This window comes from Clupea harengus, chromosome 16 (assembly GCF_900700415.2).
Source record: "Clupea harengus chromosome 16, Ch_v2.0.2, whole genome shotgun sequence".
Lineage (NCBI taxonomy): Eukaryota > Metazoa > Chordata > Actinopteri > Clupeiformes > Clupeidae > Clupea > Clupea harengus.
Window position 1 is genome coordinate 12,397,594 of NC_045167.1, and position 72,089 is coordinate 12,469,682.

A 72,089-nucleotide genomic window follows, 5' to 3' on the forward strand; every position below is an offset into this window, starting at 1 on the left:
GCTAACTACACAACATCTTTACAAACAGAAATCCATAGTTACTCAACATTACTACAGCAAAAACAGATGCTTTGAGGTGCCAATGAGCAGTGCGATCTACCGGTGACATTAGGCTACAGCTGACATCACACGAGAAATACACTCATTCCATCAACTTGCTGCACTGTGTCCCTAGGCCCTATAGCAGAGGAAGTTTAGCTTCTCCTGGCAGTCTTGGTTTTCCCAGCGGTCGCCATCACGACTGCGAGCGCCACAGCTGTAAGGATGTGCTGGGCAGCTGGACAGGTTCCCCTGTGTAAACTTCTGGTCGGCCTCCTGAGTTTCACTCACCCACAGCCACTCGCCTGCCAGAAAACGCAGGCTGGTCCACACCTGGGCGGTCTGGGCATTGCTGGCCTTCCCGTCTGCCGAGGCCATATCCGTGTCGGTGAGCAGGCTGGCCAGGTCAGTGTACTTTTCCCTGCAGTAGAGCAGCGCCTCCTCCCAGGACATCCTCTCGGTCACCAGGATGATCTCCCCGCTCCACTTGAAACAGAAGAATGCCTTTTTGCGGTCACAGTCCTGATCATCCCAATTCCCACTCCAATGCCTCAGCTCAACACAGAATTCAGAGTTAGCCTCAGAGTTAGGCTCACCATAGTCCCAATCACTGTAAGTGGACACATCTCCATCTGACCACTCCCAGGGTGAAGTTATACATGTCTCAGCGGACTGGGGGTGACATCTGTGCAGACCAATCCAAGCGTTTTCGGCTGAAGAAAGCAGCAAGTTTACATTCAGGATGTGGTTTTCCGAGTCGGTTATTATGGTGGACAGGTCATTGTAATATTGTCTGCAGTAGCTCCGAGCATCCTTCCAGGTCATTGGAACGTTCACCAAGAAATGCTTCCGGACCCGCACTCCAAGGGCTAGTCCACCGAAGACCACCCAGAGGACAATGACAGGTGTTGCCCTCATTCTCGCCAGACAGTGTTTGAACCATGGGCTTTAGTGCACGACTGTCTTAAATAGCAACTGAACACCTGTAGGCAAATCTGGACTGCATTCAAATGGCCATTTCACTGTTTTACAATGCAAAAAGGAAAAACAAACTCTCCAGACTGTACATCCATTCTGTAAATAATATACACAAATACATTATGTATATTTTACTCACAAAAACTAATTGTATTATATATTGCATAGAAATACACATATTGATGTGCACACACAAAGTCCAAAGATTTATTCATGGTCACACAGACCAAATATATCAAAATGTATTATTGACCACAATTACTTACACATCTGTTAAGACTGTTCATTTTGTACACTTTCTCATAACAAAAGTAAAGTGGCTCAAAGGTCTGACTGGCCATACAGTTTCTGGGTTGGAAGAAAATAAAAATGTGGGGAATTATCATCCCAAACATACTATGCACATGCTTGCAGCTACAACCAATGTCTTTTAGACTCAACATTTCAAAGTGCCTATAACCTATAGTGCACCTGTGTGAGACATTAAGCAATGTGATTTCAGTTTGGCCAGTGCTGGTTGGCAGGGTGTGGGGGAGGAGGTGGGGGAGGTGGAGGCATGTACATTCCCGGGAAGGAGTGGGGGGGCCAGGGCATGTGGGCTGGGGGTGGCCGGGGTACATGGGATAATATGGCGGAGGAGCCTGGAAGGGAGGAGGATATGGGGGGTGAAGGTTGTAGCCACTGTCCATGGGAGGAGGCGGACGGAAGTGTGGGTTTGGGAGGTGGTGCTGATAGATGGCTCTGGGGCTGTCTGGCCCGCCTCGGGGACTGGGAGAGCCCCTGGAGCGCTGGCCCCAGGCCTGGCGTGGCTCTCGTCTGGGGGGTCTTTTGTTGCTTGGTTTCTGTTTCTCCTTATCACCCTCTGCAGAAGAGGAAAGAAAATATCAGAAAGTCCAGGGTATGGTGGCACAAGGCATGGGATTCCAGGCCCTGGACCCCTGTCTTAGCTGCTGCTCGCCCGGCCCCCTCCCGGCAGTTGCCTGCTGCCTCGCCAACGACTGCCCGTCAAAAAGCAGCCTCTGACCAACCACTCCGCTCAGAAGCCCGAGGCCCCACAGATCACAGTAACCAAACCGAGCCTCAAGACACCCCCTGTCTCTCAGAAGGCCACACAGCGGACTAAGCTGGTGAAAAAGGTGGAGCCTTACTTTGAGATGAACAGGAAGCAGCAGAAGTGCTGAGCGGGTGGGGATAAGGAAGCTCCACCAACCTCAGTCGAGGCAGACTCCCTCTGGTCTCATAGGAATCCTTAAGATTATCCAACCAGTTAGGGAACAAGCACTTGTCCGTGAGACACAGATGTGTTTCTTCAGTTTTTTTTAACACACATTACCAGCTTTTTAAGCAACATTGTCTGTCAATCTGTTCGATTTTATATTTGTGTCAAATTTATTTTGTTATGATTTTATTTGTGCCATTTTCAAAAGGGTCACGCGGTGAAACTTTTGGACTCCATTTTATAAGTAATCTTTACCACATACATCTGATTTAATCTCAAAAGCACGATCGCTGTTTCTTTCACAAGACCTTAATATTCCACTGAGATCTGTTACTGCAAGAACATCAGAGACTGCTAGAGACTGTTTTTGTAAGTGTGCATATGTAACTTTGTTTGTATACAAAAACCCTAAACAGCTTTTGCTGTCCATGTATGCATTTCAACAATTACTCTCAACCCCACTGTTTCAAAATTGAAATGGAATCCAGCTTGTTCTGGACCAGATATACCCAGCTCAGTGGTTGCGTAAAACGTTTTGACACCAGCAGAAGCAAAACTGAAATCCATGGCTGGTGAACAAGGAACATGACTAGTCATGGTCAGAGACGTTTTAAACATGCCAAAGACTTAATTCGAATTAATATGAGTATGTACTATCTATACTGGTCTTCCTGTCAATGACTTTGCTAACCTGTTTTTGTTAGAGTGATTTAGGAAGTTCATGGTGTGCCTTTTCAGAACAGTGTGAGTGTGAATTGTAGAGTGTGTCCTGGGGGTGTGGGGTGAGATGTTACCTTTTAAATCTACAAAGATGTTACGATGTCAGTTTTGTCAGTAGCCAACAGTAATCCTCACAAAGTAGCTGACCTGACGAACATTTTAACCTTTTCTACTCAAAATGTATAAGCTTGTCTTACTAGCTAACATGGTCTGGAGGGGTGAGATTGATATTCATAGAGTACTTTTGTGTATGTTTTATATATGAAGCTCTTTGTCATGGTTTTTGCGGTTGGTCAAGATTTTCTTTGTGAGGTAGTATTAAGGCTTAAAGTGGCACAAAGCACAAGCATTCAGCAGCATGACTGCTTTCCTTTTATGAAGACAAACTACTGACTTGACAAACTAAAAGTTTAACAAATAGCCTACATGGATAGTATCCATTCATGTCAAACGCTAAACTAATAAATATATTGTCCAGTACCACAGAGCTGAAATTTATTTATGATTTCTCAAGATCTTTATTTTTGGTCTCCCATTTGTAGGATTCTACAGAGAATAATAATAATGTAGAATGTAGAATGTGCCTGGCTGCATTTGTCTTACCATTAGTCTCTGCCTTTCCTTGCCTCTGTTCCTTAAGCTTCCGTTTGGCCAATTGCTCGTTCTCATCATCGCTGTAGTCTACAGCCTTTAAGAAGGACAGGGATGTTCACACCTCCTCTAAAGCATGATAAAAAACCTTTTTCTCGCAATAGCGTTTACATTTATAATTATAATAATAATAAACTTTATTTGTATAGCACCGTTCATACAAAACAATGCAGCTCAAAGTAAGCAAGGAAATTACGTGCACAAAGAAATTACATGCACAGTGATCCACATAAAATAAACATAAAACAAACATTTACATTGCTTTTATCGCTTTTATCCAAAGCAACGTCAGAAGGAGAGAACAATCAAGCTACGCGCAATAGAGGCCTAGTGTAACAATAAATACTACTTTAAATAAGAAATAAAAAGTGCAGGAATGCAACTCCTGTAAGTGCGAACAAAGTATGTGAACAAACCTCTGGCGGGGGCTCCTGATCATTCTTCCAGGAGGCATCAGATCCTTTTAGCCTGAAGGGACACAAGTGATTAGTGAGACATTCCACCCGAAAATTTCTCTAGATAAAGGGTAAGATCAATACTAATAATAATAATAATAATAATCATTCAATCTTATATAGCGATTCTCTAAATACCCGAAGTCGCTTTACAGAGTCCAGAATCCAGTAGTCATTCATACACAGTCATACCGGTGGTGGTAAGCTACATCAGTAGCCACAGCTGCCCTGGGGCAGACTGACAGTTTAATACTGACTATTAATAGGGATCACACTGATCACATTCCAATGGCTTTCAGCTCACTACAGTAAACCTACGGTTGTTCACAGATCTGACATAGGTTGGGGTCTGACTATGTGCTTTGGAAACTGAGGAGCTTACTGTCTGAGCCTCTCTGTGAAGATATAGGCGGTGAAGTCCTTCACCCCCGGGGCAAAGTAGACCGTGTCCTTTGGCTTGAGATCCTTCTCTGTGATGTCCTTGTCAGAGTTAAACCTCAGCACATAGAACGGCTGCACCACAGGTCCAAACACCTCAAACACCTGTGCATAAAGACAAGCCGATCAACTCTCAAGGCCATTAAACACCTGTGCATAAAGACAAGCCAATCAACTCTCAAGGCCATTAAACACCTGTGCATAAAGACATGCCCATCAACTCCCAAGTCCATTTAAAAAAAAATATGAGAGCATTTTGATAGCAATCGCTACTGGCATTTTCCCCAAATATTTGGCTGTTCATTATTCTCATATTCTATGTTCAAAATCAGTTTCACATGGGCAATTTTTCATCATACGGCATTTACATGTGCTCATGTCACGCTTTACAGTTGATACTAGTGACCCAATTTCCTTTAATAAAATTAGACCTATTCGTGAAAACTCTACCAACTAGGCACTCAGCTGCTGTTGACATGAGTGCTGTAAGTAAAAGATGATGAATTAATGAACTCTAAAACAACTCAATTTTAGTATTTTCTCACCTTGCCAATGCCCATTCTGTTCTTATTGAATATAACACTGTCATCATTGAGAGGAGGGGTGTCCTTGAATGACTCCACAATCACTACAGCGTAAGACATAAGTGCGTTAGAAATCACACACATGCCTACTACTGCTTTGCTGAAATGTTTACATCCATCCAATTAGAGAGACAATTAAAAATATAATTAAACATGAACATACCCAACTTTTCAACGATGCTCGAGATGAGTCCCATGGGCTTGAGCTCAGTGTCGTCGGGAAGACTAATTTGGAGGTCCTCCACAGCAGGCAGCTCCTATACACACACACACACACACACACACACACACACACACACACACACACACACACACACACACACACACACACACACACACACACACACACACACACACACACACACACACACACACACACACACACACACACACACACACACGGAGAGAGAGAGAGAGAATGAAGCACTGAAAGGGGGCAACTTTACGATATTGTGGACAAAGTCCAAAACACATTTGCTAACTTCTGACATGATGAGAGCTGAAAGCTAGTGTCCACTCACTCAAGGGAAAAGCCTAGTCAGGTATCAGACAACACAAAATGAATTGTTAGTGGCTGTATAAAACTGAACTGAACTGTAACTGAATGACAGTGATTTGTACTTCCACAGTGGACGAGTGGAAATGCAGGGATTTCAGCTGTTTAGCAGCAGTACATGTATTGTGGAGGGGATGAAATGCCACTGGTCTACAGAGTCTACACAATGAGTACAACGTGATAGTGTGTCTGGATATAGCTCTTTGAAATGGCTGTGCATTGAGTTCTGGGTTCCATCAGGATGTTCAGACAGTTGTCCTGACATGGTTCTCGCTTACATCAATGAGAACTTCATCTTGAGTCTTGAGAGGCACTGTGGCCTTTCCTTTTCCGACACCTTCATTTTGGTCGTCCTCTTCCAAAACAATGTTTAGAGGTCCAGGCGAGGACAGTGAGGAGGAAGATGAGGAAGATGAAGACGACGAAGAGTCTGAATCACTGAAGGAGAGAACAGGCGAAATCCCAGTTAACATCAGACATTGTGGGATAAACAAAAGGCTAGGGCTTGCTTAACCAAATATTTACTATGATAAATTAGGCATGCCAGGTTGTGATTGTTTTTTGTGTTAAATTATGGATGCCACATACAAAATTAAAGTTCTATTGGTCATGTCACCATTACATACAAACCATGTGTGTATGTAAAAGGTGTATAATTTCACCACTTCTGCCAGTTATATCCCAAACTTTAAAACCTTACACATTACTTGAGGCATGATTATGACATGGCATGGTTATGAGCAATGATCTGTGATAATGAAAGACCTGTGTTGCATTTACTGCCGATGGTCTTGCAACAACTTCTCAGCAACACCATCCAATGGACAAGGAAAATGTGCCATCCAAACGGCCTATGAAAAGGTTCACGTGTAGACTTATTTAAATGCTAATCATTTGAAATAAAAATGTCTTGACACCTGTAGCCATAGCCAATTTGACAAAGCAAAAAAACTGTGATATCATGCTATGTGGATTTTTCTTCACTACACCACCCTACCTGACAGTCAGGTGTGTGGGACTTTGCATACCTGTCTGATAAATCGTCCGAACTGTCCCCTCTGTACTGAGTGATGCTGCTCAGTCCCTCGCACTTCTGGAGGAACTCAAGATTCGTGACTGAGGCCACATCAGGTTGTGACACCATCTTAGAGGGGTCAGTTGCTACTGGTGCAACATTAGTTACAGAAACCTCCATGTCCTCTGTCGACACAATCAGGGGGTTTTCCTGTTCCGTTTTGTGCTCTGACAGAATGTCATTACAAGAGATGGCAACGTCGTCTTTCAACAGAACTGTTTCTTCGATAGAGTTTGTAGTAATTGACACGTCGGAATCCGTTTTACCCGATGACAAAGCACCCTCCGATGAGCCTACAGCCACATACTCCTGTTTAGTTCCAGGCTCTATGTGAATCTCACTGTTTTTATTGTCACTTGTTGACTCTTTTACAGGCTCCTGACCATCACACGAGGAATCAAAACCAATTACTCCCAAAGTGGTGGAGGCGGTCGTGTCCATATCCTCTGATGTTGCAGGCTCGGTCTCAGGACTTGTTGCCGGGTTAGTACCACTCTCAGTATGGGTATTATTTAATACTACAGACACATTTTCAATGGCTGGAGCACTGGGGTTGATCAATGAAGTCTCTTCCAACGTTTGATGTACAGAATCTCCGCGACCCACGTCGTCATCCATTTTCAGAACTATATTTGTAAAGAAAAACTTACTTTAAATGTGTCATGAAATAACCTGCCTTACATTTACTTGTCAGCCATATTCTGTATTTCACGTTACTTTAAAACAAACAGTTGCAAATATGTCTTACTTACCGTTTGACTATTGCATACAAATGGGAATTCGAGATTTGCTGTCACAACAGTCGCGTGGTTTCAAACAGCGGAGCTTGTAAAATGATACTAGTCTATTTACTTATACTTTACATGTGCAAGTGGCAACTTGCCTGATGTTAGCTTGCTAACTGCTATGTGCCGAACATTATTTCTAACTGAATAGTTAAGGATAACTGACAGAACACAGTAAAAACAAACTGATAAATTAAGCAATTATTTGACTGACCGTAATGATGTATCTTAATGTATGTGGCTTTTGGTCATTTAAGAACCTGAACTACCACTAAAGTGTAATGTATCTACTCCAGTCGTGCTTGGTCCTGAACCTTTCACGTGTTTGTTCGACAGCATGTCAGGTCAAGAATGTTTGGGGGAAATGTCAAAATAAAAGTCAGCTGAGATAGGGAGTCTTTTAGAAGAAATGTGGTAATGTAGTGTTATCTAATCTGGCCGTATAAATTATATATTGAATTTCCTTTGTTGACATAGCACACGGCAGTCACCATAAATTGAACTTAATTTAAGTAATATATGAAATAACAGAACAACGACGTTTAAGGGCTTGTTTCAGAAACGGAATGGAATGTACTTCCGGGGTACAACATTTCAAAATATAAGCGATTTTAAAAGCCTCATGTTTTAATAAGTGACTTGCAAAGAAAAGTCTATCTATGTGGACAACTATGACTGCTGTGAACAAATGACAATTTAAAACCTTTCCAAAAAAATGGTTGATTTTCTCTCTCTCTTCTATCTCTATCCACTGGCCGTGGTACTTAACCATCGACTCGATATACAGTCGTTCTAACGTACTTCACTTAACAATACCACCAAAGCAACCTCATGAGCACTTTTGTTGAAACAGTGGTGCCTGCATCCTCTCAATAGCCAACTATCTTCACTTTCTTATCTGGCCCCCTCAATAGCAAGCTTTAAATGAAAATGGACCTTGAGACATGTAATTAAAGTAAATGAAATACGTTTTTAACTTCAAAGGAAATAAACTCCCTGACTTCGGTGTTCTATTAAGAATTCTGACTGCTGCATGCATTATGGCTTGGGTTTTGTTACTCCATTAACTCCTATTATAATAGTCACAGAATCACAGAGGCCAGGATTTTCTCTGTATACACACTGTGAATATTGACTACACACATGTGAGCGCACATACACGCACACAGACACACACACACACACACACACACACACTACATTACATCAAAAATCAGTATCAGTCTTAAAGTGACAAGACAAATAGAACAGTCTCCTTTAGTCTTTTTTATTCAGATGACCTACATACTTCACACAAACAAAACAGCCCCCTCACAGCAGGTGTATTGTGCTACGATGCTTATCACCACATTCTTTTTTTTCTCTTATAGTATGTATTCTGCCTCCATGTTGACAGGTATGACAGTACTAGAAGCAAATTGACAAACAACAAAGCTGATTGGACCTTGTGCATCAATGACTGACTTTGCATGACTCAAAAATCAGCTTAAAGATTGCCTCGAAAGAGACAGACAAAATGCTTGCAATAAAGCTTTATTGTACTGTTTATCTCCTATATCAACAGTTTATCTGAAGTTGCTATGTGGAAACTAGTTATAAGAGCTTTTCTTAAACTAAATCAGCAAAGCACTGTAGATGTGGTTACTAGTGGATTTGTCTTTCTACTATATACATTCACTTACATAGTTCTCCATTTGAAAGCATTTTATCCTATATTCTCGAGGAATAGATACAAGAGAAAATTGTAAACAATCTGTTACTCAACTTACAATGGAAGAGAGAACATTTTCTTTTGTAACAAGATAGTAATTCCTCCTCATATATGTACATTCATTGTCTGAAAAAAATACTGGCATGTCCCAAAAGAGGAAAGACTGTGCAACGTCATGGTGAAGCAGGTATACATTTCAGGACACTGTTCCACCATCGACATGTCAGTAACACACCAGAGAAAAGGGACACCTTTGTTGGAGTCATTACTAAATCCACTGCCTGGTGCTTCTGGCCCTTATTGTCGAGTTCAGTTTATGTCCTCGGCCATCCCTTGTGATGGCCACATGCAATGGGATGGCAACAAAGCAATGTATTACAAAACAAACAATTAAACGAAAAGTACAGTTAAACATGAACGTCTTAAGATTTGAATTATGGAAACCAAGCAAATATCATCATCATCATCCAGTATTTTAGCATTAAAGTATACAGGAGAGTGATTTCCGGGTCATTCATCATACAAAGATCCCTGATCCACCTTTACCTGTCAGTCATCACAAGATGGCTGATAACACCTATTTCCGTCATCACAAGATGGCTGATTACACCCTTTTTTGCACATACTCATGGCCATTCATTGTGGTGAACTCTATCATTCTTCTTCTTCTCATTTTTCTCCTTTTGTAGCCTCTCCAGCTCGGCCTCATACATGATCTCCTGGATCAGATACTTCTCCCTGCGCATGCGGTCCCGCAAGTTTTTTGGCAGGCCTGGGATCAGGTAAGCAATGAGGTTCTTGATGGTGAAAACCATGTGCTGTCAACAAAGGAAAACAGAAGAAATAAATTAGTGTTATAGTTGAAGGCCCAAGGTATGTTCTCACTTACCTATACCCTCGACTTTGCTTATTTTGGACCTACTATTCAATTGCTATCTGAAGTACGTACCACTGTCAAGTTCTAGGTAAGATCTCTATACACACCGTGAGATTACATCTTTTATATTTGTGCCACATACGGTCTAAGATCTACCTCTCACAGAGAACTGTGTTTATGCACATACATACAGAGGTATCAGTTAAAAATAAAACCTCAAAATCACCAGTACTGTCTTGGACTAGATTCCTGGTTGCTGATAGAAAGTGAGAGAGATTCCAGTCAGAACTAATATCTTGATTCGTATATATATTAATGTCTTATTATTCTACTCATATGCCTTTATGTTTCTTAGAATTAGAAGTAGGGTAAAGGCCTCTCCTGTCAGACTTAGAATTCTTAAACTGAGGCTCTCTCTGCTCTAGTCAGAAGCTGTTCTAGTCTAGCAGAACCTTTATGTGAAGCCATGCTCTCTCTCCCTTTATGCACATCATTGTAAATAAAACCTTGTTCCTGATTTTTCTACCATTGCCTAACTGAGGTCTCCATTCCTGTGGTATGAAATTACTTTCAAAAGGAACTAACCTCAAAAACAATGATAAAAGCCAGACGAGCAGCCAAGACATGCCAGAACTGTAGTGTGTAGGAATATGGCTCTTCAGAGTTGTGGTCCTCTCTGTAGTCACGGTATCTAAGGGGGGTAAACAAATACAACTTTCCATTCTCAAAACTATTTCTGAAGTCGGGTTACCATTTATACGTAATCTATTATCTAAATTAATCTATAGTAGCATTTAAAACCGAATGTTTCATTCAAATGTTCGTTGTACTAAATATCAATTTAAAGTCAGTAGTCCTAATAAGTTATTACTTATAAAACAGAGGATGGCATACCTGCAATACCTCACAGGTTCCCCAAACAGTTCTGATCCGTTTGTTCGTGGCTGGGACTTGCTCTCAAAATCTGACACCTGGAATATTGAGAGACTGGCATTGACATAGCCCATCATACACCTGCAAAGCGGGACAAGAGAAGAGCGGTGAGGAGCAGAGCAGAGCAGAGCAGAGCAGAGCTTTAATAAATACTAACACGTGTATCCTAAGAACCAGGGACGTGCACAGGAGGGGGCTAAGGTTGCTCGGGCAACTGCCCGTTTGCCCTCCTCGACTGAAGTTGCCTCTCCGAAGGAAATATATTTATATATTTTTAAATAGTATTACGGCTGCAGAACTTCATGTATGCCTAGATAAAATAATCGCGGAATAAGCGTCCAGGGGACGGGGGTGTGGCGGCGGCGGTTAGTGAGAGTTTAAAATGATATAGGCAAAATATGCGTCCAGGGGACAGTGGCGTGGCAGCGGCGGTGACAAAAATGTACGTGTTGCCCCTTTTTTCCAGGGCAGACCAACTGCCCTTCAAAATTCCTGTGCACGTCCCTGCTAAGAACTGTGTTCCACTGATCTGGACTGCTCCCTCACCTCTCACCGGCACGGCCCTGCCCTGCACAAGGGCCATATTTGTAGGCATAAACCAGCCGTGGGATGAAGTCTGAGGTAATGGCAATGACAAAGGCATTGCTGATGACAGAGAGGATGCCAATACCCTCCAGAATGCCGTACCAGATTCCTAAATAAGACAACGGTAAATATTTTTTAGAAATAAAACAACCAGAAACAACAGATAAAATCTATACATGATAAGATGGTGTTGGAATACAATAATCTAGAATGCTAGGACACCAGGAGATAGGTTGATAGGATTTTATTTACTTACTAACATTAAACCATTGCTGACAAATAGCCCAGCGACTGCTTTCTTTTAATTTCCTCCACAACACTGACGAACATAACTATGGCTCTTACCAATGTCTTTGTCTTGGGAGGGCAAAGGTCGGCGCCACTGTGTGACAAACTTGAATGCATCCAGACGGATCTCAATGATGTTGTTCAGGAGGGCAAGCAGAGGGGCCAGAGGGAAGGCCGCCACAAAAATGGTGGTGAAGCCAAACTGCAAAACTGAGTAAACAGTGCAGGTTATGTAAGTGCAGAAACACTTTGGGTGGCGTAGTTTTTGTTTGGAACAATTAAGTATCGTAACGGTGTTAATTATCGGACGCCGTGTGTTATCGGCAAACGTTCGCGTTGTCATGTTAATCCATTAGTAGACTGAAATTATAGATTGTTACTCCATTATTAAACTTAGCATTTTGATTGTTTAACAGAATGGCCGATGTTTGACACTGTCCGATAACTGACATAACTACGCTATATGTCTTGATCTGTCTTCCTTGGATGTGACTTTTTTGGAAGTGTCACTATCACACTGAGTATGAATTCAGTTAAATAAAAACAAAGAAATGTTCTGTCAAAACAAAGAAATGTAAGCATTCCTTAAAGTTAATTCAAGACATGACATACTCATCTCCAAGTACTCCTCAAACAGGCCATAGGTGTTCATAGGCTGGAGATTGTAGTCCTTCTCCCATTGTGGAAAGGCATCCATGGCCTTCTTGCCAAATTCCCTCCTGAGGCGTCTCCGCGTCCACCAATTCACGATCAGTCTAAAGGCAGAGGCAACACCCATGAGTCCACAAAGACAAACTGGCCAAGTGAGGAGACAGTGATCTCAATACCTTTGATGACGAACAAGGCATAACTATTTTATACATGTATTTGTGATTTTCCTTGAACAGGATTTCCTGATTCCTGTTAATTCAAAACATTTTTCAATGAAAACAGATGATAACTGAATAATTTCCTTTTTGTTTATTATTCTCTCTGCTAATAGTTGCTCAAATATTCAGAATCTCTTCACCAAGAAAATGATCACATGCGAAGGGATTAGTGTCAGTGGCTGTTCGTGTCTTTTTCACTGAAGATAGATGAGAAAAAATGTAATTGATCAGAAAAAAAACAATACGTTGCATTTCCAGTACAATAACATTAGTTATCACAGTCATCGGCCAATAGTTCACCCGTGACAATCACACCCTCCTAAACCTTCCTAAATGACCTAAGTGAATGTATGTGGCTGTGTGTGTATGTGCCTCTATGTGTGTGTTTGTGGAAGGGTGAGGATATTCAACATAGAAAATACAAACAAACAGATAAAACATTAATAAAATTAGTGCTGTTCTCCCAAAAAGGCATGGTTAGTTAGCTTCAAGTGAGACCAAAGCATGTCATTCATAACGGAGGACCATTGAACGAACCATATGGATAGGGTTGGGACGACAATGGAATTTTCAGGACTGAGACTTGTCAGTGAAAGAAACAATCATACAAATGATACATACCAATGTATCATCCCAATGACATTACTTACAAAAAGAGTTCTACCGTAACGAGTGGAAAGGCTTCAGATGTGTAATGGAGCGCATTTGAGTCACTAATGGGCGTAAAAGCGTTGTCAGTAGTTACAGTGAGAACTGTTTTGGCTTATTGTAAACAGTCATGGAGTTGGGCATAGTGAAAGAATGCTAATGGTTAAAAGCTTTTAAGGTGATTTGCTGTGCGGTTTTCCTTATGCATGCTATCGATTATCGTGCCAACCCTACTCACGGATATCCCAGCTCCATGAAGTTGTTCCAAGTTTGCTTGAGCACCATAATGATTCCCATCTGCATGAACAGGTCTATAAGACAGCCACTGGGATGGCACTAAAAGGGGGGAGGGGGGGCAGATTTCTCATGTTACCCTGTTAGCACATCTAAAGACCAACATTATATCAATATGCTGTGACACAATGTAACAATGCTCACCTCCTCCAGCTTCCAGCGATTGATGAGGCGAATGTAGGCACCTGGACGACCAGTGAACCTATCAGTTAAGAAAAAAAGTCTTTCAGGAAATTGAGCGATCTGTGGCCAAAACGTACATCTGGTTCATTGGATCTTGCCAGGTGTGGCCATTCCACAATTTGCACTGCTTTCATTATGGACCGAGAACTCCCCATGTGGGTTTCTTTGGGTGTAGTGCTATTGGTAATCGGTGATGGAAGACCTATTCAGATCCTTTACTTAAGTAAATGTACCAATACAGCAATGTAAAATACTCCATTACAAGTCCTGCATGAAAAATCCTACTTAAATAAAAGTATTAGCAGCTGAATATAGGTTTATTTATATATATACTACATAAACTTCTTATATATAATATAAGTAAAGTAAAAGTACAAATTTGGTCCCTCTGACTTATATATTATATATTATATTATCATTAGATTACTAATACTGAAGCATCTGAAGCGGAAGTAACTGTTGTAGCTGCTTGAGGTGGAGCTTGTTTGAACTACTTTATATACATTTATTAAAATAAAACCATGTGAGAAGTTTAGAGGGGAAAATCACTTTTTGCTGGAGCTGTAAACAAATCTGAAATTTGACCCCCAAACTACACACTCCTTTTTGTAAGATGTCAGAAGCCAAAAAGGTTGGAAACTACTGGTTTTATCTTTAAGAGTGTGTTGTATTTTAAAAGCTCTTATCCATTGTGTAAAATCTTCATCTAACTAAAGCTCTCAAAAGAATGTAGTGGAGTAGAAAGTGCAATATTTCCCTCTGAAATACCAAAGGACCAAAATGACATTAAATGAGAACACTGGTATGATATCTTCTGTAGACAAGCTGGTCTGTATGTGTCATAGTTTCCCTCCTCCTCTCACACACTACACAAGTCCCCTGATAAGGAGTTGTACAACTCAACTGTAACTTCTTACCTTCCCAGGAAAAATGCAATGTAAAATGTAGAGCTGTTAAGATTGACAAACTGGAAGAGAAACATCTTCAAGGTGAAACTGTTCTCCCATTCTGATTCTGTTCTTGGCTGCTCTGTGTGTACAAAAACATTTTAGGAGTTAGCTTACTTACCTAAATCTATATATACTATAAATTAGTATATATACTAATACCTATTTATTAATTAATTGTTAATTTTCTGAAGAAATATTTGATGCTAGGTATTCAGGCCTCTGCTGATCATCTTAGTTGAGTTATTTAACTCTGACATTTGATTCTGTGGCTCCTTCAGCATGCAGACCAACTGAGCTAACTCAGGAGGACAGATTGCTTTACATGATTTGCATTTTTTATTTTACTCATCCAAATGCAATTTGACTTACTATTTGACATGCAAATAACTATTAGTCACTTCAGGCTTCCTCTTGTCAAAACACTTACTGCCTCACTTAGTGAATCAGACCCATGTAAACATGGCTAAAATACAAATGCTTGTACATATACAACAAATGGCATCTATATCTTGCTCTTAATGTCTTACCTAAGTTGGTAAGCAGAAGTGCAACTTTTTCATACAGCTGGGAAAAAACACACACACAAACACACAAACAGAGGCCATGAAGAAGCATGCAAATCTAAAAACAATTACACCAAGAACAACAATATAGTTAACACACTACTCAATCAAGCGATTTATCTGGGCGGCCATTTCCTAATGGCGGCCACGACCATGTGGGAGACCACTGGCAGCACTCACCACGTTCAGAAGCATGATGATGCAGAAGTTGATGCACACTGCCGTTCCGGTGGTGGCCACCTGAGAGTTATTCCTGATGAGGGCCCAGTCGAAGGCTGCAAACGTGCTAACCGTCACCACGCGATAAATCACTATGCCGAAGACGGCGGCGATCACCACCAAAATCTGGGAAGGGAGAGGGCAGAGGGTACAACTGAGTGAGTAAGGGATCAGTCAAAGTGCCGAATGAGAGTAGGCCCAGATATGATGACCTCCAGGCCCAGACATGATGACCTCCAGGCCCAGACATGATGACCTCTAGGCCCAGACATGATGACCTCCAAGCCAAACCTATGGTTAGGTGGCTTTGCAGCAACAGTGGCAACCACCAGAATGTCTACTGACATATGAGTGATGTTTCTAGCCTCAGGCAACAGGTGAACATCTAAAAAAGAGGAGTAAAAGAATACTCTCTGTCTTACAAGATAATGGGTCCTAATTTAATAGACGCGCACCGTGGATTCATACACGCAACAAAGAAGGGTGTTGCGTAAAACTATTTTGATTACCAGGGCACATTAGTTTGGTAATATGCTGTTTTACCAGTCCAACAAAGGCTTTACTCTATTCTAGATGTCTCATGCGTGCCTGCATGCAAATAGCTATTCTGCTCAGGCACTCCCTTTGATGTTGCAATATTGTGATTCGTGACATTACAGCACCTAACACTGAGCTCACAGCCTTTCAAATTAGGGCCCAACCTCTTATTTACAAGTGAAAGTATGTTCACAAATGATTAACTGTACGAAAAAAAGATATTGGCTCTCATATGGAAAAGGACATCTTTCTAAAGGGATAATGAAAATATATTTTAAGAAAATAGAACAACAGGAAGAACAGCTGAGAGGTGGATAGATTGAAACCAGATATAGTGTTAAGTATATAACACCAAGTGTTGATGTTGGAGGTATAGTGGCCATGAGTGACTTTTTATATGTATCTATTATCATGGGTAAAAATGAGTAAATATAAGTTACATTGACAAGGTCCAATAGATGAACGTTTATGTCTAAATACATGTTTTAGCTCATAGGTAATACACTGTATCATCATCATAAGACCTCTTTGAACCTTCCCGACAAAATGAACAGCAGCAACATCTCGTTATGTTATGTTTTATCCTGTGTTTGTTCTCTGTGACCTCTCTGTTCTCTAAATCTGTTCTCTGTATGTTCTTTCAGTGGCACCCTGTTCTAAGAACTTGAGTTATTCTATTTTGGTTGTGTGTGTGTGTGTGTGTGTGTGTGTGTGTGTGTGTGTGTGTGTGTGTGTGTGTGTGTGTGTGTGTGTGTGTGTGTGTATAGTTATAGTTAGGGACTATTCCTCAGCCAAACTATTTGCTTTGGATTGACTTACAGCTCAGGATCGATAGTGATATACTCATCAACTTCAACGTGTAATCTGGAGGTGGAAGGACTGACCATGAAAAATATTCCTGATGCTGACACAATGAGTCTGCTGTATTTGTCAGTAAACGCCTGGTATGGCTCAGGTTTCCCTGATATCGGGTTCATACGCTCCTTCTTAGAATACTTGGCCTCAAACTGAGGCCGGATATCTTCCTGCAAGAGACAAAAAGCATACGATAAACACAATAACAAATCTCCTTCTTGGAGTAATTGGCCTCGAACTGAGGCCGGAGATCTTCCTGCAAGAGACAAAAAGCATTCGATAAACACAATACAAATTCTGTCTTTCTAAAAAAAAGTATGCAGTCATGTGTGCTATGGGTAAAATATCATCACATTTTAAAGGCTGTGTTGTGTGTGGCCATAATATGAAAATAGTATCCAGATAAAGACTCTTAATATAAATACATGTCTTTATTGCATTCATTGTTCTCTCTCTAACTATCTCTCTCGTGTCTTTTATGAATGGTGAATAAGAGGGAAATGTCAACCTCATCCTCCTCCCAGTCTACTAGGTCCCAATCGTAGGCCAGTACTGCACGTCTCCTCTTCCAGAACTCTAGAAACACAGTTGCTGTGTGCACACACCCACAGAAACAACATACAGACACACACAGACACACAGACACACACACACACACACACACACACACACACACACACACATACACACACACACAGAGAGACACACAGACACACACACACACACACACATACACACACACACATACACACACACACACACACACACACACACACACACAGAGAGACACACAGACACACACACACACACACAGGCATAGAGAGGGGGAGAGAGAGAGAGAGAGAGAGAGAGAGAGAGAGAGAGAGAGAGAGAGAGAGAGAGAGAGAGAGAATGAAACAGTGAAAGGGGGCAACTCTGTGCTATTGTGGACAAAGTCCTCGGGGAGAGGTTACCTATTGGCAACACATTTGCTAACTTCTGACATGATGAGAGCTGAAAGCTAGAGTCCCTCACTCTGCTCTGGACACCCTGCGATTAGCTCCTTCCCATGTACCCGGTGGAGGACCACGCTGTTTACAGCCACAACCAAAGAGAATACTGCATAGAATTACAAACAAAGCCCTCCGAACAGAGCCCCGCTGTTACAAGCCAAGCACTTCATTCTGGACGACAGCTGATTGTGTGACTCTCGGAGGGGCAAAGTGTTTATTTGGAAGGGTTCACGTCTTTTAGACTTCCAGGTATGTTGGGAACATTTGCGTGTTATGTTTGTGTTAGAGTCGATTAATGCATTTATCAAGCAACTGCAGCAGGCTGAGCCACACTCAAGATAGGCTGTTGTTGTGCATAGTTTCTCTCCAGGGTGCACCCCCACTTCTCTTCCAGTATTCTAATTTTATTAATGGCTGCTGTGCTTTCAATTGGATGTGACACTTCTAAGACAAAAGATGTGTTTCAAAAGACCGGACAGTTTAAGCCTTTTTGTCCAAGATAGAAGCATTCTTGCCCTCTTGTCTTTACTTTATGGCCCTCGTTCAGATTATCTGACCTTTGCCTTTCATTTGGAGTGTAATTTCACAACACGGGTGCATTTAAACCATCATGTTAAAGTGTGTTTCAGCGGTGCAGTACAGCTTGGAGAGGCAACCCAGGGGTCTAGAAATTCTTCCTAATAATGCCCCATGTCACAGACTATTTGAGTGATTTTTCATGGCTGATTGAGCAGCAATTTTTAACTATTATGTCACTGTGTACTGCAGGCAGTATGACCGTTTATGTGCATTTAAGCATTCATTAGCCATCTTCTAACTGACATACTAGCTGTTTATTCCACTTTATCCATTGTGTTTTAATATTTGGTACTATTAGGTGCATAAGCTTTTAACATCCACAAAACGTTGACCAATGTGTAATGCAATGCATGCAATGCATTTCCCTAACAGAAGAAAACATTAATTATGTAGGTTTGAAGTATTACAGTTATAAATACAATTACTATTTTACAATGAATTTAGAAATTACCTATTTTTTTTTTCATATTTAATCTGTCCACCTCTACCTTTTAAACCACGGTTATCCTTTCACTATACTTAAAATCTATGTTTTATGAACACAATCTTAAAGGAATCCGAGGGCTCTCAGACATGGAACATTCACCTATATGAATCATTGTCGATCACCATCATTTTATCTTTACAAAATATATAACCGTGAAATACTCCAGTAAGTCTTACAGATGGACCTACAATCTTGGACCTACAACCTCCATCTTACATATGGACCTACACTAAAGATGTATCTCTTGTTTACTGTCTAGAGCGACCGCCATTCTCTCAAATGGGGCTTCCACTGAACATCAGCCTCTCTCATGCTCTGCAGCCCTCCATCTGGGAACAAGAGTTTCCTGCTAGCACGGGTGAGCCACATCTACAAGCCCCAAGTGTGACATTTGTATGACCAATCTCCTTCCATCGATCCATCCAGTCATCATCTATTCATCTGTCTGTCTATCTACCACCATCTGACTATCATCCACTACCCAACCTCCAAGCGTTCTCCTTTGCAGTTCCTGGTCAGTCACATTGATGACTGGTTGGAATTGAATTAAGGGAATTGAATGAATTGAGGAATTGATCAATGTGTGATACAATGCAATATTCTTATGACAGTAATAGCTCACCAAAGGCCTGCGTTATTAGAACCTCTGAACTCTCTCTCACACACACACACACACACACACACACACACACACACACACACACACACACAAATCCACATATGCACACACGATTGTCACAGTGATGCTTGTGAAAAACTATTTACAGTGGTGCAGTGGCTTGTGTCACTCCTTGTGTCACTAGAGGAGTGCAAGTGAAAGGGCAGGAGTGCCAGTGGGAGGTAGTGCATGTAAGTGTCAACAAACACATAAACCACCTTCAGTTAGAAAACACATCACATGAATGAATATTAATGCCTAGTGAGCTGATGCATGCCTGATGTTCTATGGCCTACAAGTTTACCAGGGAGCACTGGATCGCTAGGAGACACCACGGGCGCGTGTTGATAGATAAGTGTATCAGCAAGATCAGAGTTACGTTACAGGCATCAAAAGAGGTGAAGTGTGAGAAGATAAGACAAATCAAATGTGAATTTACCCAAATGTGAAAGTCCCAACATCTGGTAGTATGAGTCCTGAAAGTGGATTTGACAGTAGACGCTCATTAATTCGGAGAAAAAAAAGTATCTCTCTCAAACTATAGCCCAACAGCTTGACAGTTGATTCAGTTGGTTTTACACAAAAACTGAGGCAAACTTTCATAGCTTTGATCTGCATCTGTGCTCAGCTGGGGAGCGGGTCGGATTTGCAACAAAAACAGACCGCATCCATGTTTGTATGTCAACGATGTACATAGCCTCAGGATATCTCAGAAGCAGTCTGAAAAACATGTTGTGATTGTCATTAAAATTCACGTCCGGTGATTCTAAACACTGGTGATGAACTGCAACATCTGCACCTGTGTTAACAAGGCACCATGCTGTTTTTGCCTCCTGCAGTGGGCAGTGTCATCGTGCTGGTGGGTGTGTTGACCTTTGCCCTGCAGCTGACGTTAGTAGCACTGTTTTTCTACAAATGCTGGAGCTACGACAAGCAAATCCGAGAAACCAGCAAAGATAAGCAACCGAGGAAACCTGACGCAAAAGGTAATCCTCAACGCCACCTGATGCATCTAAATTAAATGTGGAAATCACAAACCCATCAACTCATGGTTTGCCTAGCATATACACAATGTCGATTCTGGTGTTATCATATATTTGTGGTATAGATTGCTGATTTAAGATTGTCTGTGCTTTTGATTCTCAGAGTGTGTAAGCCTTCTGACTCCATGGCTCGAGGGCGGTCTCCACAGTGGAGTGGCGTTAGCAGCATCTGGTTTGTATTCTACTCCTCTCTGTGACTCCTACTGCTATTATGAAGAGCTGGGCAGACTTTCCCCAGCGACTCCTCACTTGCCCTGTAATGCCTGGGATTTGGTGCAGCACTGAAGGGCACATTTAACAAGAGACTGCAGCACTCTCTCGGTACGCTCGCTGCAAGAAGCAGCTCAACGCCGGACACAGCTAAAGCTGAAATCACACACTGCAATACATATCAGGCTAAATCGTGTTATCGTCTAAAATTATGTGTTATGACAAGGACACTAAAATGACCTAAAAATGCTCATTTGATGGAGTGTAAATGTATTCAAAGACTTACCCCAAACTGCCATGAATACGGCAAAGAAAACAGTTGCTCCGTTATCGAAAAGATGGGTGACCTACAATACAAACACACACACACACACACACACGGTAACAAAACCCCAAAACTGTTTTACAGTTTTTTCTGAATGGTTAGACACTGACAGTGATTCCTGATGCACTCTAAAACCAGTAGGGCTTGCAGCCAATGCAATTACTAAGTGTGCCAAACTTCTCTGCTTGCTCATTGCACATTCTGTGCTTGTAATTTTATAACATACTTTTTGCAAAACTGTAGAGATCTCACTGCTTAACACTCAGTTTGCAATTAAATATTACACTTCTAGCAAAACTGTTAACACTTTTAGATAATGCCTAGCCCAGTACTGCATCGCATGTCTTCTTTTTTCTAGCACAAATGTTTTTGTTTTCTTCAACTTTTGTTGTTTGCGTGGTAGAACATTTTGAGAGAATGTCCCGTTTTTTGTACTGATAGTGTGTTGTTTATAATCCATCCATCCATCCAGTTTGGAGACCTGTGTATATGTGCGTTTCTGTAACTGCATGTATGACAAAAATGTATTGCAAAATGCTATGCCCTGCACACATGAAAAGCAAAAGATAGTATCAAAGTCAAAGGTGTTTTTCATTGATACTATCAGTGCATAGTTGGTGCTTCGTGTGCTTTTTGAAAAAATGGCTTGTGTGTACTGTATTGACACAAAATCACAGTTTTTAAAATAGTTTTCGCAAGAATTGTTTGCTTTTACAAGAGATATATTGCTGTTTGGTACAAGGTTTTGTGGTTAGTGTGTAGAGTTTTGCAAAAATAGCCTATAGTTTCAAAGATGCCTAGGCAACCAGGCAAAAACTGTAACAGAGGTACATATATCACAAAGCAAGCAAGCAAGCATAAAACAAGCAACTAAAGTAGGGTAGTCTCACCTTGGCATATATGCAGCTATCTGAGAGTCTCATGTATGGGCAGTAGTGGTCACAGAGGGGACACATGATGATGTCATTGGCCTGGCAGACCTCTTTACTGAAAGAAGTAAAGACTGTCTTAAAGACAGCAGCACACAAGAACGCAAGAACAACCCAGGCAAATAGGCTGCATATGCTGGTAGCGACACACAGGCTACTGGTGCTTGTTACTTAATGGTGGTGTTGGGGTGAGGGTCACTAAGAGCCCTAAGGAAATGTATTATATAGCTTTATATATGCTGAAGCTGCTGTAAGCTTTACTTTTTGGGAATATCTTTGCCAGCTATCTTAACATTCTGACTGCAAATCAGAAAAGCTAATCCTCTTAATAAAGCAATTAGTCTCTAGCACTATCCTGGGCCCTGTAGTCATCAACTAAAATTTCAACATCACATAAAGCATCTTTAAGTAATCCACTAAGACTTCCCTTTGGTAAGATACATCCATGTAATGATTTTAAAGAGCTGAGTTGACAGTTACATTACCTAACCTGGCAGTGCTCCAAGGTAAACACCCCATAGAGAAAGACCATGAGCCCTACAATAGCAGCCGGGAACAGCATCCCTGTGTACCAGCCTAGCCAGGCAAAGTAGAGGCCAATCTTCTCCCCGAAGTATCGTCTGTGAGACACAAACATGATCTCAGACAGGTGCTGGTCCTTTTTTTTTCAATTCTGCTCAGAAATTCAGAGAATCAAGTGCCTCAAGGTTCTGCCTGTGTAGTATTACGTGTTAATCCAATCAGTGTTTGTTTTGGCTGTTCGGTAATGCAACTGTTTGAAAAGTGCCTTCTGTTCAATTTTGCTCACTTAATAGTACTTTAGCACAAGGAATTATTGTTTTTATGCTTGTTTACACATAAAAACATTGTGTTTTTGGTAATGACTACTCTTCAATGTATTTTAGTATCCATGGAGATTGTCCACTGTGAAATCTCATCTGTGTGTGAATGACAAGCATGCTGTGTGGTAGCTCTGTGTTGTACCTAATGAGGTCCAATGGTTGGTACTTGTACCATACGCCCCACCAAGCCCAGCATTCGTACAGCAGATGGCGCTGGTTCTCAGCTCCATGAGTGCGGATGGAGTTCTTGCTCCTGTAACTCCCCTGGAAAACACAGAGTCACATTACATTACAGTCAAGCAGCCACATCATTTTCAACATAGAGCGTTTGAGGACAAGTTGAGTGTGAGGCCAGACATGGAGAAATTAGTAAAAGTCTGTGCTTAACTAGAACTACAGGAATTTTGTTGTTAGAAACTAAAGAAAATGTACTTGTGTTTAAAAGCCATAATTGTCATAATTAAACTAATACTGGTAACAAAATGACTACTTGAGGACCACTTGAGGATTGACATAAAAGGCATGAACTCAGTATGCAGTGTACAGTATAAGACAGCAGCAGTCGTATATTATGATCTTTCAAAACAACTAAACATGTTAAGCTTTTTGAGTAAACTGGTCAGTGATAATCAGACGAATGCATTGCTCTGGCATCCAGACAACATAGTATGGAAAGGAGCAAATTGCATTTGGGAGCAAACGTATCTTTCATTTTCAACGTGCTAATGCAAAAGCAGACACTGTGGATAGAAGAGGTCACATACAGGAGGATAGAGAGGCGAGAATAATCCCTCTAATCATTCAATTTTTCAGAGTTCATCAATGCAAATGTGAAAAAAGTAGGTCATCATTTTAATCACATTAAGTGCAGGTACTCAAAATAACAATTAAATACAGTGAGGAAAACACCTCTACTCTGTCATGTGTAGCTGTGTGGAGGACAGAGGTTGTTCTGCACAGAGGAATAATAATTCCATCATAAATTAGTCCCGTTTTGGACACAAGTGTCTTAGGTAGTTTGGGTAACTTGAAAGTACAATACCTCATGCAGGGGGAAAGCACCCTCATAGGAGTTATTGCCCAGAAGTCGGTTTAAGCCTGTGGGGAAAAAACATCAGTGAAGTAAAACCATTTCATTTAACATTGTCACAATCACATGGACGTGAACCAGGCCAAAAAGAAACTTTGATTAAAGCAAACAAACCCTCTGACCTACTTTATACAGTTATTTGTTGTTGAATTTGATGAATGTTCATTCCTACCTATTTTATTTTTGCCCTCTTCATATTTGACTCTTTGGAGGATGTGGTGCACGATCCGTGTCCTTGTGGCGTTGCTGAAAAATGTGTCTTTGTTGTGGATGATGAAACTAAAGAGGACAGTGAGGAGACTCAGTGAAATGCTACTGGGAAAAAAAAACCTATTTGAAAATAGCCAGTCATTCAGCTTCATACATTTTTCATCTACAGCAGAATAAAACAATTGTCTTCATGAATTCATGTGTTTGTCTCCTTTAATAGCGTCTCTTGCTATTACCCACTTCATTGCTTGGCCACAGAAGCCCATGTAGACAATGTATTTCAGATTTACAGACCAAGACTCTAATCTACCTCTGTAATTAACATCTCGTCCACAAGCGTCCATGGCTTGCCGGGGTACTCTTATATCGACCAAAGGCCTTTAGGAATATTTGAACAGGCATGCAGACACTCACTGGTGTATCCGCTGTCGGCTGAAGGGGGCAGTGAAGCTCTCGTTTTCCTCCAGGTCTGGGATGGTGTCGTCAAACTTCATGAGTTTTCGGGGTAGCCATCCACGAAACTTGCTCATCTTCTTCTCCAGTCTGTGTGATGACACACAACCCGTCAGTGGCACAAAACAAAAATCTAGCTCGATGCAAGCATACAATATAGCTATATAATATATAACAGAGCTATACATACATGTCCATTTTTTCTATTTCACTGCAAATTCTCACTAAACGTTTACTGTCACTGTATTCAACAGAATTTTGGAAAAAGTCAGAGTTGATCATCACCACTAGAGGGGGCTCTTTAGTAAATACCTGATTGTTTACTGTGTGACGATAACTTCTGGCCAATAAAACTAGATGTGTGTGAGCACTGATCAGTTTAATTGCTAATCAACGGAACAAAATGAATATGACCCCAGCACCTGTTTATTAGGCAACAAGAGAGCTTCAAGTGGCAGGGAAAAGAAGAAGAACGTGTAATTAGTCATAATTAGTGCTGATTTCATACCAACCTAGTCATGAACCTGTGGCGCCGGTGCAAGTAATAGAATTTCCTCCTGCGGTAAACAGACCAGAAAAGACAGTTGAGTCGACTTTTCAGGACTACAACCACATACCACAAGCTGCAGTGATAGGGCACCAAAAATCCACAGAAATGGAGAATAAACAGGCAGAACCTAACTCAAAAAGGAGGCCCATCTGCCCCTGCATGGGCTGGTATTTAATACAGTCAAGAGTGTACTGGATGGAGCACAACAACAGAGGATGGAGGACACACAGGGCTAGTGAAAGGTAGCATATAAGACACCAGTGTACAAACATTCTGTGGCCGGAGTGGTGAGGGGCGAGAAATTGTGGATCATTTCTGATGCAGCACTGAGCTGTTGTCTGAGACACACAGCTACATGGGAGGCCACTGCAGGTGATGGTCAAGGCACTTTACCTGAAGGGCATTCGGATGTTCATGATCTCCGCATAGCGACACAGGACTTCCCAAGGAGCGTGCAGCTTCACAAAGATCACATCGCCATTGGTGATGGAAGACTGAGGGAGAGAGAGAGAGAGACAGAGAGAGAGAGAGACACAGAGAGAGAGAGAGAGCGAGAGCGGTTAGGAATGGCTAGAAGTGTGATGAATGACAGTGGCTCATGATTGCATATAGTCATGACAGCTGCATCATAAAGTACTTAATAACACAGTTTATACAACAGTTCATTATTTTACAGTATTTCACATATTTAAGATACTGACAAGAGGCAGTTGTGGAATTTTTTGACACAGGAATGACATATTTCTGACAAACTATTTTTCTGCATGAAATCCTTGCATACAGAAACCAAACACACTCCCTTTAAATACTTTCTGATTGTGACCTTGGTGTTTCTGAATCAGCACAGTCAGATTATATGTGGCGACTGTCACAGAATGCCATACGCACAATTTCAGCAATTTTCTCTGCTTCTGCTCCCACTCTCCCCTCCCTCCCACCCCACATTTCAAAATATGTGAAAAAAAGAACATGGCCCATCAGCACATTTGCAGCACTCAAAGGTTTGAGTGCACACCGAGTTCCCTCACACCGAGTTCCCTCACACCGAGTCCTCCCTCACACCGAGTTCCCTCACACCGAGTTCCCTCACACCGAGTACTCCCTCACACCGAGTTCCCTCACACCGAGTCCTCCCTCACACCGAGTTCCCTCACACCGAGTACTCCCTCACACCGAGTACTCCCTCACCTCCTTCTCCATCTGCAACCCCTCGGCACGGATGTTCCTCTCAAAGACTTCCCTCTTCTCCAGCTGTGGACTGGACTTCTTGTACACCAGCACATAGTCGATTCGGCACTTACCGTCGCTAAAGCACAGGCCACTAGACTTACTCTTCCCTGCCTGTGGAAAAAAAGACCAGGGGTCAACAACAAAACAGAATATCAACATAAACATAGGTTCCTTCCTTATGTCTGGACCATAGACATGATGTTACGACCATAGACATAATGTCTGGATCATAGACATAATCTATGTCTATGTCTAAGTCATAATGTTTATGTTGTGGACAAAAAGTAAACCCCTTCAACCAGTATAATTAAGATGGTGCTCATTTGTCTTCCACAGACAGTGTTCTCGAGGCTATCGTGAAAATGACAGTACTATCTCTCTCGCTCTCTTTCTCAGAAATAACTTGTGGGATAGAGGGTCTCCATGAGTGATACCTCACATAAGCATCAAATGATGACTTATAGACTGCACTAAAACAGAAGACAGCTATGGAAGAGGCCCAGTGTGACGTACCTCTGAGGCAAGATCCAGAGAGCTGGGCTCATCAAGGGTGCAACTGTGGGTTCCAGGGTTTAGCAGGGAGTCGTCGTCTTTGAGGGGACCGCCAGAGCCTTCACTCCATTCCAGGAGAATCTTTGCATCCTTCACCGCCACTATGGAAAGACCAGGTATAGAGCAGGAGTAACTCAAAACAGTGCTCTTTCAGTAAAACTCTCTCAGGGAAAGCTACTTTCAACTTCCCCACATCCCCAACTCTTAAAGGTTTAATAAAGAATATTCTATTGAATGGTCAGTTGGCAGACTATTCTGGAACCCATCTGGCAAGCAGAGAGTGTGTGCTTGTAAGGAATGAAATGTCCTTGCTATTCTAATGTGATCTGTGACTATTGTTTTTTTGTTTCAGATGATGCTTCGCACTGATTTGCTTTTTACAGGCCAGGTGAAAATAAAAAAATGAGTTTAAAGATTTCGCTGTTTTCTCAATAATTGGCTGTATGAATTGCACAGATCAATCTGAAAACTTAAAAACTCTGCTGTGATTCATCTGGGCTGCAGTTATACCCGTAATTGTATATTTCTCTTCTTCATTCCAATTTAATGTATTCAGTGCTACTGAACAAATATTTGCCCACTAAATGTGTGGAATGCAAATTAGCTGTTGGCCTCCAAACAGAAACAGCATGAGAGAAATTCTGTTAGCTAGTTCTCACTGCTGGTTAGGAAAAATGCCAAAAGACAACATTTATTCTCCAAATCCAAATCCATAATGGTCACCTTCAGTTTCTTTGTAACTTAGATCAAATACAGTAATGCAGGAATAGCCTATTTACCCCTCAGACCTGGTATGTACATTCACTGTGATAGCAATGCCACTCTGACTCACATTGTTATCAGAACCCAAGCAAGTGTTAATGCAATCCAAATAGCATGTTCATTAAGCTGCATTGTTTGCACATGAGTTCCAATCACAACGGTGGCAGAACATGAACACGTTGAACAGGCATATTAACACCAGGTCTAAACACAGGTGAGACACAGTTAATTGTTAAGGGCCTGGATTCTGATCGTGGAGCACTTAAGATTCCTTGTTTGTTCAGCTGTACCTCTTAACTGCTCTTGTCGCAATGGATGAGCAGGTTATGATCTAGTTCTATGACATAAGTGCTCCATATGTGAGAATCCAGGCCCAGACACTGACATCTGCATAGGGAATATTCACACAGGGTGCAAGTGGCGCCAAAGCTGCCCTGAGAGAGCTCACCGAATGGGGGAGACTCATCCAGGGTGCTGCTGGAGTCCGGTGGCCCGGACAAGGCCTCTTCCATGGTTACGGCCGTCCCAAAGAGGGGCTGGGCCAGGGGGCGCAACACACTTTGGCTGCGGAGGTTGAACCAGTGGGGCTCAGCTCCATGAAGAGAGAAACTCACACCTGTTGACAGCAAGGGGGGGGGGGGACACCTGGTCAGCGATCACAGAGCCTGGAAGCTGCTGAGGAGGGGAAACTTGGTCAGGAAGGAGCGCGGTGATTTGCTCGCCTCCGTTTTCGACTCAGCACTCCCACTGATTGATTTACTTGACTCGGAGACCATTGATTTGAACTCCGACTTCACTTCACTGTCTCACCTGAATGAATCAACCTAAAGCTCAGCGGTGCCTTTTCTAAAGAGACAAAAGCGTGAATTGACAGAGTTATTATTAGGGTATGACCAGGTCACCACAAACACTAGACTAGAACAAGCATTTGTTTTTTGTACTTAAATGACCGTACAAGGTTAGAAACCTTTTGAAATCTCTGGGAAATGAGCACAAAGAGGCCGTGGGTCTCTGTTGTAAAGCCGCCCGCTAGTTTTGTCGTGGGCCCTCTGGTCTGTGAGGCTCTGATCTGTGGCATTCGGGGCGACTGAAGAAGGTCATCAGCGGGACAGGCGACTCAGCGTTCTGTTCTGCTGAACGATGCGTTTGTCCCAGAGGAATAACTCCTCGCTGATGGGCCCTTCCGCAGCCGCCGAGCACAGAGCAGCGCTGCTCCGCCGCTAATAAAACAACAATGAGATCTGTCAGCCAGAGCAAGACTGATAACCAGTTTTCCTTGACGCCGGCAGGTTTTAATATAGTTTCCCCCCCCTGCCCTCCCCACTTCCTTTCTATTTCCCTTTGGCTCTCTCCGCTCATCCTGAATCACCTTGTTGGCTTTGAGGAAACTACGGAGCGGATTACGTATTACCCATGGGGACTTTATTGACTCATCTAAAATGGTTGTGTGAAAAGGGCTCTGATTACAGGTGACAGGGAAAAAAACAGCCCATGATGATGCCTGTTCAGCATTCCGCACCTGAGGTGGCTGACACCCAGTCCTGAGGAGATGAAAGACTTCCTGTTCCAATCTTTTGTATCAACGCACCTCAACCGCTCTGTCTCATTCTGGATCCTTACATCAGTACACTTCGACATAGTACCGTGCATACACTTTTAACTGACTTGCGTAGTGCGTGAATTTCTACAGGGGCAGCGTTGTCTCAAATCGAATACAAATGTTGTGCACTTAAATGAAATGACGATCACAACGCCACAGCAATATAATCTTACCGCCGAAAAAGAGGATGGTTGGCGCAAAGTGTCCAGCGTTTCACACACAACTGTTTGACCGTTGTGAGTACACCATCCGGGCACCCATAGTGCATTGCATGTTGCCATAACTGTCAGTGTAAGAGCACTTTTTCACTCAAAATAGCAAGCATAAGTGCGTAAGTGAACACAAACTGAGACATAGAGAACTTGGTGAACTGAGAACTGCTAAGGTTCCTGCTAAGCTTATGTGCCGTGTGAGATTATGAATGTGGATAAGCATCTGCCAGTAGCCACAGTATGTGGAAATGTCATCATTGACTTTTCCATCTTCATCCCAGAGACAAAGGAATGTTAGGAAAACATTATTATTGTGATGGATTTTCAATGACGTCAATGAAGAGAAGTAATTAAATGTGAAAGATTTCTTGCTAGTGCTAAATTGGCTTTAGGTGGGGTCAGTGACTAAGAACCTGAAGGTGTTCCTGAAGCAAAGCGATAAGGGAAGGCACAAACAAAACCAAGGTCATGAGTTCAATTCACAGGGAGAATGCAAATAGACAGTGTGTGCCTGTATTGTGCTCTAAGGCGCTGTGGATAAAAGGTGCTAAACAAATGAACATCAATGTGAAACCACATGTTTATCCTTCATGGTGTTTGCAGGACTGGCTTAGGTTTCACACAGTTTGATGTCAAGTTGAAAGAAATCTGACAGCTATTAAAAACTATGCAAAGAAAATGCAGTAGGAACTCTGCTCTAAGTGCTTCAAACACCAATTTACATACATCCCATATCAGGCTCATGCCGTCATCATTTCAATGGGAAAAGAAAAGAGACAGCAGAGTAATAAAAGGTCGACCTTCTATGGGTTTCAAAGGAATGGTGGTTTTAAAAAGCTGCAATTACTGGCTAAGTACCCCCCCCCCCTGCTAAGTACCAACCTTTCATATAAAGTCTGAGAAAATGAAAATATTGATTTTATTGCTCCTGAGTGAGATTTTATATCACATGTAATGTGATGGATGGGTGGTCTGTAGACAGATCACAAAACCCAAAAAGCTGTTTATGTATGATGGAGATTAAGCATGATGAGAAGAGGGAGATGCACCTCAGCAGCATATGCAGCTGGAGAGAGTTTTAGAGGTGCAAACTGGCATCATTTTAGTTCAATTCAATCTGCCAATAACGAGATTAAATCATCAGAACCGCATTTAAAACTATACAGCTTTAGTCAATGTCAAAATACAGACTAGAGATCTAACTAATTTGATCATCAAAAGCACACACAGTCATGCATTTGCTGAACTTGCATAAAAAAAGATGTCTCTATCACTCCCTCATACATAGACCCATTATAAAAAATCACTATGTTGTTGCTGATTACAGGAGGGTTCGAGATTCCCAAATATTTTTCATTAAGAAAAGTCTGTGCTTTCGAATTAAAGTAAAGTTCAAAACAGCCAACAACAGCAGTGAACTGAAAGAGTGAAAAGTCATTCAGTATTGAGCTGCCCGTCCTCCTACATAAAACGTATTTTGCGTGGGTGGATATATCCAAGAACATTTAGCAGATGTCAGTAAAACCCCCATACAGGTCTTGATGTGGAGTTTAATCTAAATGTATATTCCTCACCAAGATCTGTATCATTCCTATATGGATGTGTGTATTTCTACATATTTGAACCTGCCTCACACATACTGGAGTTCAATAAGAACAATTATTTAAGAATGTAAAAGAAGGCTTGAAAGTATGTAATAGGATTCAGATTCAAGCTGAATATTTCTGGTAGTCTTTGGCGCCAGAAGGCAAGATCAATACCATTCCAAGTTTTACTCCTCATAGTACTCTGTGCTCTATGCCATGTTTATCAAGTGCATCACATTCCAGATTTTTGCAGTCAGTCTCAGTGTGGGTGACAGTTTTCATGAGATTTTCTTCATGTTGCTCATGATGCTTTTTTCCCTCCAAACCTCTTGCAATTCAGAGATAATTTATTTACAGATAGGCAGTGTCTAATAAATCATCCATGATGCTGGAGGTAGGTGCCGGTTTCTTGTATTCCTTACCGATCAACAAGGTCTCAACAGAAAGCAGTCCAAGTGACCAAGCAAGAAGCCAAAAATGTCCACATATACAATGAGTCGTACGCCAAACAACAGATGCTGCTCAAAGACTGGCCTAAACGAAGGAGCTTATACAATAGTTCCAGTACAGGTGGGTAAAACACACAACCAATCAGGAGTCCAAGAGTTCAGGTGCTGCTTGTTAGGGTAGCCACATGGCAAAACAAGGGAATGAGTGCATTCAATGGGTGAGTGAGGACGATCAAAGGAAGTGTGGCTTTTGAAGCAGGTCCAGGGGTTGTCACACATACACACAAACATTAGCCTTATTAGCTTCGGTCTCAGTAATGGCAATAATCTTGCACTAGAACTTACTCTCAATGGCTGTGGTCAAATAGTCAGAAAAGAATAACGTCCTTTGTCCTTTCCTACCCACTTTTCCTTGATCTTGAGGTAAAATGTCATGAAGTCAAGGAAACATGTTAAGAGAATTAATAGGGACTTAGGAAAAGCGAGCTACGAGACTCTGATCACTCAAGGCTACGTAAGTATGTAATGTTATTGATGCAAGACATGTGTTAGTTTGTTGTTGCTGCTGCAAGGAATTGAGGGACAGCATTATCTCCTTTCCTTTCGTAAAGGATGGTCCAGTGTACCTTAAAGGAGATGAGAAAGGAAGGATTGGAGCACCTTTCCTTCAGTATTTAGAGAATTCAACCAGCTCTTATCATAGCTGCCAGACTCTTCCGGGTTATTTCCCTCAGTCAGGAACCTTCCTTAGCAAAAAGACTATTCGACCACGGCAGACAGATGACAGATGAAAACACTCTATAGGCTTTAGGCTTCTATCCAAATTAAAACTATTATTCTAACAGCAACCAACTGTATCTGTGTTAACTACATTGTGAGAGTCAAGATTTGAATGAGACCACCCACAATGTTGCTTATTTTGTACCCATCAACAAACACAATAACAGATCATTGCAATCCCAAGTACTTTATGGTGAAAGATAAACTGAGAGTAGCCAAAAACGTCTGTAAAGAGGACTGCAGTGCACACCAAATATACACATGCAATTGTAATGAACTGTGTCAAAGGTTTTCAATAGTCAATCTCTGTTGAATATAACACCTGCTTAAATTATAACTGGGATCTAAAAGGCAGACAGTGTTCTGAGAATCCAGCATCATCCAGAGTCTTTCCAGCTGTGATAAGAGAATAACAGCCTGTCTGTATACTTACATGTCAAGTGCTGTAGAACTGGAACTAACAGCTCTAGAACTGGAACTAACAGTAACCCCCTCCCTCCCTCCTACTCGTTTTCCTCTCCAGTTCTTTCTTAACAGCCTGCTCTCCCGTTAATCATTTAAAAAAAAGGAAAAGAAAAAACAGCATACAGCACCCTATGCACCTCTGCCAGGAGACTGCAGGCAGCACACCTTAAACGCACCGTTAAAAGACTGTCGCCCTGTTGTTATCGCTTATTTACATCTAAAAACAAACAAACAGGCACAGGCAAAAAAGCTATGAGCTGGTGAGGGGCATTGGAGTCACTCTTGGACTCCCTGAAATTGGACCCTGGTGTACTGGTGTACTTGGATTTGGCTTACAACAAATCCTGACTAGCTGAGAAAATTCCATTACAGCCGAGCAACGAGGTGTAGCAATAGGTCATCAGATATCATAATGATCCAACTCTGTTTGAAATGTAAGCCAGTCAGGGGAATCTTTTGACATTACTGTCCATGTTTCTGTTCTCATTGAACCGTAACTGCTCTGTTAGGAGGTTTTTAGCACCTCTGTAAAAAAGCTGCATTGCTATAGGTGGTATGAACATAAAACTGATACTAATATATAAATGCTACCGCCTATATTCAGTATCCTCTGTAAGAGAGGTGCAGATATAATGTTTATGATCTAACTGCAGCATTCTGAAACTGTAGCAAGGAGACAGTGCAGGCAGACTGAAACCAAATGCAAAATGACTCATAACAGATCATTTGAGTAGGGGACTTGTTATATGTGCTTGTTCATATTTGCATTTCCAGTTTGCCTCACCATAACTGTATTTGGGCTGTGTTCTTTCTGAACCACTAATTAATTTGAGAGCGATGGAACAACACAGCTCAATGCCCTTGTAATCGCGCACGGACACACACACACAGATTCACTAAATGTGTGAAAGTAAGTGCTTAACACACATGCATGCCTCAGAAATACACTCACACTCCTACCCACATAACCATTTTAAAAACATACATACATACACCACAAATATCCACATCAGAAATATATTTCCTTCACCCACACCTGGGTCAACTTGATAGCCTGCTCTGCTGTGAGTGCAAAGACGAGGCTATTTTCTGCTCTCATAAAACGACTTTTAAAAGCTTGAGAGCCCTTTAAAAAATGACGGCAGAGACTTTTAAAGACAATTCTCTGGAGTTTAGCTCCCTGGCTGCAGTTGTTCACTGCTGTATGATGTCAGCACTAGCAAGAGCTCAGGAGCCAGGCAGGAACTAGTCTGATAGGACGACAGAATGACCACAGGGGGTAAAACAATATGGCCATCCAAAGCTGGTTCAGTTCCAGACCACTAACCAAGCACAGGGAACCAGCAGACCTAGGAAACACAATGACAATTTCATGCCTGTCAGCTGCTTCACACACATGTGTGCTCCCTGACACACACACACAAACACACACACACACAAACACACACACACACATACACACACACATGCACACCCATCCACGCACACAAACAATTACACACATACATTAAGGCAAAATCGGCACATGCATACATATCCACACAAATCCATACATAAACCTACATACACCTACATCAGGAAATGCACAAACGCCAAGCAATATATACATACAACACTCTCAGGTATGCCACATACTCTCTCTCTGTTTCTTCCACTCTCACACACACACGCGCGCAAGCGCGCGCGCACACACGTGTGCTCGTTCACACATAGAGTGTGCTCGCTGTCACACACCACACACACTCCCTCAAGTCATGACCCACTTCTCCTTCAGGGAATGATGCATAATTGAACAGCACTACAATAAGTAGACTCTCATTTACTACCATGCCCGGCGGACACGCAGTGAGCGATAGCAATAAGATGAGGAGGAGACAGGGAGAAAAAAACAGAGGGAGAGTGAGAAGGTCAAATGTGTGTGTGACAGGGGGGGCTGCAAGATCAGAGAGAGAGAGAGGGGGGGGGGAGGAGATTATGTAGGTTGTAGTACAAGAGAGTGAGTGAGTGAGTGAGAGAGAGAGGCACAGATAGAGCGAGAGAGAGAGCACTGCAGCAAAAACAAACGGAGCCTTGAAATGAAAGCAGCAGAGCTTGTGTTGTGGTGAGCGGTTGGACTTACCGTGTGCGCCCGAGAAAACAGCTTCAGACCCCCAGAGTGTGCAGGAGCGTGGGGGAAGCCCCCACCAGATGGTTACCCATCAGAAAGACAGTGAGAGAGAGACAGAGAGACAGAGAGAAAGAGAGAGCAGCTACATAGAGAGAGCTGACAGAGCTGAAGTCCTGTCACTGTCAGCCCCTCTGTGTGTGTGTGTGTGTGTGTGTGTGTGTGTGTGTGTGTGTGTGTGTGTGTGTGTGTGTGTGTGTGTGTGTGTGTGTGTGTGTGTGTGTGTGTGTGTGCGTGCGTGCCTTTAGCAGCGTAATGGGACGGAGAACCCCTGCAGAGGTCCCTGTGTTTACCTCTCTCCAGCTCCCACACACATCCTCACACTCTCAAAGCCAATCACACACACACAAACAGAGGCAGCAGCAGCAGCAGCAGCAGCAGCAGCAGCAGCAGCAGCAGCAGCAGCAGCAGCAGCAGCAGCAGCAGCAGCAGCAGCAACACAGTCTGTCATCCACTCCTGCAACTGACACTCCTGCAACTGATGCCCATACGATGAAATCAAGGAGAGAGGCTCGGAAACAGCTGCAAAAAAAAAATTCTCTTGAGGAAGAAGAGAAAAAAGAGAGCACACAGAAAAGAAAAATCAGGAGAAGAAGCCAAGCAGTGAGCTGAGGAGGCAAGAGAGGGATAGCTGTAGGACGATGGGAATTTTTGATCAGTCACCTTTCCACAGCCAACCAGAAGGCACTGAGATTGTGTTAGCAGCCAATCAGAGGGGGGCTGGCTGTGTTAGTAACGCTGTTGGCTACAGGGGCAGGTACTGCTCTCCCATGAAACGGACACAAGTGCCTGCGCGGGCACATGCACAAACATACACGTACACACACACGTACACACACACACAAACACACACGCACACACACACACGTATATACATACCCTAACATACTATTCTGTTTCATGTGCACAGTGCCAATTTGACATACTTTCAGAAAATTTGCATAATGTTAAATGCGTGCTGCGTTTCCCTGTTTGCTGACTTCAAGCTACAGTGCAAATGAAAACAAAGTGATTAAAAATTGGAAGCATCTCAACAGGCTCTGTTGTTTGTAATGATGTTCTAAATAGTTTACGATGGTTTTTGTGATCGACCATCTGCGAGAGTGCTGGTGTTTTATGGGAGCCAGCTGCTGGTGTTGAACAGCAGAAATGCATGATGGGACTACAAGGACAGAGGGTAGTCTTCCACAGTGGGATTGGGATGACATCAAATCAGAGGTACACATTGTCTTCACCTTGAAATCAGAGGCTGCTGACTGATCTAAGCAGATTTTTCTCCTCATTTCTTTGATCCAAATTACTTCAAAATGTCAACACATTTCACACACAAGTGCTCGCGAGACAGAAATGTATGGATGTGAGTACCATTCGTCCTTTCGTCAAGAAGGAGTAAGTGGTTTTTACTGTCAAAAAATTAAACTGTGTTTCTCAATATCACTGTGAACATGCTTTGTTTCTGTCTCAGCTCTTTCGATGTATTTGTTTGCGTGGGCCCCCTAAATCATTGATAAATGCATTAAAACTTCTCAAACAAACTATCATCAGACATTGTAGACAGAGGAACAATTGTCAATTACCATCCTTCAGATATCCATTTAAGCTATAAGCGTTTAAAATTGGCCACTCCTCAAATCCCTAAATGCACCGCTAAAGCCACTAGGTGCTTGACTTACGCGCTGATCAGCTTCATTTGTAGGTCTTCTACCACTCTCTCAGATTTCAAGTACAGCATCAGTAACAGGCATAGTAGCCCACTGCAGCTACAGCGCAGTTCCTTTTAGTACCAAAAGATAGTGGAGATATGATCAGTCAAGAAACAGGTTTAATCTTGCAGTGATGTACATCAAGGGAGAGAGAAAGAGGTTTCACTCAAAAGCTTCACCTATGTGTCATCTGGCCAGCCATTGTAACATTTTATACCCTCCATAGCACCCTCCATGAATATGTATCAGACTACTACCTCTGAGACGGGAAACTCCACAACATTTGTCCACAGGGGAAATTGGTTAAGAGATCCAGCTGTGAGCAAATGTCTCAAAGGCCTGTAGTCATGGGGGTGGGGGATATCAAAGACACTTTGATATGACCAAGAGAAGGGGAGGAGTGAGAACACTTATTCATTGACTGACTGACTGAAACATTTCAACAGCACTCATTCAAAGCAACAAATACAAATGAATATAAGATTCATTGTATTATTGAATATCGTCAATCCTTCACCCTGCAATAGTTTCCAACTCTTTCTGCCCACCATGTTAGACTGAACTTTGACTGACTGACTGACTGACTGACTGAAACATTTCAACAGTAGGAGATAACAGCATTTCTTGCTAGCTTACACAATACTTTACCAGTGGACACACAATAATTGGAAGGTTGGGAGTTTTGAGATGACATTAACATAGCCAGACCATATAGTAATTTTATTTTCTGATTCCGATGCCCAAGGAACCCAAAGCAAGTTAGCTTCAACAATCACAGTAGCTACCCCAGCTGCTTTAATGCACTTGATTTAGTAATCACAGTAGCTACCCCAGCTGCTTTAATGCACTTGATTTAGTAATCACAGTAGCTACCCCAGCTGCTTTAATCAACTTGATTTAGCAATCACAGTAGCTACCCAAGTTGCTTTAATGCACTCGATTTAGATCTGCTCCAGCATTGAAAAAAGTTGCAACATTCTGACTACTGACCAACTGAATACATCCATTTTAACCAAAACCCTGACAGTCTGGTAAGTTGGAGGTGACTAACGGATACAAAACGGATAAATGCAGTTTGATCGTACCTCAGGAGCTGTACTGGGAAGCCCTATTATGCATTATGCATAACTACAGTGGGGTATCTCAAACAATATGTCACATGGGGATAATGTAACTGTGCAAAGGAAAACAGTAAGTGGATATTTACTGGCGCTGCTCTCACTGATGGTGTCCTGGCTGCTGCAGTGAGAGGGGAGAGGGGTGATGGACAGAGACGCCGGGCAGGACACTGGCTCAGCGTGCTCCATCAGGCAGGGAAACGCAGCCGCCTCCGACTGCACCCCATCCGGGCTGGGCAAGGCCTGGCACATCAGCGGGTATGGCCTCTTCCAGTGGGAGATGCCAATGGCCACCTGGCCCTCTGGGTCAAATCCTGCAGGGGGGGTTGAGAGAGATGATTTTGCATCCAGTGATTGTCTCTCATCTCTTGATGTAATGCACAGGATTATGGGAGAAATGTGATGTAATGGAAGCGTATTTCAGTTTCGGGAACAATGGAAATTCGGTTGTTAGGATGAATCCTTAGACGAGAATTCCTTGAGATGAAAATGAAATCTCCAAAAATGAACACCACCGTAACAAATTGGATTAAGTGCAACTAGATTGTTCCATTTTAAATACATTTTTGGGAGCATTGGGGCTACAAATAAATGCCTTCTTACTATCTGCATCAGAAACTGAGTAAACCAGGGGTGGGGGTAACTGTAAAATTTGAATCATTGATGCTCAATAAACATACTTATAAAAAAGAAATAATAATCTGCGTGAACCACAGCTTCCTAACTTACATGGCGAAATATATTTGCTCTTCCTTCGCTTGACCTAATTAGCTCGCTATATCCAATTGAACATAACCTTAATGTTACTCTGGCATGCATCGTAATCTTCTGTTCAGCTGCATGTTTTTTTTATAATGACCTTTTCAAAGGATTCAAGTGGCTAATTGGTATATCAGCAATATCCCTGGTGGAGTCATCAGAAAAAAAAACTGCCCAGAAAGCTCTCAGAGGAGCGACAGGCACAGACCTCACACCACCTGCAGTTTTCCGCCCTCCTGCCATTTGCAATGCACTACTAAAGGATAGTGCACAGGCCTTAGCTACCAATCTCCCAAGGTCATTAGAAACTCCACTTTTCTTTCTTTTGTGCTCAAACAGAATAATAGCTACATGTTGACTGTACTTACCCACTGCGGACAAAACTATTCTACCCTACAGACATGCCTTTTTAATCATTATGGCAGTGAAGGCATTGATTCTTTTAGAGGCACCACATTGTGAAAGCCCATCGATTTCCCCCCTCTACTCAGAGCAGGGGGAACATTTTAAGGAACCTGCTGTATATCTTAAAATAGATCGATCTCTGCTGAGTGCAAGGATTGCCTTTAATCAGAAGGCATCTGCCTCCAGTCAGTGCCTAAATCTCACTGTGCTCTGACTTTTCGGTTGTCTGTGCTCCAGCGCTGAATAATGGTACCATACAAGTTCAAGTTCAAGTATTTTATTTGTCAGATGCACAGAACAACACTGAGTCAGACTGGGCACTGAAATTCTTAAGACAAGACACCGCACAACAACCTACCATAGCATAACATAAAATAACATAACATATAAGTACTCTGAACATAAATTACACATATAATAAACATATAATAAATCTATTAAATATACAATACAATCTGCTAAACACATAATACACATATAGTAACCTATACTAACCTAATAAAACTATACTAGCCTAAAGACAAATCAAGTGTGCCTGGTATCAGGTAGTGCAATATTACTGGTAGTGCAAACAGTAAACAAAACTGTAACATGTAAAGTGGCGAGACTGTATCATTGTCCATTTAAAAGCCTGATGGCCCTTGGATAGAAACTGCTCTCCAATCTACGGGTGCCAGACCGAATACTTCGGTAGCGCCTGCCAGAAGGCAATTGGGAAAAAAGTCTAAAGGATGGATGGTAGCAGTCTTTAAGGATCCTGCCAGCTTTCCTGAGGCATCGTGTGTGGAAGATGTCCTGCAGGGCATACAGATGCGTGATAATTAATCAGGCCTTTTAAATCTAACTTAAAAAGTGAACTCCAGTTTAGTTTCTCCAAACCACATTTATGTGTACGCGGGAACATCGTTCACAAATCAGTTTTAGGAAGTTAGGGCTGGGGCCTAACACAAGCGCTCATCAGTGAGTGAGCTTTGAATTGAGTCTTGCTGGTTTGTTTGGCATCACCATTTCATCTGCACAGTTAACCTTTTTTTTTTTTACACCTCACTGCAGTAAATTAGCTCACATTAACCCAATCTCATATGACAGCTACTGATCTCAGACCTAATTGGTCAGAATCTCCACGGAGTTTGTTACTAATTGTTTGCCTTTAAACATTACAGGACCGCATTCGGTCACACTTTATTTGGATGGTCCCCTACAGACTATCCACAGATGCACAGATTATAAACAAACTATCTGTTCAAACTATGTTCACTACAATGTGTTGGTTAAGGTTAGGGTTATGGGTTGGGTTTGGTTAAAGTGATGTTCAGTGGACAATTAGAAAGACCGAACTTGAATTTCAACAAACCATCTGTAAAGTCTCGGTAGGCAGACTGTCCAAATAAACTGTCCAAATAAAGTGTTACCCAGCATTCTTCTCCGAAACGTACTCACCAATGGTTATCTGACTGACACAGCTGTAGTAGCTCGTACCCGTGGATACATTGTGGCTGCCGCAGCTTGGCTCACGGTCTGTGGGAGACAAATACACTCTTCTTTTTTTTCAGGCCAGTGACAGACAGGAGACATCACCAAGACATTTAACAATCCCCTGGAATTACTCTCACTTCCCTTCACAAGAGCCAGCGAGGCCACAGCAGGAATCAGATTGACATTTTGACAAGGCAAAGTAATGGTTCATATGTCCCCACTTCAACATCTATGAATGTAAAATGAAGCAGCTGCAAACTGAATACAAATTACTTTTCCATCTGAGAAGTTCAAAATATAACAAAAACGTTGCTACCATGTAAAGCTATTATAACTTGGTCAACGAATGGTCAAAACAAACATACCTGGTAAATGTCTGTAATTGTGGCTCCTATTTAAATAGGTGGTTGACAGAACAACTGATCTTTTTTGACAGATGTGATCACTGTTCTCTGTTCACTGGCTAAAAACCGTTTGTGGTTAATTTTTAAATAATGCATTGAACAGCAGGAGACTGGGGTTTTCAGAGATACAATCAGACTGATCTTTGTTATGTAACACAAATCAAACATGATCCGTTACCAAAAGCATCAGAACCAGGCCAGCATTTAGTCCACACCGACTGACTGCTTCTATCTTTGACTTAATCATTACAAACTAACTTTATGTCAACATACTGATTTTGACAATAACTCAACCCTAGGTATGACATTCTTTAGAGTTCTTATGATAAATGCTGTACTTATTGGTCTCACAGAACACTTTAAACTGGCATATGCCTGTCAGGGTCCACTATGCACATGTAGGATGAACAGTAGCCCTCTGTGCAACCTGAGAGGGATGTTAACCCCCCCCCCCCCCCCCCCCCTCAGACCCATCCAGGACCTTATGGTCTAGTAGCCTTTATTGACCAATGAAAGGCTCCAGACTGATCTGTCTCTCAGAGGCTGTCTGGCACGAGAGGTCAAAGAAAAAGCCATACTGACAGTATTCTGACCACAACATAAAGAGTTAGAGATGAGGTTATGAAGTGATGGAAAAGATTTCTACTCCTCTCATCTAACACACATAAACCACACCCCTGGACACACACACACACACACACACACACACACACACACACACACATATATACACACACGTATACACACACGTATACACACACAAACACACACACACATCAGCATACACACATCCACATCCACAGTAATGTTTTGTTATAATATTCCTTAATGCAAAACATGATTGTATTACTAATTGTTTTTTTTTATCTATAGCCTATGCCACACACACACACACTCTCTCTCTGCAGAAAAGAAAAGCAAAGTACGGGTTGACAATCATTCTCATCCCATTTTACATCTTAGGTGGGTGTTCTGGCAAGGCTGGTACTTGCAGTAGTAAATTAATTGCTGTAACATAAAATAGATTTTTACCATCCTTGCATAGCTTATACTTGCTCACAGAAACACCCTCCCACACACGTTTACATGGGATATATAAACACATGAATAGAAAGGGCTTGTGTCTGTCAGTCTGAGGGTACAACGCAGGAGCCTACCCTCTATTCATTAATTAGTCTGCTGATTTGAACACATTTATAGGGTAACTAGGGTAATCAGGAACAAATACTGACAAATGCACCATTTGCAGTTAATCAGAAGATTATATTTTCACAGTCATACCTTTATTGGCAAGGCATGTGTATATGTTGTATGAAGTTAGGCTACTCCGACGATAACATTCATTTACAGCTCATGAGCTTACACAACAATTCTGTCACACTCCGAACCGCGCCCAAACAGGTTTCCGCAGAGGCGTTATCCCGACACTTTAATGAGAAGATGCTTCACCTCAAACCGTCTACGTTGGAGCTTTCAACTCATCGCAGGCTTTACTGACAAACGATAATCGACATGAAGACTATATGACAAATTGGTCACGTGTGTTGTCCTTTAGGCTATTCAAAACCCGAAGTAGCAAACTCACGTCAACTTTTTTAGAACCCATGAGAAGCTATCTGATAAAGTTGACAAACGTCAAGTTCCTGTGATTAGCCTACCTTGAGTTGAGCCGGAAGATAACCGCGTCCTAAGCCTTGGGGTTTCGGGACACACCCTTGTCGATTCATCGTGTATTTCCAAGGAAACATTCTCATCAGTATCTGCAGCTGAGTCCAGATCACGCATTTTACAACAACGCTGGTCCGATGTTCCACTACATATTCCCGGCTGAATCCTCATGGTCGGGCAGCGCTGCTGGATCAGTTGTACATCTGTCCCAGAGCAATCATGCCCCACCATCCTCCCAGAACAAAACGTTTCAGTGAAATATGAGTTTTGGACACCTCCGCACCCATTCAAAGGTCAAAAACCCAGCCCAAAATACGATTAAGATTAAGAGAGCATCATAGCTGTAGTTTTGACAGGGCGAGAGGTGCGCTCGCTAAGGTTGTTCACTCGGGACACCTCCTCCCCTCTGCATCCCGGACTTAGGAGGAGAGGTTTTCGACCAACGTGGTCTCTTCACGTGGCTCAGGTGTAACACATTACCTATTTTTATGGTTATATAATACGTAGCCTAATTGATATCCTATATCCTATATATTTGACAGCCCTTTTCATCAGATGTTCAATTGACTTTTTGTTTGTCACGTGACAACATGCAGAGAGTACAAGCTGTGTTGCACATTTATCTAAATAGCCTACAAGCCAAATCATACAACTGGATGATTAACGCGGAAAAAATGCTCAAAGCTTATAGTGTCCATTTAATGAAGTGGAATAGCCACATCGGCCCTCCAGATTGCGCCATTAGCTCAAATGGGGCGGCTGATAGTGATGACTAGTTTAATCACTGGTGTCTGTGCTCTAATGTTGATGGTAAAGCACTTAGCCTCCACTAAGGGCCTGTCACTGACATAATGAGCCAAAAGGGTGAACAAGGACATTATTCATCAAGTCAAGTGTGGTGCCCTGTCGTTTCTGACGAGATACCAGAATGTGAACCTCCGAAGGGCTCCATTTAAGGTGTAGCTTGTTTTATCAGTGCAAGCCAAATATTTGACCATTACTAGCAGATGTTTAGGTCTTCAGTCAATACAAGTATTCATCCATGGCACAGCAGGAATCTCCAGCATTCATGTATTGATGAGTAGTCTTTATCCAGACTATCTACCGCAGTAAATATTGTTATGCTACCCACAACTTCAAGAGAGATTGAGCAATTGGTCTAATGTAGAGAAATGATCATGCAAACTAAACTGTCTGTTATGACCCCAACCAAACATTTCTTCATTGCCAAATTATGCATTTCCCACAATCTCAGGATGTTACTAAGGATCACATAGTTATCAAATAGTTAAATACACAAATGCATTATCATCATGAGAAATCATTCATTCTTTGATAAGGATCTGTAAAAAGAAAGCATTACACAATGCTTTACATAACGCTTCCTCTCCGGTTCGGAGCCCGTGATGAAACGTTCCCCAGCAGAGGGTGTTGCTCTGTTGAGGAAGGCCCTGGGGCCCCGGGAGAGTGGCCCAGAAATGTCAGGCCATAACTCAAACGGAGAGATCCTCTTCGGCCCGCCCCATATTTACACAGCAAGCGAGCCCCACGGGACCCAGAACTAGGCTTTCTCTGAAAATGCCATTGAATCTCAGCGCATTTTCCCCTCAGCAGAAAACAAAAACCTGAGGTGGTCAGAAGTGGCTGTGTGGAAGCGAATGCACAAGGAGTTAAAGCTTTCGCGCTCATGGCTGATTTCTCTGCCCTGTACTTAATTCCATTGTGAGCAATTATACCAGTATTTGCTTATATTTATCTGCATCATCTCTTTTCACAATTTTTTAAAGAGGAAACTCCTTATTCAGACTGCCACTAGCCCAAGTGAATCTGCCCATGATGCACTAGCGGAAGCTGTGTTTCTAGAACAAGATAAAGGTCAGGGTGATGAGGTGCATTTGGGCTTTGTTAACAACATTTGCCAGCTGACTGGGCAAGTCTCGAGGACAGGGACTATTTAAGGACAAAGTGAGTATCACCTCTCCACCCAACAAACCCCTTTTCCCAGAAACATCCACTCCTCTTCTCTTCTGGAGGCTCCTGCACAGCTGGTGGGGGGCAGACAGGTGCAGATGAAGATAGAGAGAGAGAGAGAGAGAGAGAGAGAGAGAGAGAGAGAGAGGAGGAGAGAGAGAGAGAAAGAAGGAAACACCTGGGATTCTTCAGGAGAATGGTCTCATTTGGTTGCATACTCACAAACAGTATGAAAGAGGATGTTATACAAGATAATACAATGTTTACCTCTCCATTCAGGAAAACAGTTTTGAGACTGGACGTTTTTTGCATCGCAGCATTACCTTGTGGTAAATCATAGTCTCAATACTATCAGTCTCATCTATCAGTCTAATCTTAAACTAAGAGATCAGTCTGAAAATATCCAGTCACAATGCCATTTCTTGCATTGCAGTGCTGGAGGCAGAAAGTGAAACCGAGTTCTAGAAACCTCATCGTGAATTGATTACAACTTTACCGCACACGGAAATGGCTCAGTGATGTTATCTGTGTCCCAGACAAGGGGCCTGTAATGAAAAATAATCAGTTTTCCAGTACCTCCTTGCGCCGAGATGCAATAATGATCCAAATCTCATTAAAAGTTGACTTCATAGTCTTAGACAGAGGATTCTAGAAACAAAGTGAGAGGAAACTCATTCCTTTATTGAAAGAATACTCCTACATCCATTTTACTTTAAAATAAGTATTATGGATGATAAGTTTTGGGCTAAAACTAGCAAACTAGCTACCTAAAAAGCATGCAAAAACCTTGCAAAAGACCACCAACAGTCTAGTTGACCCTGAATGCTAACATGCTAATTGGCACCTTTTGTCGATATTGTTGGTAACATTGTGCTTTGAAGGCTTTTTTTTGTATTTTCACAGGGTGGTCTGACCCGAACCACAGAACTACATAGTGCATAGCGTGGACGGCAAATTAGAATGACAGGTGTGTTTTTTCTGTCCTTTACATGATCAAACACCAGCAAAATTAGTTGCCAAAGTTTGCTAGTTGCTCGTTAAAAACAGAACTCAAAAACTGTTGCAGTGTTTCTTTAATGCTGATTATGTATTCATGTTGGCAACAGAGATACAGGATTTGGTGGAGTGGGTTGAAACAGCAAGGACAAAAAAAATGAAACGCTTCAATTTTCAGGCAAGGGGAATAGAACAACTTAAATATAAACTTAAACAGGCCTCATCAGGCTAAGGCAGAGTTCAGTCTTTTAAACTTAAACAGGCCTCATTAGGCTTAGGCAGAGTTCAGTCTTTCAAACTTAAATTTGGCCTCATCAGGCACATGGACAGTTCATTCCACCAACAGTCTTTCAAAAAGAAAATCCTTACTGGCAACAAAATGCCCAGTTTGGGAAGACCAGACCCAGCCAGCCCAGCCCAGCTCAGCTCAGCCCTTAGAAACAGACGCAGTGGGCCCTTCCTTCCAGAGACACTGGCTTGGTCTCTGCTGCTCATAGGCTTCCCAGACACCACTGATCTCTTGCCTCGGAGGCTTTTTTTATCAGGCTGAGGCTGATAGTCAGTTGTGAGCACCTGTGGCCATCCTTGTGTAGGCTGCAGCCACACCTGTTTGCCAGTGGAGCGCTCCATGGTACTAACCATCCCTCCAGGATAGAACCGTCCTTCCAGAACCACGCCCAAGGGTTTGTGCTGTGAGTAGGGGGGTACTCTCCATGGTGCTGAAGCTGTGCGCTCTGCTCTCTGGGGAGCCGGTGGCTGGTCAGGACACCACAATGGCATGTACCATATCACTGTGATCATCATATGTGAATCTGAGAGTTTCACACAGAAAGTTCAGATTAAATTAGAAACGTTAGATCTTCCCTGAGAAATGACATGGTAGTTTATGACATCGCACAGGACGACTTCCCAGCCTGAACTCACTTTTCTATTGTGCAGTAGTAAGCAATTCTACTCCCATTCAAATGAAAGCAACCCATTTTTGCATCTTATTTTGTGCACAACAAGAGTTTCTGCTGACTTCGGTGCACTTGCACTTGGCATCGTGTCTGCACCAATCAGATGGGATGCGTAGCTGAAGCACTCAAGTCCCTTTTTAATTATGCATACAAAGCAGCGGGGTGTATTCCGGCAGGAGCGACGCTCATACTGATAAAAAATGCCATGGCCAAGCAAAAGTATTTATTTTGAATTGTAGCTTCTGTATTCTGTGCTCCATAGGCCTACCTTGCTTTGCTTCACAGTGCAATCACTTATTAATATCACTTATGCTTTAATATTGTGAACAGGGTAATAATCACTTAGGACCAGTAATCCATGAGGACCATTATTCTGGAGTTGTGGTTCAGTTTGAATTTGTATAATAATGGCCACTCCTGTAATTGATTGCAACCATTTTGCCATTTTTGTATGTTATATATATGTTTATGTATTTACAAATGTCCCTCTATATCACACTGAAAAAATCTTGTGAGACCACAAGACTGTCAGACACTAGAGGGCGCTGAAGTACCACCAATGCTCCTTGGCAGTTGGCACCTGTGTTTTCATCTCTGGCATGGCTGTGGTCTGGCTTCAGAAGAAGACCTAATGAATATTTTGGTTGGGTTATTGACCAGGGCCTGCGCACAGCTGGGGTGGAATTAAACATCAGTCTCATTACCATAAGTTCCTGGCCACCATTCAAGTGACAGATCTGGCAGCAGGTATCATTTGGTTTATGATTCAAATCTCATATCGGCATCAGAGGAAATTATTATTTGGGAAAGATAATTAACAGAGGGAGTTTTCAATGACCACTGGCACTTAAGACTTTGAGAACAAAACAAATGTATGCTGGGAAGCTGAAGTTCCACATATTTCCCACATGCAAAACCCTTTGGTGAAGAAAATATTTCATCACTGAAAATTGCTGCGCACTTGATGTTCGACATAGGACATGACCGAATAAGTTTGGGGGATGGCTTGAAATAGAACCTTTAAAGTTCCATGGAAAAGAATGCTTCAGGGCTCATGATCTCATCTCTTTCTGTAAGAGTGTGACACGGTGTAAGCTGCTTTTGGGTAACTCCTTCTGTAAAGCGAATAAATGTAACATTCCCATTCATTTCTCAAGGCCATTCTTTGGTATTTTCTGGAGGTTCCTCTCAATCCCCACTGGACGCTGGCTCCTGGCTCCTGGCTGACTCCGCCCGGCTCTCCCTGGGCGAGGTGTGTGCTGGTCTCCAGATGTCTCGTGCCCCCTCTCCCAACTCCCCACATTTGCATTCGCCTCCCTGGCCACCTGTTTTGTTCCCCGCTGCAGCAGGCTGCATCCTCTCCCTGCCAATTTAGCCTCTGATCCAGTGGTGCCGCTTTTCTCTGGCTTCGGGATATACTGGGGAATTGGGGGGATTATGTGTGTGTGTGTGTGTGTGTGAGTGTGTGTGTGTGTGTGTGTGTGTGTGTGTGTGTGTGTGTGTGTGTGTGTGTGTGTGTGTGTGTGTGTGTGTGTGTGTGTGTCTGTGTGTGTGTTTGTGTGTGTGTGTGTGTGTGTGTGTGTGTGTGTGTGTGTGTGTGTGAGAGAGAGAAAACGTGGGTGACAGAGAAAGAGAGAGGAACCATATGATATAATAACAAATGATGGCTTCAAGTCACATCTGAGGGTGTCCTATGTGTAGATTTACATGTTTGCGCAGGCCTTAATTTCATTCAGATTAATGAATGACCTGATCAAATAACATCTGGTAAATTTTCTAAGAGGCTGAATATTAATTATTCACATTGCTGAGCAAAATACCGAATGAGTCTCACTCAGCCCATGGAGCGGGATGTCAGAACTAAAACCAAAGAATGCCAGACAATATCATATGTAATGTATTCCAGATATTCTGGAACTATATTGTATTGTATTTCCAGTTTTTATGTTTAGTTTTGTTTTATGTCTATTTTTATATGAGATCACTGTGCATGTAACTTCTTTGTGCACGTAGTTTATTTGCTGTTAACCACCACTTTGAGCTGCATTGTTTTGTATGAAAGGTGCTATACAAATAAAGTGTATTATTATTAATATTATTATTATTATTATGTAATGTGGGAATCCATCATCTTATTTTCTTTTTTCTCTGGATGGATGAAATACTGTCTCAATGGGATATCCTTTGAGCTAGCGTTCATAAGTGCCCTCTCTATCTGATTTGAATAACAAAGCACTGTCCTTACCCATTTGAAAATATACCTCGCTACATAACAGAATTAAAAAGACGGATACGCATGTCTACATATTGGCAGACTCTGTCCAGGCCTTTTGTTGATTCTGAAATGAAGAGAGTAGCTCTATAGTCACACTTCATCTCTCAGTATTAGTAATAAAGTGGTACACACAGAGACTGGAGTGGTTGCCTTGAAGCTCAAGTCATCGATCTCAGCGACCTGTTAGTCCAACTACAAGGCTGAACATGGCTATGGCTGTGACCTTTTCTTTGCTAGTGGAGGTCTTTTTTTTAAGCAAAGACTTGCCTTTGCTGAACTAAATCACTACATTTAGAGACTTCTTTTTTAAAGTTCTGACATGGTTACTGTTTCGTAGAGAAATGTCCAGTGGAAATGTTTCCATACACAGGCCTTTGATAATGCAGAAGGTTTCGAGAGCTTCTGGTGTCAAACAAATGTATCTGCTGAATGAATATGCAAATTGTCTTTCAGATACTGACACAAAGTCACATGTCCTTCCCTCAGCCCACACACAAGTTATAACAGCCGTTTGATCTCTCTGCTGTTCTCAGTCTGTGCAGAAATGGATTATTTCACGGCCTTGTGAATGCTGTACCTGGGACCCTGCCCTGTGATAGACCTATCCTATCCATTCTCGTTACAGACCAATTGATTTCAGGTGGCGTGGTGGACACGCTTTGGAAAGTAGGTCATCGAACCCTTATGCTGGCTGATGGTCGCTTTGATATAGAATTGGGTTTGCACACCGGTCCCTGAAGATTTTCATCTCTGACACATTTCAGAGTAAGAAAAAAAAATCAATCTCATCTCTGTCTGTTGCCACCGGTGACAGAAATAGGAGCCCGGTTGAGGTGTTTGAGGGAAGCCATGACTCAATTACTTTTTTTTCCACTGGAGGTTCCCCCAGTTTCATTTTGTGGCAGTACAGTGCAATTTGAATTAATTACAGGTGACACTTTCCCTTTTAAAAAGGCTTTAGAGTAATGACCCTTTTATCAAGCAAGAGGAGATTAGGAATATTTTAAAGTAAGGTGGATGCCCAGGCCCAAAATTCTATTTCATCCTGGGGGTGGATCAAGGAGAGGGTGAGGGTGTGTGTGAGTGTGTGTGTGTGTGTGTGTGTGTGTACATGCAGTGCAGTGCGTGTGTATGTGTCTACATGCATCTTTCTGTGTATATCAGCTGGGTGTGGGGCAGGGGCGTTTGAGGGGAACTGTAATTACTTTTCAGTGTGACACGCTCGGCTGGTCGAGGTGAGTTCCCTCTCCGGAGGATGCAATCGCCATTCGGGTGGACAGGGGACAGCCGTCGCCAGCAGTCCTCCCCCTACACACACACACACACACACACACACACTCCTCATCTCGTCGTCTTGTCTCACAGATTCCCCTCGGTGCCTAACCAACACAGTGCTGTGCCCATCACACTATGCCCCACTGGCCCCCAGAAATCAATGCTCATCTTCGCCTTGCTGCTATATTTAACCAGGTATTACAGCCCCGAGCATTGACTGTTGATTGGGAAGCTGCCCCCCCCCCCCCCCCCCATCCCTTGCTCTTCAGCCCTTCTCTGATCATACACACAGATAAGCGTAATGAAACGAAAGGCTCAGGAGATGACCTTTAACGGAACGGTAATGTGCTGAAGTGCACTGGGCGATCCATATCACCCCGTCTGAAAAGGACTGGTGCTGAAGGGGCCAGCAGGGAATCCACAGAGGTGACTGGCCAGAGTGAGAGAGCGTTTCTGCTGTCCGCATTTTCATCATCAGTTTAGCTCTAGTTTTTGAACCAGAGCAAATATTCACAGTGATTAGATTTGGATATTGACTTTGGATTCGAAGGTAATTCATTTGATATATTTGGGCAGCTGGGTACGGCGGCACCACGGAGGTGATCGAGTTTGATCAGATGATTTCAAAGACAAAATGACTCAAAAGGCATTAGCAGGCCTACTGTGTTGCTAAGGACTGCTTTTCAACCTTGGTTTCACTGAAGTGAATCCAGTTCTGTCTGTGGTACTCATACACAGATGGACGTGGTGGGGTTGGGACTATTTTTCATTTATCTTTTTTTTAAACAGGAAAACAAAACGCTGTTTGTAGTTGATAAATTCTCCAGCGAGATCAGCTAATTGCACATTATGTTTGTATCCTCCAACCTTACCTTCATACTCCGTGTCAAACACAGACGGTGCCAAGCGCCTAAATAATTACACAAGCAACACATGCAGTTTGTAGTTACCCAGCAGTTTAAGCTTTAATTGGAGTGTGTGGCGTGGCGTTCCTGCTCCCAGCCACACACCATCAATTATACAACAACAAAGTCTGCCAGGGCTATGGAATTTCCCCGAGTTTCATCATGAAGGAGCGAGCCGAGTCTCCGATGTGATTTGCTGTTGCGTGGGCAACCTAGGGAGAGGCCGACATGACTGCGAGCTTCTTCCAGTCATTACGGAGATGTTTCTGTCTCGGTTACCTTGACCTGTGTGTTTGTGTGCGTCTAATCTCCATCAGCTCCTCGCTCCCAGTCAGCGCCGTGGGGCTTCCCTGCTAGGCGGGCAATTTGCTAATTTGCGGCAGAGTGCGAGGAGGGGGTTCAAAGTGGGAAATGGACCTTCAAGAACCTTGAAACATTTGAGACACTAGAAATGGGATGTCAAATTTGATATGAAAGAGAATTTATAAAAATGACACAGTGCTGCCAAGAAAGAGGACAAACCTGCAAGGAAACCCTCAAAGGCATTTCTCAGCCCAAAGGTAGAATAAAATTGCCCTCTAATTTAAGTGACAACTTGATACCAGGCCACTGTCAATTTTTTGTTATATCATTCAGAGTTGCTAAAATGGTATGGCATGCTAAGCCCCCCCCCCCCTTCCTCTCTCTCTCTCTCTCTCTCTCTCTCTCTCTCTATCTATCTATCAATCTCTCTCTCTATATAATATAGTATATATGTATAGAATATATATATATATATATATATATATATATATATATATATATATATATATAATAATCTCTTTACAGCTCATCACTGGACCATCACATGATAGGGAGAATTGCTAACAAGTAATTGGGAGCATCCAACCAGGCGTGACCACAGCCTAAGTGGATGGATGATTGCATCGGAAATGTTCCTGCCTCCTATGTTGCTTCCAGCATGTCATTTTTGCAACGTTAGCACTCATCTGACATGCCCTGTTGAAATATACCAGCATCCCCCTTCATCAATTATTGCACAGGACAAATCCCTTATAATGTATTTCAGGGTCATGTCATGCCACAAGTTATACCAAATAATAATTATAATATATTAGCTTTATTACTGTGTTGTGTTTACTTGACATTTACTTCAGATTTTGTTTTATACACATAATTTTATTGCAATACATTATGTATTCGTTACACAACAAAATAAAATACTTTGAAGGAAGGACTACATTCTTTGCCATATGTATTTCAGTTTTATTTTACTCAACCATTTTCAGGATGTAAACTGTATATGTGACAATTTACTTTTGTTTCCACTTTTATTCCCAGAAGGTGCTCTTGTACTCAAAACAATTACACTCAATTCAAACATCTCATATTGCAACTCACCCAGCCATGATGCTATAGCACCAATTTCATATGCATGTTAATTCATCTGAATGTTATTTAGTCTGCTTCAGGAGTGTGTCGAAAAGGCTTTTCTCTATTCTCCCAGGCACTGCACTGACAGAACCTCTTAACACTTTGGTCTCTCCCTCTGTCTCTCTCTCTCTCTCTCTCTCTCTCTCTCTCTCTCACACACACACACACACACACACAAACACACATACAAAACACACACACAAATGTCTCCTTTGACAAGGACAGTGCTGTGTGTTTCGCCGACTCTATTTTAGACAGTCAGTTTACATGGTTTTTGAAATGACCAGTGGTCATCGAAGGCCCTCGGTTGACTTCACACTGTGTGTTTAGTGGCTTTGACCCCTACATGAGCACGGCTCTCATCACGTAGGAATAAAAAGCCATAAGACACAACAGCAGACTCACAGCAGGGAGGCGAGAGGACCAACAGGGGCCGTGGAAGGGGGAAAGAAGACAGGAATAAAAGACAAGGCAGGCAAACCAGAGAGGGAAGAATAGAGTGACTCAAGAGGGATGGAGAGAAACGGAGAGGAGGAGGACAGGCTCAGTTAAAAGGGCACAGGAAGAGTGTAGCATGGAATTGATAAAGAAAGGGTGGAGCCATGCATCAAAAGAGCTGAGAGTACGGCCTCAGAACTTTAGTATGAGTATATAAGGAAGAGTACCATAATTCCCAGACTATTAACTGCGGTTTACACATTGATTTGATCAATCTCCAGCCCTGTGGTTCATACTCTGGTGCAGCCTGTACATGGGTATGAATTATTAAAAAGAAAAACCAGTCAATCAAAATATTTTTTTTAAGGCAAGAGTTAACTCTGGTTCATTGTGCTTGCGTGTGTCTTCAAACGGTGTGTGAGCTTTTAACAAAAAATAAAAACATCAATGAAGCCTTGTGTTTTATTCTTCACCGTGGTAATGCTGCTCCCCTCATCTTCGCACATGTTAACTAGAATGGCAATTTACATTGCGCCTGCCAAATGGTCAACAACAGGAGATTTTTTCCACCCCCTCTAGCTTTGCAGGCACCTTGTTACCTTCATCCTTTTTTCTTCTATCCGTAGTCTAAGTCTTGCCTTAGTGAATTAGCTAGCTAGCTACCGCCAGATGCCAACAATGACAAGCCCTGTAACTGGTGTGCGCTCTCTCTCTCTCTCTCTCTCTCTCTCTCTCTTTCTCTCTCTCATGCTCACACAGAATGCACAGGTGCCAAGTAGTGTGAGGTAGATCTGCTGCTTGAATGACACTCAGAGGTCCCGAAATGTACTTGCATTTTTGACACAACGACATAATGTTGAATAAAATGTGCTTAATACCCATGTACAGTTAATACATAGATTTGTTTTATAAAACCACACAGTATATTGTCATGTGGTTAATATACGTGCAGTTAATCATCAGGAAGTTATGGTATGTGGTTTTGTGATGTAATTGATGAATATATATATAATATACCACACAAACAATCAAGAGTCGGTTTAGGTCTACTAGTGACTGTGTGCTTTCTGAATTTGTTCATTCGCCATGTACCATGACTGAATGTTTGAGAGGGTGTCATCATGTACTGAGACATAAATAATTGACCACAGCAGTGTGTACTGGCATCTCAGACAGTGTCGCCCCTTTTAAACATCAGCTGATTGTCATGCTTATCCAGCCACGGCCAGCTCGACAGCAGCACCACCAGCGAGCCGGTGTCTCGTCAAGCACAAATCTACCCGTGTGTCTGAGCCGGATCTTCAGCCACCTCAAACAGACGTGGCACGGGCACAGGAGTGGAGGCTGCCGCTGCTCACCAAGACCACTGGCTCAGCTCAGGGACTTCCTTCACTTCAGTCAGTCAGTCAGTCAGAGCGACATATTGAACAGCATGGGCAGGTAGGGCTTTTCTATGTGCCTATTGTGTGCGTGTGTGTGTATGTGTACGCCACTATCATCAGTGTGTGTGTGTGTGTGTGTGAACACATGCCAGGCAGCGGTGATAAATATGCATGAGGTGGGGCAGGGCTCTAGTGTGCCCGTATGGAAATCAGCGTGCGGCAAGATGAGCCTTCGCCTATTTTTTTTTCTGAGGGATGTGAAATTCGACACGGGCTGGGAGCAGTAAATTACCACAGCTCGGCCTTTTTTTCCTCCCCAACACCCCCCCTCTCTTTCTCTAATTCTCTCTCTTCCCTATCCTCACCCATTGTGGCGATGTAGCCATGACCAGTTATCAGAACCCTCTCCACCACCCTTCCCTCCATACAAACACACACACTCACACACAGCTTTCCCCGACCTTCCCCCACCCATAAACCCTGCAACACTTCATCAGCCACATGATGCAGGAAAAAAAAAAACAGGCGTGAGATGCAATGTGGCCGCGTAGCACAAGCGAGCGAGAGAGAGGCATCTTGGATTATGCGGAACGGTCTAGAAATTGCCAGGCGTGGACGTGCGGGAGCAGCAGGGCCCGAGGCGCCCGATGGCATTGGTCAGTGCGAGGATGAGCAGCGCATACCTCCAGGCCTGCGGGCCATTCATAAATTAATGAGCGGGTCTTCAGCGGCTCGCTGTCTCACTGCGTTTTCCCCCTGTAAAGAGAGCGGAGAGAGTGGAAGGGGAAAAAAAAACATGGAAAACGTGGATAGAATGTGAAGGCAAGCACTGGTGTCCAGCTGCACATTGTTCAGAATTTGGTTCCAATTTATATTAGATGTCTTGGGGACAGTGGAACTGATTAATTACAATTCATTGATCGCAAACCTACACCAACCCCAAAATACATCTAGCAATAACACGTGGTTATGCAAGAAATACACTGTAACTGTTAATGTACAGTTGGCCCTTTATTTATGCTACGAACATCTTTGCTTCTGTTTACACTTGTAATCTACAGTGGACATCTGTGTGGATTTATCTGCAAAAGTACATTCATTCTGAATAAGATAACAAAAGCTAATGTAGAACCTGGGCTACAATGAATAATATGGAGGAAATGATGCAAGAAATGCAGCAACAACACATTAGATAGTCTTAGGACACAGTGAAGATTTACCTCGGCTCATTGTGTGTGTGCGGGGCATATAGATTTAGTAAACAATGCAGAGAAACGCTGAAAGCTTGAGAGTTGAAATACAAAACATCTCTTTGAGTCACTCGTTGATTCCGAGATGCCACTCACTTTTGTGTTTCGATTCTAAGCAGGTAATTTGTTGAAAACAGCACAGACAAACAAAACTCAAACATGTAATACGGTGTCCCTACCGCTGAGGCCTTCCAGAACAAACAAAAGGCTTAGATTTGCAGATGCTTTAGTGGTTCTTGACTCAATTTCCAGGCTTACACGGCTTGATTTATCGATAGAGAGCACAATGTTTTTGATCCAAGCAAATCTCACTGTTTGCTATCTGACACCATGCAGACTAGGTACACTTTAATCTGTGGTAAATTCAAAGGATCAAAAGTGTTGTCTGTTTAACTCTCCAAACTAGAAGAGGGTTCGGTGAAGCATGCGTTTGGTGTGTAAATCATGGGGCATGCTTCTGAATCTTTGTGATGCTGAATCAGAAACCCCCTCTTAAACCTTTGGATTCATGTCACCCGTAAAGGAAATGTGTTTTACGAAATAATGTTTTACGTACAGTATATGTACTCTTTAAATTCCTGTAATCCGATTCAAATACTGCATGTTTTAGAACTGGTTATTATGGTCTTGAACCACACCATTTGTAGTATTTGGGAATACCTTTATATGTGCACTGCACCACAAGGCGTTATACACTACAATACAGCTTATTGCCTAGGTGCTCAGTGGTTCTCTGTGTTAGTTCAAGTAAATATTATGTTTTAGTCGGATCATTATCGCCTGAAAATTACAGTTTGCTCTGCTGGCCTTTTCTCTCAGAAAGCCAATATATTTCCTTCTTAGGGTGAAAAAATAATTGCATAGAGATGGATGAGTTCATATTCTCTAAATGAGCAATAAGACATTATTTATAGACTTGAGCGCAAATACGTACAAGAGTTGGATGGTGTTATTCTCCAGATACTGGCACAACAGAAACCAGATCCTACTGAATCTGAACCGTTTGGGTCAGGAATTCTGGAGTATCTGAAAACCGTTGATTATGCGCCTGTAGAGGTCCCCTGCTGTCCCAGGTACTTGCTTTTCGCTCTATCTTTCCACCTAAATATTTCACAACCAGCCCAGACTATGCTGGCGATATCAAATGCCTTGTGCTACCCACAAATATTCCTCATTTAGAGCTACCCTTTCCATTTGGACTGCTGGGTAAAGTAATCTCTTCTGTCCTGTCCTTAAAGCTACCCCCTGTGCTTTTATGCATGTGATTAGGTTTGAATGAGAGTAATAAAACCCCCATTAAGTTGGGGTGAAATGAGTCATTACTGCATTCGCTGGCTGTTTGGCTGACTCACATGTCCTTTCATCCACCCAGGGTTTTGCAAGACTGATGTCCCCCCTGCTCATATTTGCTGTACTTTTTTAGGGGTGGCGCTAATGACTGGCATTTTGATTTCCACAAGAGTCTATCCATCCTGTTTCTATAACCCATTGACTGCTATGTGAAAAGGTTCTATGAGTGTGCAAATGATAGTGCCTTTGGCTTAGGATGAGGCTATGATGACAGGTTGAATGAGTGCACAGGAGCAGTAAAGAGCTAATGAATTGTGGATTGAAAAAGTAGAAACGTACAGCATCATCATCCCACAGTGGTACTCAGAAACGGGGAAGAGGTTTGTATGCATCAGCTGGTAAAGCCCTACTTGCAAAATTTCTGATTGAGTCTAACAAGTAATTTTCTTTCATCAATTAGCGGCGTGTATTTTGTAGATGCAGCATTGGTCCTGAATTAAAGCTTACTTGAAGCACTTGGGTACATTCCTTTGAGGATGTGCCCTACACATTAAATAAGCAGTGAGAGTAATTTGATGACTTGTTCGAGCAGTTAACATGTCTTCATGTGCAAAAATCATTTTCAGTTTAAAATGAAAACCATTTCAAAGTCCAATCATCTTTTCGGTAAAGAGAATTTTAAAATAACCTTACTAATTAAAGTGCGTGATTAAAGCAAATGAAATGTTCATAATTATAATCTATATTGACATGCAACTGATTAATTTGTTGATTGCAATTGCAAGCATTAATTATGCTTGGTGTCTACCCTGTAAGCATGCGTTGAGATTCTGTCAGATTTTTGTATATTTATTCATGAAGGCATATCTTTATAATTTATGTAAAGAGGTGGTCTCTTATAAACAATAAGAATTCTCAATGGACAATGAAAATGATAAGTAAATGCTGTTTGTATTACAGATATGATGTGTGTCAGATATAAGCTTTAGAAAGACTTAATAAATGATTAATAAATGATTTATTAAACACTTAGCTTAGGAATGTTACAAAACTGTTACATAGACAAGCACTCTTAACACAGCATGAGTAAATGACAACACATACATGATGAGTTGTGAATGGGAAGCATGATATCATATTATATTATCAAGTTGGAAAGCACATAATGTTTGCTAAATGTTGCAACATGACGAATAACACACAGACACGAGACACCACATACCCTGGTTTATAAACATTGCATTTATAAACAGACTCATGATGTGTGAGATTTTTCAAATGTTACAGGCTCACTATTACATACATATGAATGCATTGTGTAGAGACAGAAAATGGCTATTACAGTGATATGATTGCAGACATTACTGATACGTGCTGAAGAAGATTTGATAGGATAGCAAACTCCCATACATTATATATATATATATATATGTGTGTGTGGGAGTGTGCATGAGGTGAGGATGGCAGAATGGGAGTAGGGGATTGGGGGGGGGGCGCTTGATGCATAATCCGGTGTGTAGGTGTCTAGTTTCCATTGTGTGCGCACAGTATTTGTTATGGTGGCTTACTGAGGTTATCATGGAATGTTCCAGTCATTGAGTAGCGAAATTCCGAGGCTTATCACAACAGTCACTGAATGGAGGCACAACTCCTCCACCCACACTGCGTTTAGATTTCTCACAGTCAGAGGGCTCGGCACATGACAACTAAACCCCTGTGCAGGGGAGTGCTATTGTTGCCGAGGTGATAATAATCTGATCATCATCATTAGGTGGCTTCTTTCCACTCGGCTAATCCGGCCCTGCCCAGACCTACGCTACGATGTGAGCGCTCTCTCGCTCTCTCTCTATCTCTCTCAGGTAGATCGGCCCGACACGCATGGTTTCCCCGCGCCACAATCAGAGAATACCAAGGACAATTTGTTTCATTAGGAGAGGCCCCATGTTTCCATGGCGACACTGATTAAAGAGGCTGTCACCAAAATTAGGGGTCTAATGGAGTTCTCCTCGCTGATAATGCCAGTGATGAACCCGGGTCATAAACATCAGGATCAAGACCCCCGTGGAAGGAATCATCAAGAGAGGTCGCCTGCTGTGCCCTGAGGATGCTAAGATAGTCATGGAGGGACGCAAGGCAGAGTCTTGGCAAGCCTCGGCGGGCTTAAGTGTGTGCGCGGTGACTGAACTGTGAGGGCCTCATACATAAATAACCGGAGAGAGAAATGCAAAATTCACGTCCTCTCTCTTCGGTTTATCAGCATCCCAATCCCTAACAGATGCCAGGAATGTAGTATTCTATAATGTATGAAGAATTCATTTCAGGAGAAGGGGGCAGCTGATAAAAGACAATTCACTGTCACTGTGGAAATTCAAATCTATCTGTTGAGGATGAAAGCACAGTAAGTAATAGAATAACATATTCAGCTACTTGAAGATGACATCTATGTTTATTTATATTAGCAATTAACTTAGGCCGTCTTTACAACATGTTACTTTATTTTGAATCAGGATGGTCTTTCAAATCAACCAAAGAGGCTTCAAGACTTTGCTCAAACTATTTAGCATCTTTTATGCACAGTAATTATTTCTTTATGTTTGTGAGTCAAAGACAAATCATTTAAAAAGTCTTATAATTGGAAGCTTATGACAGCTTTGTAATAAAATAAGATCTTGAGTCTTGGTCTTTTGGCTATTTATGAAAAAAAGGTTTGTTTTCCCTTTTTTATTTTATTTGACTAATTATTCAGACACACTTGCTTTAGCCTCATTAAACAATCAACAGAATATGAATGATTTACTCGGCATTAATGCATCATGGTCTAATTAATGCTTTTTGTTAACAGTGTTCCCCAGACTTTTTGCCTGATTGATTTCAACCGAGTGCATTGACTGCTGCGAGGGTAATCTTGAGGAAGAAAGGGAAGGCACTGTTAGCAGTTATCGAAATGCGCAGATGCGCTCTGCCTCCTCCCCAATGCCACATCCATCAGACGTGCACTTTGGGAGGATGCTGGGCTGGACCATCTGGCATCGCTTAAAAATAAACGATGGGTCTAAATCAAGAGGGACACCTCCATCCGTCTGTCTGCTCCTCGTGCCAGCCTGATCTGCCATCTGAACCTCTGAGGATTGCCGAGACCCTGCCTGTCAAAAACAACGACTTGGAGCAGGAGCAAGATTCAGCCCCCGACCCCCACCCCCTATCATGTCTCAACAGCAGTACATTCCCATTTCTATTCAGCTCAGCCATACACAGCTGTAGCTACTGTATAGCTATCCCGATCATTTATTTAAGGTATTCAAGGTAGTCACACCCTTGTGGAAAAGATAGATCACAAACTGAGGCGCGCACAGAGTCAAAGCGGACAGGTGTGGGGCGACAGCTGCCGATAAACAACAAGTCAGACGTGTCTCGATGCCACCGCTCCGCACCGCTTCGCTTTTTCCATTTGCAGCGGGGTTTCGGGAAAGGGATTATACACAACGTCTGTGGCAAAACGATTAAACAAAACCCAGAAAAAAAACTTTCCAGGCCACCACTGGCAGACGAAGCACATGCCAATAAATCACTAAGCCACCCAGGCAGGCTATGACTATAATGACAGGCCCCGAAAAAGGGAGGGCGGCTGTATTAATTTCATTGATTCTGAAATGAGGCGCGGCGATAAGGCTATCTCTGCCTTATCTTCGGCTGACGGGGGGTGGGCATAATTAAATGGACGGCGACGGCTTGGCAGCCAGATGACGAGCGACTGGTCCAGGCAGGCAGGCAGGCAGGCAGAGGAATATGAGGGCTGAATCATCCTCAGCCTGGTAGGAGCACATGGTTGATTAGATTGGCGCCTAATTGCTATCGCTGCTATATTTAGGCTCCAGCCTAATCAAAACCCCCTAAGACTCCTCGCCTCCCACCCCGAAACATTCCACCCACCCCCCACCCCACACATCGACACCACCACCAACCACCTCCCACCCCCACCGCCCCCCACCCCCCCCCCCCCCCCCAATCTTGATGAAGGTCAGATTGCTATGAGAAGCTCTTGTTTTTGAGCTTGATGGGCCTGCACACGAGTGGCGACTGATGAAAGGGAGATAGGAAAAAAAAGGACCCACGGTGTGCCCTCCACGCTGCTCCCTGGAGATTGCTGGAAGATTGAGGTTAAGAGTGGTGGGAGGGACAGTGCCAGTTAGAGCATTTCAAAAGGGGACATTGATTCAAAAAGGGGCTCTGAGACGGAGCAATATTGAACCTTGGGTGCAGCCCACGGACACTACACCGCTGCTGGCACATTTAAGAAGTTGGTGGGAGATTGTTCTTTGTAAACTCTCCACAAAGGCTCAACGTGAATTATTAGAAGAGCCTGGTCCCTCTTTGACATTAATTTGTCTAACGCGGTACTGCAACAGTCTCTTAGGGCCTCTGTTGTCTCCTCAAGCATGTCCTAGTCTCCCTGCACGCCCTTCCGCGTTCGATGAAAAGCAGCGACTGGAAATTATTATTAATGCCGAGGTTGATGGTAACAAATTGTTCTGTTTTCTATTTGCATGATTAAATGGAAACACAATTTCCATGATTCGATTACACAGTAAAATCGCTACCTCTGCGACAAAGACAAATCTGAAAAAGATGAAAAGTGAATTTCTGAGAGTTAGCGGTTGTATTCACACTTAAACAAAGGGCCCTTTGAGTCTCTTTGGTAAAGTTGTGCCAAACACAGTTATTTAATAATGGTATCTTGGAGCAGTAATGTTTAGCTGCTGCGCCATGAAGTGAGTGCATCAACCAGTGGTGAGATCCAGTACATACCAGAGTATAACTGCAGTGTGGCAATGAAGACAGCAGGTCTTGACTGCCTGTGTGAAAAGATAGAACATTATTAGGTGGAAGTGAAAAGACATCTATACTGCATCACATTTCAAACAATAACTGAACTGGAAAGGTGGACCTGTCACATGGGAAAATGAAAATAGCTGGAAAATGTGACTGGGAGAGAGAAGACAGAGAATATGGATCTGATGATGGAGATAAGCAGAGACACGGAATGATGTTCCATGGGAGACAGCCGAGCAGTGGAACTGCCTGGGAAAGAATGAATTACATGTATAATAATGTAATGTAATGAGAAGATGACTGTGTTGTTAAACGTGAGGTTCAGCATGAACTCATGGCTATGGGCCTGTACGTTGAAGTATTTTTTTTTCTTTTTTTTTCTTTTTTCAATATGATAACCCTTTTATGGGTGTCCTCTAATCCTAGAGGTAGCGGTGGTTCTCTAACCCTTGTGGCAGTTTCCAAAGAATGCCGGAGTCTATAGTAGGACTTAGTCTTACAGTGCACATGATATTTGCTATGCTATGCTCCCCATTCTGCACCATTCATAAATCCTCAGCTAAACCAAAGACCACCATGATACATTTTCCGAGATGTAACTGGGTTAAACTTATATCTCTCTTTATGAAAAAAGAGACACGGACTGCTTCAAATGAGTTAAAACCAAGTTACTCTGTGAAAAGTTATACCACTGCCTTTTGATTGCTTCTCTCCGGCGAGCCTAACCTCCATTTCTCCTTGTGCCCTCACAGGAGTTGCGGGGGTCCTAAACAGGCACACTGCCCTGAAATCCTGTATCTCAGTTTATTTCCATCTACAGCAGACACACTGGGTGGAAAATGTGAGATAATCATCAGAAATTGCAGCCCCTCCATCCATATCTACCATTACAGTCAGGCACAGGCAATGTAATCTGGTTATCCAGCGGAGCTGTTGCCGCGGGCTCCTCAGAATGATTTCTTGTGATATTTTCATTATTGCATTATTGACATGTTTTCAAACTATTCCGAGATACAGCCGAATTGCATTTCATATTTGAATGAAACCCATTTATCCTATTTATCTTGTAATTTACATGCGGGCGCGTTTCCGAGCTTGAGCATACATTTTTGTCAAGGTGGGAGAGCTGGACCACAACCAAGAGTGGTGGATAAAAAAGATAGACTGGTGCTGAACGGAAACATGGTCGGAGCTGGGGCAGTAGATAGCATTTAAAAACTGCAGCAGATGTAGGCCTCTGCGGCGTGGCCATAAAGCAGGCACCTCCAGAGAGAGGAGCGTAATGAAGGAACATCACTCTCCCCACCTCGCTGGCAGCTCCAGACATCTGCAACCACACTACCTCCCGCTGCCCCTGTCTCACTCTCCCTGACGGAGTGCCAACCCCCTCCAGCCCCACCACCACCACCACCACCACCACCACCACCCTGCCTCATCTCACTGGTAGCACTGTTTGTTTTCAGCAGTCCCTCTACGGTAGCATGAAGGGGTACGGGGTGGGGAGGAGCAGCCAATGGAGGACGGGGAGGTGGAGAGGGAGGGTGCCCCTCCCCCCCCCCCCCCCCCCCGCCTCCCCCTCATAAACCCACCATTCGTCTCCATTACGCCCCCGAAAATGCTATTTGTCACTTTGCGGGGGAGAAATAATCAATATGTCTTGTGGGGGCAGTGAGCGCATTAGGGAGAGCAAATTGATGTCTCTTGCCCCACTGCACCTCTCCGGTGGGCTGGGCCATATCTAATGGGAAGCCCTGCGCGTGGCGTTGTCAGGTAGCGCTTTTTTCTCAGCGGGATTGTTCTCTCTTTTTCTGCGGGTTTCTTGTCTGGAGGTGTGGACTGAGCATCGGCTGTCAGGACTTGACATTTTTTTTAAACAAGCAATAATGGAAGACGGCTGCTATTGGGGCTCTCGGAGAAGATAAAGGGGGAACGGGGAGGGCTGTAGGGGGAGGGAAGACTAATGGTGGAGCTGATCCTGCTGGATCTGGCTGTGCTACAGTGGCTAACAAATCTGATGTAATTGGCCAAGTGGGCCCAGGTTTGGGGTTTAATTGGTTTGTCTGGTGATCTGTTGATCACGACAGAGCAGGCAGACTGTGTAATGGTTTGGAGCTTCTCCACATGCTTCTGTGGTGCAGTATATTAACTAAGAACCTGTTCCACAAAACTATGCAAACATATGGTTGTCATCCATACTGAGGGCCAAGTTAATCTAGAACATATAAGCAAATATGCCATGATCATTTTTTATCAAATACTTTAAGAGGCCTATCTACCGGTCATGTTTCACCATTGGTGGCAAGTAAGAGAAGCAAGGGCTTTTGTTATGGCAGCACTAAACTGGTGGCCCTTGTCTCTAATTGTGTGATGGCTTTTCTCAGATGCCTGGCTAGTGAGCCATCTATCTGGAGACTGCAGCCACCTGTGAGAGGGATGATTCATAAATCATGTTAACAGCTCAGAGAACGCCAGTCGGAGGGGCACCGGGTCGTAAATCTCATTAGCTGGGGCGGCTGACCCCAGCTTTCAATCTCTGCCATTATCCCTTGACCTTGCCCATCTTGCGGACACAGGTAATTAGTCCTCTGAACACACACTAGCTGATGGGCAGGATAGCGTAAACGCCCCTCTGAATGCACACAAGGCAGTGGGTGAGCAAGCGTAAACATCAGCCTGCCAGTTAAAGAAAACAAATAGGGTTGATAAGAGTCCATTTGTGAGGGGGGAAGATTAGTTCAACTTGAAATATCATACGCCTCAGGTCTTATCACTTCTACTCTAATGCATTCACTTTTACAGATGTAGGGTACTGTATACCCTTGGCACCCGTGTCATCCACATGACTAAGCTGTGGATGGTGATATTTCTGGATGAAGGCACTGGGCAGATTCAGTGGCCCAGCTGTTTCCTCTGGATTAGGGTAGCCCCAGCAAGGTTGCCAGAGAGTCCACAGAGACCCCCCCCCCTTCTCCACCCCTCTCCTCTCCTCACTTCTCCTCCCCTTCCATCCTCGCCTCGCCGCCTATGCTTGCTCTCTGCCCCTCCAAAAATCAAATAGCGGCAGGCAGCCTGTACACCACGCGTCCCCGACCCGCAGCAGCTCCGGTATGCATCTAAACACAATTACGCAATTGCCAAGAAGTCATTTTCCTCATTCGGGGGCTGATTTAATTTGGCCTTTTAGCAGGGGGAAAATCTCAATAGACGTTTTAATTAACATGTGCGACGCAAGCTGAGAGCGGGGCGAGAGGACCTGTCGATCAGAGGCGAGCGCCGGCACTCGGAAAAAGCTCATCGCTTTGTGCCGCGCAGTCTGAGCGCCATGCAAATGAGCAGACAGAGCCCCGCAGAGATGCCTTCTTTTTTGGTTAAACGCTTTCGCTCCGTCTAAGACCCTGTTTACAATGAGACTAATCAGATTAGAGATTGAAACAACCTTAATCTTTCCTGCACGCATTCACATATCCAATTTTGTTACAGCAAATGTGATATGTATGCTAATACAGCATTTGAGGTGTTTTTGTAATTCTGTGTAGCATTATATTGGAAGTTAATACAACAGTAAGGGGATTCTCCACAGGCATCACAAAAACATTTCTTTATACGTGGATTGAATGGCAACTAATTTATATTATCAACAGATCATCCATTGTGACAGGTGGAACAGCATCAAATAAATGATGTTCTTCATATACAATACTTTTATTTATTATGTTTATAATTATGATGTGCATGATAGAATAGTCCACCAGTCTAGACAGCAGCTGAGTGTAAACTCCATCAGGACCAGAGCTGGGTAAATTCCACAGCCAAATCCCATCTGGGAGTCACCGGACATAAGGTATGAGGGGATTACTATTTGCTCACTGGTGAATCTTTGCATAACTGTTGCTCGCTAAAGTCCCCGAAAATCTGCCACTGTTTTAGATTATATCTTCCAAACCTGCAGCGATCACCATGTTAACCATGACTGCGGTGTAAGCTGCTATATATTACACGACATGTGATGACCTGATAAAACATATGGTCCGACAATATCTCCCTCGCCACAGGTTTGGGGTCAGCGATGGTTGCCGTTTGCAAATGAGCATATTGTCTGGAGCTTTCACAGCAAACAAAGTATCCAAATCTGCCCTTCTCTGTCTGGTGAATGTCATCCCACTGGTTGATGCCAAGTTTATTGCTGACATTTCTATGCTAGGAGCTAATTAAACCAGTATAAACCTCACTCTAATCCCTCTAATACCACAACCACATTACAAGATATTGCAGCCAGCCAGAGGAAGCGGACTCACATCACTGTACAGAACGTTGTGGTCCCTTGGTGTCCTTTCCCTAGAGTGCAAAGTGGATAGACTAGGTGCGGCATACAGGCAGTCAAGGATTAAACAGAACCCTGATACGTTCACACATTTCTTAAGAGATCAGTGGCATGTAAAGAGGCATCTCTTATTTCCAATCTCTGTGGCACTTACAGTGAATTCAAAAATATATTTTTGTATAAAAGCATTGATGAATTTAGAATAAAACATTGTTGTCTTGAAACATTGAAATGATTTTGGTAGTACATGTGTTGTAATAAGCATCTTTTCTTTGAGTGCAAAAGGAATTGCTAAAAGAGTAGCTGATATTTCAGCCAAATGGTCAGAGTATGCCAAAGCGCTGCCAACTTGACAAAAATATCAATATTCATAGTACTGTGGGGCCATATGTAATGAGTGTCTGGATAGTCTTTGATCCATGGTGAGGGCTGTCAAATGTCCATGCTAACAGATCTGCTTTTGAAGTGAGGACTGAACAGCTGCTTGAGCTGATATCCAAACACTGTTTTCCTAATTCTGCTGCACACACAGTAGCAAGCTCAGGAACACACACACACACACACACACACACACACACACACACACACACACACACACACACGTGCACACACACACACACACACACAAAACACACACACACACACACACACACACACACGCACACACACACACACACACACACACACACACACACCAACCTCTCCCTTCTCTCTCTCTCTCTCTCTCTCTCTCTCTCTCTCTCCTTCTCTCTCTATCTCGATCTAGCTGTCTCTGTCCTCTTTCTGAAAAAAGAAATGCAAGGACAAATTGTAACTCTACTTCTTATGTGAGTCCATAGCCTGAAAATACCTTTATTATGTCTTTGCAGTGCCCGAGTAAACATCCCTTTTATTCTTGGATAAGTATCCATACCTCCACAAATACACCCATATCATCTATCATGAGAAAATCCTTCCAGGACTCCCAGGATGCATTTTTTTAGCTCCTTAAGCAGCCTTAATTGCAAGGCTGCTCTAACTATGAAAGCATTTGAATTCATCCCACATCAGCTTTTTTTGTATGTGTATTCTGTAGTTTGTTTGATATTTGTGGTTGATGTGCTCAAAGCCTAGATCTACCCGCTCAGAGGAAAATTCAAACAGAGATGTTTGCCTAACGGCTGTTCTCTGGGGAAATAAAGAAGTATAGGGTTTCATTTATATTGACGACAACACTTTGTGCTAATTCAAACTCACAACTCATTTTGCATGGCTACAATTATTAAGCAGGAGAAGCTATTGCCAGCTGAACAACTTAAACAGGCATAATGAATGAAGATGATTTCAAGCCAAACAAAACTGCAAACCTGCCTTCCATTTGACTCTTGTATTCTATGACATGGTGTGAGAGTGTGAAGCTTTCAGACTGTAGCAAAGCAGTCATTGTAGAGAAAAAGGGGTTTGTACATCCTCACCAATAGAATACCACAAGGATTCAAACACCATGTTGTGAGCCAGTTCTTTAATCAAGCAATCTGGCTTTATGGTAAATGACGCACCAAGACAGTGATGGAAATTGAAGAAATATAAGTGTTGTGCAGCTTAGAAAGTAGAATGGTTGATCTCTATATATCACTGACCAAAAGATGATCGTAAAAAGCTCCATAGCATTAGTAATTTCTATATCAAACCATCTAGAAGTTATCTCCAGTAATTTTAAGAAGGGTTGTATGTGAAATGTGGATGAACGGATTACCTACCAAATTATGAAATCGCCATGTAAGGTCCTATGTTAATGTGACATGATTTCCAGTAAAACATTTAAAACTCATACAGCCACGGAAGAGTGGATCTCGGGAGAATGCCACAAGAAAAGATGACGTAACCCTGGAATAACCGAGGGTGATGTGCGCTGACAAACGCATAGGTAGCTTAGGCCACGTTTTAAAACTCCCCAACGTGAAAGGCATCACTATGTCTTTTTAAGTACAAGTAAGTATTTGTGAACGCAACAAATTGTCTAAATCTGGGATGTCATGCGTTCTGTAGCCTACTAAAAGACTGGCAAGTTAAGTTTGTTCGTTTATAACGGACACATAAACTGCGAAAATACATCGACAGAAACAAACCGTAGAATACGTACAGGTGGGTAGCGCATATGACAAAGAGATAGCAACAAGTATTGTAGGGGGCATTAATGCCATTGCGCTCAAATGTCATTTCACAATGATAAAGGTGACTCGAAGTTGAATCACTTTGAAGGTTCAAAAGCACATAATCGCCTAAATATATCGCCTGTACACAAAACAATCATCTTGACAAAAGTGTAGACCTCTGCAAGACTATGATACAATTTTTATATCACATTAAACTCAATACAGCGGGTGATCCCCGATCCTTTAAAGCGTTTAGTCTTTAAGGAATTATGTCTTGGTAGTATTCACGGTCATAAACGGCGACTTGTGACATTTTCCAACACTGCACTTGGCGCATCGCTGGTCCCGTGGAATGTCCATATCTCAAATGAAATATTTGCAATTTCTTTCAACTTCTGCAAGAACACATACAACGAACAACGGCGATATGCATACTTGGGCTATCTGTAGTTTCGAGTAACAGAGCAATTCCTTCTGTAAGTACCCCTTTCTCTCCCTACTTACCACTGGTTGATGTCCTACTACAGTCGAGGTCCACGCCGCAGCTCCGCAAACTACTGCAGACTCAGCCGGGCTTGGTAAAAGAGACACGGCAGAGGGCGGACGGGGCAGCCGAAACTCAGCTTGAAAAAGGGGAGAGGGAACCGCTGGTAGACGGAGGGCTACAGACAGCCACAGCACTCTCAATCTCCACACCCCCCATCTCTGATGAAGAAGTCGCTTGGTCTGCCTCTGTGAAACACAGTTCAAATACCGTGAGCTGCACTTTTTCTCCATAGTCTACACGCCCCCTTCCATCCTTTCCATGCCCTCGTGATCCGTTAGATTTTCTCTTTATTACAGTCAACACCCATTCTGAATCTTCTAATGTGTTTAACTTCCAGTTCCATTCACGCGCCAGCTCTTTTCTCTTACTGTGTACAAAAAGATTCCTTCAGCAAGCCACCACCATCGCAATTTTTTCACAATCACAGACCATCAGCAATCTTGAAGTGTTAGTGTAAGTGCTCTGTTTTTCTTTGCAAAATGGAGTACTGCTTATTTGATTCAACACATTGTTCTCATGGACCATGTCATTTTGCTATGACAATATACAGTACGGTGTACAACATGGGGCGGACAGCGCCACTGTTTGCAGGACCCTGGACAGCGCCATTTCAAACAGCGAGACGAGGAAAGTGAAAGCCCATCAGCGGGAACAAGAGATAAGGATATTCTTAGATATGCGACACACACACACACACACACAGGCATACACAAACACTCTGGCCAGGAGGTTGTTAGGTAGTATTCCTCATTTATCAGTGTCTAATAATAAAACGCACATCTCCAGTGCATATTCACAAATCGTGGGAAAATATATCCTAAGAGGCTTGTAGCTATCCTTGATGCACATTAATCTAATCTTTTTTCCTATCTTTGCAGGAATTTAGGAGCCCCTACTGCTGGCCTACTCATGTGGCATTGTAACCACATCACCCAGACTGCAGCCGCTACACCGACCACTTTGTTCCTTTCTTTGCCTAGTTAATCTGCTCCTGTTTTCAGGGATCTTCTTTCTGAGGGGTTATGAATTTTCTCGGGCAGTCCACTGAAAGTGCGCAAGAGGGAAGCCCCGTTAATAGCAGCGATGTCGAGATGTGTGTATTAGAGGGACCTTGTAAGACATACATTTGAGACATGAAATGCAACCCATTCATCAAGATGACACACAGGCAAATTGTTGCCAGAGAGGGCTATTCCTCAAGCTGTTGGGCAAGCAGTCGAAACACAGACAGCGCAGAAAGAGCCTGCAGGGTATTTTTCTTTTATTTGGATCCCAATAGTCATTCATTTGGTAAACCATTCATTTTCCACCAGGCCTTTTCAAAAAGCTTCTTCTTGTGTCAGATACGCAGGTATTGTATTTCTCCATCTTTGATGTGATTTTCCGTGCAATGTGTGCATTGTTTAGAATCAACAGCAGGTGGTCGGGGGGAGCAGGTGCAATGCTGATTGAAATGAAACAGACATGGGGATTAGATCACATCTGTAAAATGGGGCAGAGACATGCTTCTGGAGAACAACTAGCCTAATGGAAACCTCACGTTACCAACCTTTGACCCTCTCTTTGTCTGATGTATGTAAGAAGAGCCATTTATCACTGTCTCAATTGCTAAATAGGTCTCAGGTAACAATGGATGTGAATACATCTGCTCCTTGAACCTCTATCCTGACTTGAACCCTATACGGTATACCTTAATGATATATACCTGTGTATATACCTGTCTGAGTATACAAATGCTGTGAGAAGTTGTGTGTTTCTTTAACTTGCCCTTAACTTACACCAAATCCTTTTTTAAATGCCTCTTGGATCAGGAAGGCTTTTGTGGAGATCAGATGTTGTATTAAGTATTATTGCTTGCTACTAACTGCTATTGATTGGTTGAAGCTTAATGTGCGCCAGACGAGCAGGTTATTGGTGTCAGATAAGAATTACTGGGAAACTGCACTTTAAGTTTACTTAAGTTCTTCTATTTGTCACACACACTAGGAACAGTGAGCAGTGAAATTCAGCCTGTGCATTTGACCTACCCTACACTATGAACAGTGGGCAGTGAGCACACAAACACTAGGAGTAGGGGGCAGTGAACACACACTAGGAACAGGGAGCAGAGAGCACACACACACACACACACACACACACACACTAGGAGTAGGAGGCATTGAGCACACACACACACACACACACTAGGAGCAGTGAGCACACACACACACACACTAGGAGCAGGGAGCAGTGAACACACACACACACACACACACTAGGAGTAGGAGGCATTGAGCACACACACACACACACTAGGAGCAGTGAGCACACACACACACACACTAGGAGCAGGGAGCAGTGAACACACACACACACACACACTAGGAGTAGGGGGCAGTGAGCACACACACACACACACATTAGGAGCAGTGAACACACACACACACACACACACACACACACACACACACACACACACACTAGGAGTAGGGGGCAGTGAACACACACACACACACACTAGGAGTAGGGGGCAGTGAGCACACACACACACACACTAGGAGTAGGGGGCAGTGAGCACACACACACACACACACACACTAGGAGTAGGAGGCAGTGAACACACACACACACACACACACACACACACACACACACACACACACACGTAGGAGTGAGCACACACACACACAAACTAGAAGCAGGGAGCAGTGAACACACACACACACACACTAGGAGCAGGGAGCAGTGAGCACGCACACACACACACACACACTAGGAGTAGGGGGCAGTGAGCACACACACACACACACACTAGGAGTAGGGGGCAGTGAACACACACACACACACACTAGGAGCAGGGAGCACACACACACACACACACTAGGAGCAGTGAACACACACACACACACACACACACACTAGGAGTAGGGGGCAGTGAGCACACACACACACACTAGGAGCAGGGAGCAGTGAACACACACACACACACACTAAGAGCAGGGAGCAGTGAGCACACACACACACACACTAGGAGCAGTGAACACACACACACACACACACTAGGAGCAGGGGCCAGTGGGCATCAGCAGTTTCACACCCGGAGGTTAAGTGCCTTGCTCATGGGCCCTTCAGCCGTGGATGTCTGAGGAAGTCTTGAGGGAGGGCAAAGCGCTGTTCATTCACTCCCCCGCCTGGCAGTCCAGAGGACCACAGGGGTCACAAGCCCGCTTCTCTAACCTTTAGGCCACGGTTGTCCCCCCTTTAACAAACAAATAGATTTGAGAGATAATGACCCATTTTCTCAGAGGGGGTTTGCTGATGTGCCTCATAATCCGTTCAGCCACGGTGCTTTAGTGAAGGTCAGAAAGGTTCTTCAGGGGGATGCTGAT

At 42.9% G+C, this 72,089-nt stretch overlaps 2 protein-coding genes across 3 annotated transcripts; both read right to left on the minus strand.

Moving 5' to 3' along the window:
- Positions 1–222: 222 nt before the first annotated feature.
- On the minus strand, positions 223–7,856 carry naf1 (nuclear assembly factor 1 homolog (S. cerevisiae)). Of its 2 annotated transcripts, none has more exons than XM_042710081.1 (9): positions 7,715–7,856; positions 6,669–7,341; positions 5,919–6,078; positions 5,248–5,341; positions 5,046–5,128; positions 4,445–4,605; positions 4,024–4,075; positions 3,560–3,644; positions 223–1,879 (listed from the first exon to the last, which is right to left on the minus strand). In XM_042710081.1, the coding sequence occupies exons 2-9, from the start codon at positions 7,331–7,333 to the stop codon at positions 1,263–1,265; spliced, it is 1,917 nt and encodes a 638-aa protein (XP_042566015.1). In that variant the 5' UTR covers positions 7,334–7,341; positions 7,715–7,856; the 3' UTR covers positions 223–1,262. The 2 variants fall into 2 exon arrangements, with proteins under 2 accessions (XP_042566015.1, XP_042566014.1); XM_042710080.1 differs by having other exon boundaries at positions 7,468–7,856.
- An 895-nt stretch (positions 7,857–8,751) lies between these two features.
- Positions 8,752–35,289, minus strand: LOC105897496 (anoctamin-4). The gene is made up of 26 exons (XM_031582659.1): positions 35,136–35,289; positions 28,373–28,540; positions 27,124–27,263; positions 26,569–26,721; positions 25,774–25,874; positions 25,343–25,387; positions 24,792–24,920; positions 24,340–24,446; positions 24,120–24,175; positions 23,220–23,341; positions 22,721–22,855; positions 22,197–22,293; positions 21,268–21,328; positions 17,521–17,603; positions 17,042–17,182; positions 15,582–15,746; positions 15,366–15,402; positions 14,806–14,917; positions 13,850–13,907; positions 13,650–13,747; positions 12,507–12,649; positions 11,952–12,104; positions 11,568–11,715; positions 10,983–11,102; positions 10,674–10,779; positions 8,752–10,029 (listed from the first exon to the last, which is right to left on the minus strand). Exons 2-26 carry the CDS (start codon positions 28,434–28,436, stop codon positions 9,838–9,840), a joined length of 2,766 nt encoding a protein of 921 aa, XP_031438519.1. The 5' UTR covers positions 28,437–28,540; positions 35,136–35,289; the 3' UTR covers positions 8,752–9,837.
- Positions 35,290–72,089: the final 36,800 nt, after the last annotated feature.

Coding starts and splice junctions, on each gene's coding strand:
- naf1 (XM_042710081.1), bottom strand. CDS start 7,333: ATGGATGACGACGTGGGTCGCGGAGATTCTGTACATCAAACGTTGGAA. Junction 3,645..4,023: donor ATCAGGAGCCCCCGCCAGAG/GTTTGTTCACAT, acceptor TCCTTCTTAAAG/GCTGTAGACTACAGCGATGA. Junction 1,880..3,559: donor AGGAAAGGCAGAGACTAATG/GTAAGACAAATG, acceptor CCTCTTCTGCAG/AGGGTGATAAGGAGAAACAG.
- LOC105897496 (XM_031582659.1), bottom strand. CDS start 28,436: ATGGAAGAGGCCTTGTCCGGGCCACCGGACTCCAGCAGCACCCTGGAT. Junction 24,176..24,339: donor AGAGGGCAAAAATAAAATAG/GTAGGAATGAAC, acceptor TTTTCCCCACAG/GCTTAAACCGACTTCTGGGC. Junction 17,604..21,267: donor CGTATTCATGGCAGTTTGGG/GTAAGTCTTTGA, acceptor GTGTGCACACAG/CAACTGTGTTTCTAGAGTTC.